This window comes from Haliotis rufescens, unplaced genomic scaffold (genome assembly GCF_023055435.1).
Source record: "Haliotis rufescens isolate VD_foot unplaced genomic scaffold, xgHalRufe1.0.p SCAF_7, whole genome shotgun sequence".
NCBI lineage: Eukaryota > Metazoa > Mollusca > Gastropoda > Lepetellida > Haliotidae > Haliotis > Haliotis rufescens.
Window position 1 is genome coordinate 29,422,924 of NW_025964361.1, and position 60,948 is coordinate 29,483,871.

The 60,948-nt window shown below is 42.8% G+C and overlaps 4 protein-coding genes across 7 annotated transcripts in view; 2 read left to right on the plus strand and 2 right to left on the minus strand.

Moving 5' to 3' along the window:
* Nucleotides 1–1,470, plus strand: part of LOC124148114 (N-acetylglucosamine-6-phosphate deacetylase-like) — an 18,342-nt gene extending 16,872 nt beyond the window's left edge. For both annotated transcript variants that reach the window (XM_046519055.2, XM_046519054.2), the window contains exon 10: nt 1–1,470. This exon is cut by the window's left edge and continues 4,225 nt beyond it. The gene's annotated coding sequence lies outside the window, so the exon portion shown is untranslated.
* Nucleotides 1,471–2,817: 1,347 nt separating this feature from the next.
* On the minus strand, nt 2,818–17,164 carry LOC124148085. The gene is made up of 9 exons (XM_046519022.2): nt 16,877–17,164; nt 15,723–15,903; nt 13,068–13,168; nt 11,537–11,668; nt 10,173–10,355; nt 8,449–8,564; nt 7,114–7,240; nt 4,755–4,763; nt 2,818–4,275 (listed from the first exon to the last, which is right to left on the minus strand). Exons 1-9 carry the CDS (start codon nt 16,941–16,943, stop codon nt 3,677–3,679), a joined length of 1,515 nt encoding a protein of 504 aa, XP_046374978.2. The 5' UTR covers nt 16,944–17,164; the 3' UTR covers nt 2,818–3,676.
* A 1,180-nt stretch (nt 17,165–18,344) lies between these two features.
* LOC124148116 lies at nt 18,345–40,296 on the plus strand. The gene is made up of 15 exons (XM_046519057.2): nt 18,345–18,764; nt 20,518–20,683; nt 22,627–22,730; nt 23,994–24,119; nt 26,290–26,469; nt 27,918–28,033; nt 29,254–29,374; nt 29,723–29,731; nt 30,293–30,738; nt 32,040–32,084; nt 32,701–32,775; nt 33,419–33,763; nt 35,146–35,241; nt 37,079–37,343; nt 38,946–40,296. The coding sequence occupies exons 1-15, from the start codon at nt 18,704–18,706 to the stop codon at nt 39,173–39,175; spliced, it is 2,385 nt and encodes a 794-aa protein (XP_046375013.2). The 5' UTR covers nt 18,345–18,703; the 3' UTR covers nt 39,176–40,296.
* Nucleotides 40,297–45,018: 4,722 nt separating this feature from the next.
* On the minus strand, nt 45,019–60,549 carry LOC124148117. Of its 3 annotated transcripts, none has more exons than XM_046519058.2 (12): nt 60,327–60,549; nt 58,579–58,738; nt 57,073–57,173; nt 56,256–56,381; nt 55,352–55,528; nt 54,873–54,988; nt 53,635–53,752; nt 52,524–52,535; nt 50,857–51,587; nt 49,354–49,494; nt 48,334–48,475; nt 45,019–47,117 (listed from the first exon to the last, which is right to left on the minus strand). In XM_046519058.2, the coding sequence occupies exons 1-12, from the start codon at nt 60,391–60,393 to the stop codon at nt 46,825–46,827; spliced, it is 2,184 nt and encodes a 727-aa protein (XP_046375014.2). In that variant the 5' UTR covers nt 60,394–60,549; the 3' UTR covers nt 45,019–46,824. The 3 variants fall into 3 exon arrangements, with proteins under 3 accessions (XP_046375014.2, XP_046375015.2, XP_048244254.1); XM_046519059.2 differs by having other exon boundaries at nt 48,323–48,475; XM_048388297.1 differs by having other exon boundaries at nt 46,982–48,475.
* Between the last annotated feature and the right edge of the window lie 399 nt (nt 60,550–60,948).

Genomic DNA, 60,948 nt, shown 5'->3' on the forward strand with positions numbered 1-60,948 from the left:
CATGTGTGTTTAGCTTTAAGAAGTTCTGCAATATTAATTTATTCATTGATTTGAACATATTGATTTACATATGGTATTTTATATCTTTCATGCATATAATTGTTGTTGTAGTTTGACCATGTTCACATTCATCATGCTTCCGCCCTGTCAGCAACAAACTGTTTGTAGCCAGCTGCTTTTGTGCGCGTTCTTGCCATGCCTAGTTTTCAATGATATTGAAACATTAGTTTCGTTTCAAAGCACAAATATGTTCTGTACAATCTGTGGTGTTGGAAAACAATAATTAGACCAATTGTCGCTAATGCCTTTATTGAATGACCTTGAAACATGTGAACACTCTCCACACTTTGACCCGGGGGAACGGGTGGCCCAGTCGTCTAAGGTGCCCCGATTCGCGTCCCTTGGGCTTGCCAGAAACCTATGATTGTGGGTTCGAATCCCAGTTCGCCCCGATTGTGTTTCTGGGTTTGTCAGCACCATACCCGTGCTCGTGGGATTCGCCAATGTGGTACACGTCTGAGACTGTATCACTTCAGGCTTTCCTCCCACATACAGCTGATACGCCGCAATATAATTGTAATACTGTTAAAAGTGGCGTTAAACCCAACTCACTCACTCACTCACTTTGATCCACTTCAGTTCCAGGTCACTTTGTTTCCTGCTCATCACCCTTGTCCCATGAGGCTCGGTCTAAGGGACCACAATGTGTTGTGCAATTTGAGTTACATCCCTTAGCTGCGCCTGGATCATGGTCATGAATCCCAGGTTGGTCTGTCAGGACAAAATCAGTGCTTTCAGTTTAGAACAGTTTTTGGCAGAAGTGGTAAACATTGTTTACCTGTGTCACTAATGACATTCTTTGCACAGGAAACTGACACACTATGATAGAGCTTATATACGGTTCAAAATAGTGCTAGGCCCATGTCACAGGTGCTTCCTTGTTTTGTCCAAGCAATGGTCAAAACACAAACAGCCATGTTGATACGAGTTATGCCCCTCACCTGTCCTCCAGCAGTGTCTGTACAAAGAGGAGATATGATAAGGTCTCTGTAGCAAATAAGTACTTTTTAGGCAGTGTTTCAGTCATGAAAAAATAATTTAAAGTTTTGTTGATTTTGAGAATGCTGAATGTAGAATGTGTTATTTTTTCATGACAAAGAGTATATTTTCAAGTTATTCTGTCAATTATATATGGAATTTTAGAATGATATCTGTGTTGTTTTGTTTGAGTTTTGTTATTTTAGCAACTAAATGCAGACCATCTGACCAACTTCCTACTTGGTAGGATTGAAAATATATTTCTCATGATTATATAGGAGTTTGTTTTCTCCACCAAATAAAGTGTCATATGATCTGTTCATACTGTTTCCTGAATCCACAGCATATATTGTTAATTGTGAATCTCTAATGATTTTCATCATGGCATGTTTTCTATATTCTGGTCAGAGGATTAAAATCTGTATGGGGAAATGAGTTTTCTGTGTTCTTTCAAGGGAACAATGACCTGTTCTAAGAGTCTGAGATGCACCTCATTACTCATATATATATAGTTTTGTTTGTTGCTTAACGCGTACTCATCAATATTCCAGCTATATGATGGCGGTCTATAAATAATTAAATCTGGACGGGACAATCCGGTGATTGACATCTTGAGCATTGATCCACGCAATTGGGATCGATGACATTTCTCAACCAAGTCAGCGAGCCTGACCACGAGATCCCTTAGTCATCTCTTATGACAAGCATGGGTTGATGAAGACTAATTCCAACCTGGATCTTCACGGCAGTATATAGTTTTTGAGTTTCTAAGCCAACAAGTAGTATACATACTAAACATTTTTAGAATTACACAACCGCCTCCGTGGTCTAGAGGTAGAGCGTCCCCCCGGAGAGCGGAAGGTCCGGGGTTCGATCCCTGGCCGCATCTTACCAAAAGACGTTAAAATATGGTACTTGTTGTTACCCTGTCTGAGGCTCGGCATTAAGGGGCTAAAACAAGGACTGGTCGGCTCGGAGTCTGTGTCTGAGTTAGGTATTCATGTAAATTGGGCATGCATGGTATCTCAGTGGGCTAGCACTATAAATCGGCATCAGTCCGGACTAGTACAAGCAGCCACACACACACGTGCATGCACGTCGCTATATTACTGCAATAATAAGTGCAATAATCTTGGACGCGACGTTAAACCCAATTTCACCTCATCAGAATTACACATTCATATTAACGTGACAAATCACTGTTTAAATTGAATATAGGTTCGAATGAGGTAGAATTTGTGCCACAGCATGGGTCATTACTCATAACTTATTAACCCTTCAATGCTTCTTTGTCTCTGTATTCGCATCAGGCAACTGACGATACAAACTGATTTAATCAGATCTTGTGTAGCGGCAGTGAGCAGTAAGATCTGATTTTAATAAAATTGCAGCTGACATTTGTGTAACACTAAAGTAGAACATTGCAACCAACCACTGCTTGATGAAATGTACTGTTTATTGAAACGTTTTATTTCAATCCATTGGATTGGAAGGCATAGAAGCATTTAAAGAAAATATTACATAAGATTCACATTATAGATAGGACAAATCAGTTCTTATGAAACCGGAAGTCTCATTTCAGATTACTAAAGGATTTAAGTATACACAAAAAATGAAATAAAAAAATATACTGGTAAGTTATGACAAGGACACAGTGAAGAATATAACAACAGTGATATACAACGTATCTGTTCATCAATCATTCGAATTGCAATAGAAACAATGTTAATAATCACAGTATTAGGTGGCATTCATTGGTAAGCAATGTTGCTTGGTTAGGTATAACTTGTAAGGCACAACTAAAATCGCTTGGTATATAAGTGCTTTATCGTGGAGGTTCTAAAGACTGAACACATGTCTTACGATCCATTACTGATAAAATAGTAGTGATGAATAGATAGGTAACAAGACATAGGGCAACCTCTTCTTTTCACATATATAACAGAACATACGATGGTTTTATAGGGCAAGACGCTTGCTTCTTGCAGTTCTGTGAGATTTGATTCCAATTATTTTAAAAACTTTATTTATCTACTAACTCAATTTTACACGTCAATATACTAGTTAATCATTAATCCATGTACACAGGGCTAATGTCTCGGTTCACACATTGCAAAAACGACACGTATGGACCTGTCAATATGCACGTGGATCTAACAGTAATGTATGACTATATAAAGTAATACAACCAGTTTTTAACATTTCCGAGTTCTGTCGCCAGGATCTTCTGTCTCCTGTGTATTTAATGCGCGCTTCACCCTACTGTACTCGTATGAAGCACCCTGAAACTGACTTACACGTATACCTACTTGAAATGAACAATGAAAGTTTGAAATATGAGTGAGTGAGTGAGGGAGTATGGCTTTACGCCGCTCTTAGCAATATTCCAGCAATATCACGGCGGGGGACACCAGAAATGAGCTTCACACATTGTACCCATGTGGGGAATCGAACCCGGGTCTTCGAAGTGACGAGCCAGCGCGCTAACCACTAGGAGCCACTAAAGTTCTGGCGAGGAGGCGATTGGTGTAACTACACCCAGTCCGTTGTTAGTTGGTAAACAATTTAATACGTCTATGATTCAACTTTAACGTTATCCTGATGTTAATATAAGGCTGCCATGTTTGCCCGTCGAAGTTCAATCTCGGGGTGTGCGTGCGGTGGCTGGAGCACTCTCGGCGTCTTCCTTCACCACTCTGGGAGATGTCTCCACAACGTCTTCGTTGACCACTCCGGGAGGTGTCACTTCGGTGGGTTGCGGCGTCTCCCCTCCCTCGCTGGACATGGGGAGACTGGCCTCTGTCATCTGGTCATTGCTCACAGTCGTACCTTCAGAGACTATCATGATCTCGTCAGCTTGGATCTCCCCGTACTCATTTGTAATGCTCTCCCCTTCGCCTCCCGCCGTGCCGTCAGCGTCGTCGAAGCTGGTGCGGATGTGACGTTGTGAAATGATTTCGTTGTCGCGTTCAAGTGGGATCTTGTTAGTCGGCGTGAATAACGTCCTTGAGTTGATGTCGCCATGACCTTGAGGTATAATCTCTTCCTTGTCTTCCGCCTTGTCCGCCTTATCCACCTTGGATGACGTCTTCTTATTCTTTATCCACCACAAGACGCCGAGGAAGATGACGACGGCGGCAGCGATGATGATGAGAGTCCCGAGCGTTCCCCCGATTACAGAGGCAGAGGCGGTGTTGGTTTGTTCAACGGGGGCCGGCGTCACAGTCGTTGCGACAGCTAGAAAAGATATGACAGTCCACATGTACCGTATAACCCCGATTAAACGCCGGATATGGAATACATGTCATTGTCTCTATTAAACGCCGGACCTCGATTAAACGCCGTGTAGTTTTTTTACGCACGGATTTCTCCAAATTATTACCACTTCGATTAAACGCCGGTGATAAAGAGTCAGGTCACATCACACCTCGTGACATTCCACACACGAGTGTGCCCAAAGCGCTTCGCCGTTATTACCCCGACCAATGAATTTTAATACAATATATATTTCCAATACAGTATATTTACCATTCCAAAACACACTTGCGTGATCACATGGGCTTATAACACACAAAAAAGTCGCAGCTCCAACAGATATTGTCACAACCAGTGTGTCAGAAATATATTAAAGAATATTAAAGAAAAGAAAATAGTACTGGCACTGGTTTGCGTTACTAGGTGCGCGAAATAAAATAAGTCGGGAAGGATTTACTTACGACAGGAATCTGAAAAGACAAGAACAGAAATAGATTAATATATATACAAATATGAAAAGGCTTTGTAGTGTTTCAAGGTAAGGTTAATGCGAGTAGCCCTTCGCCTGGTGGAAGACTTGCGAAGGGGTGCCATGGTTAATCGATACTTCACTGGTGCGTGTACATTTCGTTTCACCCGTGAATACATAAGGCCAAAATGCGGTGTAGTGACGGTCTATTTCACGTCAGCTCAGGCCGGTTATAATTCATGGAACTCAAATTAAAGGGCAAGTTCACACGGAAATGAACCAATTTTTCTTGTACTTTTTCCACATTAAAAGTGTTAGCATAGAAGTGTCATAGACAAAAATATAAAAACATCATATTTAATTAACATATTTTTTGCATTAAAACAAGTTATATTTTTCACATTTACCAAGTGTTCTATTTCCATAACAAAAACACCATGGCTTATGCCCCTTGCAATATGACGTCATTGGTGCCAATTGATAAACATTATGACGTCATCATGCTTTGTTAGAGCCGCTTCACGTGGTGTAGGTACAGTTTTGTGATTCTAGCGTCTCAGATGCCAGCCAGAATTGTGTTATGCTGAGTCACCACTGCGCCGGAGTGTGTCGTAGACCATGTTGTTTTACCGCAAACTGGTCCTTGATATCTTTTGCGTTGAGAATAGACAGGGACCCAGTTGAATTGGCACCAATTACGTCATAATCTAAGGGGGATAACTCAGGCCTATTTCGCTCGTAAAACGAAGGCCTCATAACGGCAGATCATTTTAACACTATTGTGAGCTTCCTACTTTCACTGTGAAAAAAAAATGAGTGTATATTTTCAAAAACAGATACTAACTAATTCTAAAATTGCGTTTTGTTTGGAAAAAGAAAGAAAGTGATTTTTGCGTGTACACTTCCCCTTTAACAGTATTTTTTGTCCACGAACTTTGTGCAAACCCTGCCATTGCTACAACCCTTTAGGGGGGATACTACGATGGCACATACAGGAACATCTTCGCGAGGCAAGGGAGTTAACTGACTGTAAAAGTCCCCTTTCCATCCTTGCCATTGGCTGAAATTTCTGAGCTCGATCGTAGCGCCACCAGTAGCTAATACGAGTTATGTCCCTTCTGTATCCCTCCTACTGACCAATCAGATTCCACCGCTCATATCACGTATATTTGCCTCAAACATAATGGCACCCTCCCCCTGAAGACGACCTGGTCGATGATGAAAATGTATCTTGTAATAAAACTGGTCTTACTTCGCGAAGTGCATCAAATCACATGAGCACCTTGATTGAAAACAAGAAATGAGTTGGCGGTACGCATGCTTTGCAAATCCCGCAAGGGACCGAAATCTGTATGGCAGTTTACGAACCGTATATCGGTTTCGTTACGCGATTTTGATTGGCCTATGCATAGACTCGTTTATCCAGCCAAAATATAACACCAGCCTAGTTCGGCAAGGTGAGGTGAGGTGAAATTGGGTTTAACGTCCCGTCCAAGATTATTGCACTTATATAGCGACGTGCATGCACGTGTATGTGTGTGTGTGGCTGCTTGTACTAGTCTGGACTGATGCCGATTTATAGTGCTAGCTCACTGAGATACCATGCCGCAGTTTAACATGAATACCCCACTCAGACACAGTATACTGACTCCGAGCCGACCAGTCCTTGTTTTAGCCCCTTAATGCCGAGCGCCAGACAGGGTAACAACAAGTACAATCTTTTAACGTCTTTTTGTATGACGCGGCCCGGGATCGAACCCTGGACCTTCTGCTCTCCGGGCGGACGCTCTACCACAAGACCACGGAGGCGGTCCCTAGTTCGGCAAGGGTGGAAACTGGACTTGTATAGTCATTTAACGCCCTTGCCTCGGGAAGATGATACAGGAACATTGCCGCAGGTCTTAACGGGGAATTGCGGATCCTAGTGTATACAAACCCGTGGTGTCTTGACGATGAGGAATGCTGCTTTGTATATGTGCTCGCTAGGCTTTCCTGGTGACGTAGCATTCATGATGATAAGAGCATAATGAACTATGTAACGTAATTTCTACTGTGGAGGACGTTTACACGAATAGGAGAAAGTATTATACACCAATGGGATTCAGGCACTCCAACATCGTTGGCAGAAATGTGTTGACATCGGCGGGGAGTATGTTGAAAAATAATAAGCAACCAACTCCATCAACAAAGTCAGGTTCAGAACCTTTCACCCACCCCTCGCACAAGAATTATTTTACTTTCACTTTTACTTAGAAATGAAAAACTATGGACTAAAATTGAAAAAGAAAAGGAATTATTGTTATGAACACACACTAAAGTACAGATACATGAAAAATATACAACTGAATTACCATTGAGTGTAAAGATCAAACTGGCTCCAGGGGAGGCAACTGCTGTGGAGTTCATCACGGTGGTGTTCTGGCATTCTTTGGGATACTGGGTAGCGTAGCCTACACCACTGCTGTCCTTCTGTAGAACCTGTCAGGACGAACATGGTGTTGAATCATTGTGTTCAAATCCCTTTGACGTGTTTGAGTTAAAGTTTAGTACATCATCCATTCTTCGCGGATGTGTTTTCAATAAACTCCCTCACTACACGTGATTAATCATTGCGTTGAAGTCGCTATTTTTAAATTAACGAATCAAGCCACGGCCTGGATCAGACCAATGAACGCTAAAATCAATTGGCAATATTTCCATGCCATCGGTTGCGGCCTCTATTCAAAACATTGCTTAAATATCAGGCAGCGGTAAGTTTCGTACAGAGTGAGCTCAAATCATGTCTGTGAGTTTTTAAAGGCCTTATATATTTACTTGACTGAAAAGAGAGACCCGCCACTATGACACGACAGGTCAGATATTTATGGTACATATATCATATGTATGTATACATATATACACATATCTTTATGTATAATGAATGTAGCAAGCGGATTCCGTAGATCAATCGCATCCTTTTACCAATACAGTAAACTACGGTAATAACGAACTCAAAGGGACTACTAATTTTAGTTCGTTATAACCGCAATTCGTTATAAGCATATATACAGTATAACTACAGCATATAGTCGGGACTAAAAAGTTAGTTCGTTGTATCCGTTAGTTCGTTATAAGCGTGTTCGTTATAACCGTAGTTTACTGTACTTTTCTCTGTTATAAAAAAAACACCAAATTGAGTCAAATTAGAATTGAAAGCTGGCACGAATTTCTTTCTCTAGAAATAAGTAAATGTAATCTTATTCTTCTAACTGTCATGTAGATTGGTTATTGCTAAATGCGGCGTTAAACAGGAAACAAAACAAAAAAACAGACTTTCGTTTATCAGAGGGGTGTTGAAGGGGGTGGGGGAGGGGAGAACTCCTGTAGCAATCCATGCATGTCTGATAGCAGGAGCCAATCAGAGGTGAGAGACACCATCGAAAGACATGAGCTTATTTTAATTATTAGTTGTTGTAACACATTAAAATGTTTGCAAATTCCCACGTGGCGTAACCCACATAAAATGGGACTGCGTCATAAGAAATTAATACCTTAAGGAAAACTGGGTGTCTGATACCACTGGGCTGAAAAGTGAGTAAAATACGTTCTAAAATATGTACCAACGAAATTAGGACATAATCACAGTTACTTTTGCTTTTGCATACGATAAATATAATGGCAACCATCTATAAATATTTCGATCTTACCATGCAGACAGTCTGGTAGGTTGTGCTGTCGTCGACACTCGCGTCAGCGTTGTACAGAATCACGTAGTGTGTGGAGCTTGTGTTCTGACTGTAGAGACAGTACAACTGCCCGCCAGCTGCAACAGAGAACGCGAGTGAGTGAGTGAGATAGACGATAAACACATCGCGTTTTCAATGTAGTGATAGGTTACCTCTCAATTTAATTGGAAATCGAACACGCAGCATGCGGTTTGTAACCTATAACCGTTACGTAAATACCTATATTTCAAAATGCCTACCTACAAAGACTGAGAAAGCATCAGGGGTGGTTATTGTGATTTGAAACCTTTGACTGACCATTCAGAGTCGAGTTCCAAATTCATGGTATAAATTGGTTTAACGCTCTTTGAACAGTGCTTCAGTTATGTCACATGTTGTTAGAGATGTAAAGTGACATTTCTCGGTGAAATGACATACTAGGGATCATAATCGGGGCGAATCGTGGATTCGAACCAACAACCATAGGATCCTGTGTTCTAAGGGACGCAACTGAGTATTGCCTTCGACCTCTCGGTAGAAAACAGGGGAATGAAAAAAAGAAATATTTTACACCTAAAAGCTATTGTAAGTACGATGGCAAATCAAGCCTTTACTTTTTATTCGTTAATTAGACTACAGTTTCCTGATTGGCTGATAATAGAGTGGGCGGGGCTTGTGTTTCATTATTGCGCTTATTTCGTATGTGTTAATGATTAAATAAGCAGTCTGTGAAATTATTATTGTTCACTTATTTTTTTCTACGAATCGAGTTCAACATTACACGGATTTACATTGTGTACATACCGCCTTTATTACCCATAAGGTTAGCAATAACTGAGTTCATATATATCATGTTGCACCAGTGCAAGTATCACTTAAAGCGCGCCAGTGTCTTGTCTACGTCATGTGGACGGTAAGGTCGGAATGACGTCACACTTGAAACGACGTCATAGCTGAAGATTGTTGACGTCATTCGACAATTGTGGTTTTCTAAGACTGTAGTCGTGATCAGTGCATTTTTTTAAAGGGGAGCTAAAAAAGAAGAAATAATGGGTAATAAAGAAGCTATTATACTCGCATGTGTGTTACACTGATTTCACGAAACACGTATAAGAATTCATGTAGATTCTCGCTCCCGCTCGGGAAATACAAAAAATCTGACACTCCTTTCGTAAAATCACTATGACACACATGCGAGTATTATAATCTCTATTTTGGTCATTGTGTCCATTAACGCACAGCATACTGCTGTCTACAATGTGTGAAGCCCATTTCTGGTGTCCCCCGCCGTGATATTGCTGGAATATTGCTAAAAGCGGCGTAAAACCATATTCACTCACTCACTCACTCATACTGCTGTCAAGTTTTAAATAGCAAAAGCAAAACTCTCTCTTTGGAAGCATTACAACTGGTTTACACTTCCAAAATGACAAATTTTCAAACAGCAATTTGACCCGTGAAGATCCGGGGTAGAATAGGTCTTCAGCAACCCATTCTTGACGTGAAAGGCGACTAAGCTTGTCGTAATAGGCGATGTATGTCGTATCCCAATTACGTAGATCGATGCTCATGATGTCAATCACTGGCCTGTCTTTCCCAGACTCGATTATGTACATACCGCCGTCATATAGCTAGAATATTGCTGAGTGCGGCATTAAACAACAAACAAACAAACAAACAAACAGCAATTCTTTCCTTTCGCTTACCTGAATACAGCGCGTTGGTGGTGTTGCACTCGGTGTAGTTGAAAATAAGACGCTTCGTGTCGGTACACACGTCGAGGTAACTGTCGTTGTTGCAGTGTTTCGTTGTGCCGTCGTTGAGGGTGTAAAAATAGTTTCCTTGTAGGGCAGTGGGACAGGTGGTTGCCTCTGTCGATATGCTGGTGCCTGTGTTTGACATTTACTATAGATAGTCATAGTGTTGAAGCTTATTTCTATGATAGTCGACCGAGTTCATAATTTGTAAGGGACTAGCTCGAAAGTTAAATGTCGGATAAAAAAACAAACGGTTGAGATGCACCCTCACACAAAATGTAATTCTAAATAATTCCAAAAAGCAAGACTTGCACCTGACATCATCTTCCCGAGGCAAGATAGTTAACTGACTTTAAAAATGCAGTTCCCACCCTTGCCGAACTAGGCTGGAATTCCTGGGCTCGATCGTATCGCCACCAGTGGCTATTACGAGTTATATCCCTTCTAAGCCTCTCCTATGGACCATTCAAATTCCACCTCTCGTATCACTTGCATTTGCTTCAAACAAAATGGCAACGCCAAGTCAAGACGATCTGATCAAAACTCAAGATCTATATTGTGATAAAACGGGTCTTACATCGCGAAGTGCATCAAATCACTTGAGCACCTTGATTAAAAACATAAAAAGATTTGTAAAATATCTGTTTACAACGAGTTGGCGGTTCATATGCTTTGGAAATCCTGCAATCGACCGAAATCTGCACGACAGTTTACGAACCGGATTTCGATTTCGTTGCGCGATTTTGATTGGACTATGCACAGACTCGTTAGTCCAGCCAAAATGTAACTCCATAATTCCAGCAAGGGTGGAAACTGGACTTTGATAGTCAGTTAACTCGCTTGCCTCGTGAAGATGATCCGACATCGATTTTTTTAACTGCTCATTGCCCCCAAACTTACGGGATGTGACCCTATAAGCAATATTCCCCTTAAAACTTTAACAAATGTATATTTGCACCTTTAACAATATGATATGGGTAACCCAGAAGCAACAAATGCAATTTTGTTTGAGGATATGAATAATCGACCTGCATCAAACTTTGAAACAAAAACGAAACGAAATCCAAACGACCGCTTTGGGGATATCATGGTCGTTTAAAGTGCGTGGGTTGGATTTTACGCCGCGTTGGGTAGTATGTCGGTATATCAACATGTAACAGCTTGATGTGGGAGGAAAGTCTTAGACGCCAAACGCTTTGGTGAAACCACGAACACAGATATGGTGCTGACAAACCTAAAAACACATCAGACTGAATCTGGGATCCGAACCCAGACTTTTGTTTTTGACCTCTTTGAACCACAAAGCACCTCACCATTTCTGTAAAGGATGCTGAAGGTGCCGTCATCGTATGGCGTTGGTTCGTCACAGATGCTGGCGGCAGATGTGACGCTGGTGCTGGTTGGCAGGATCTTCACCCGGGCTCCATTAGCGCCACTCAGCTCAGCTGGGGAAGAAACACAACATGGCTGACCTTCACGGAATGATAAAATATTGTGGAATAAGACTACTTTGAACAATCTCAGTTAACTACACTCTTAAAAAAAAGAAACGCACAGGTAAATGTTTAGGAAATTTATTGTATGTAATAAAATCGATATATTTCATTTAATATCATAGATACAAATATGAAATTTTGGAGCTCGATGGTCACATGTTGTCGTTGTACAAAGGCATTGTAAACTGTTCATTGTTATGTCGCATAAGTCCACAAGGTTGCGCTGAACTCAGTATCTGGTGTGACCGCCCCGGGCAGCGAGCATAGCTCTGCATCTCCTCGGCACTGACTTGATAAGTGTACGAATTCTGTCCAACGGAATTCTGCGCCATTCTGCTTGTAACGCGTTGGCCAGTTGTGGGAGTGTCTGCGACGTGTTCTGACGTCGACGTACACGTCGACCGAGTTCATCCCATAGGGGTTCGATTGGGTTGAGATCTGGAGATCTCAACGGCCAGGGCAAGTGTGAAAACAATGCCGTTTAAGATATTGCAATTCGACAATGGCTGCGTTTTGACGCACCGTTTGTCGAATATCAGGCCACCAACCTTTTCCAATAACATATGTCCAATTCATATACCGGATTTTTTGTGTAGTCAGGTTTAATGAACTACGTACATGTACTACCCGTGCGTTTCTTTTTTTGAAGAGTGTACTAGTCTTGGATAATTCATTGCATATCATTTCTCACATTGTGTCCATTCGAAGATTAGCAGTATTCATGACTTGCTCCAAATTGGGTGGATCAATCCTCATGATGTCAATCACTGGATTGTCTGGTCTCGATTATATACAGACCGCCGTCATATAGCTGGAATATTGCTGAGTGCGGCGTTAAACAAAAAAACACCCTCACTCAATCATGAAGTGCTGGGCAAATGAAACAATACACCCATGTTTGATGGTGGCTTAAAATGAAACAAGAAAAGGTTATTCGTTGATGATGATGATGATGATGATGATGATGATGATGATGATGATAAGTACGACGATGATCATGATGATCATGATGTATTTGATACGGGTGTCATAGCTACGTTTTGGATCTTCGTTTGCAATGTTTCGGCGACTGTTTTCTGTTTGTAACGTGTATACTTTGGTTACAGTTGTATTTGACATTTAGATATTCATAATTCACAAATAATGATCACATATCGACGTGCAATGACAACAGTTATATTGAACATAAATACAAATATAATGAAAGAAATGTGAAGTCATAACTGGCAAAACACTTTTATATTATCGTCACCTCCCTGAGCTCAGGTTATGCCTGTCCTTGAATGCTGTCGAGAAGCGATTTGCAACCATTTCTTTCATTAACACAGAACCATGTCGTTTGACTTACTGGTGGCATAGTAGTAGTAGAAGAGGTTGTCGGACACCCTGTGCAGCTCCAGGCAGATGTAGGCGTAGAAGGGGCCGGTGTAAATCGTGAACGACGCCGACCTGGAAACCAATAGCATCATGATGGGTCCGTGTAGGGTAACAGTGAAAGACATGTGTGTCACCCTTGAGAGAGCAGGTCCCCAGTACCCGATGTATGTCTCCCTTGAGAGAGTAGGTCCCAAGTACCCGTGTATGTCACCCTTGAGAGAGCAGGTCCCAAGTACCCGTGTATGCCTCCCTTGAGAGAGTAGGTCCCCAGTACCCGTGTATGCCTCCCTTGAGAGAGTAGGTCCCAAGTACCCGATGTATGTCTCCCTTGAGAGAGTAGGTCCCAAGTATCCATGTATGTCTCCCTTGAGAGAGTAGGTCCCCAGTACCCGTGTATGCCTCCCTTGAGAGAGTAGGTCCCAAGTACCCGTGTATGCCTCCCTTGAGAGAGTAGGCCCCAGTACCCATGTATGTCTCCCTTGAGAGAGTAGGTCCCAAGTACCCGTGTATGCCTCCCTTGAGAGAGTAGGTCCCCAGTACCCATGTATGTCTCCCTTGAGAGAGTAGGTCCCCAGTACCCATGTATGTCACCCTTGAGAGAGCAGATCCCAGTACCCATGTATGTCTCCCTTGAGAGAGTAGGTCCCCAGTACCCAAGTATGTCTCCCTTGAGAGAGTAGGTACCCAGTACCCTTGTATGTCTCCCTTGAGAGAGTAGGTCCCCAGTACCCGATGTATGTCCCCCTTGAGAGAGTAGGTCACCAGTACCCATGTATGTCACCCTTGAGAGAGTAGGTCCCCAGTACCCGATGTATGTCCCCCTTGAGAGAGCAGGTCACCAGTACCCATGTATGTCACCCTTGAGAGAGTAGGTCACCAGTACCCGTGTATGTCCCCCTTGAGAGAGTAGGTCCCCAGTACCCATGTATGTCTCCCTTGAGAGAGTAGGTCACCAGTACCCGTGTATGTATCCCTTGAGAGAGCATGTCCCAAGTACCCATGTATGTCACCCTTGAGAGAGTAGGTCCCCAGTACCCGATGTATGTCACCCTCGAGAGAGTAGGTACCAAGTACCCTTGTATGTCTCCCTTGAGAAAGTAGGTCCCCAGTACCCGTGTATGTCCCCCTTGAGAGAGTAGGTCCCCAGTACCCATGTATGTCTCCCTTGAGAGAGTAGGTCCCCAGTACCCATGTATGTCACCCTTGAGAGAGCAGATCCCAGTACCCATGTATGTCTCCCTTGAGAGAGTAGGTCCCCAGTACCCAAGTATGTCTCCCTTGAGAGAGTAGGTACCCAGTACCCTTGTATGTCTCCCTTGAGAAAGAAGGTCCCCAGTACCCGTGTATGTCCCCCTTGAGAGAGTAGGTCCCCAGTACCCGATGTATGTCTCCCTTGAGAGAGTAGGTCACCAGTACCCTTGTATGTCACCCTTGAGAGAGTAGGTCCCCAGTTACCGATGTATGTCTCCCTTGAGAGAGTAGGTCACCAGTACCCTTGTATGTCACCCTTGAGAGAGTAGGTCCCCAATACCCGTGTATGTCCCCCTTGAGAGAGTAGGTCCCCTGTACCCGATGTATGTCTCCCTTGAGAGAGTAGGTCACCAGTACCCGTGTATGTCCCCCTTGAGAGAGTAGGTCACCAGTACCCGATGTATGTCACCCTTGAGAGAGTAGGTCACCAGTACCCGTGTATGTCACCCTTGAGAGAGCAGATCCAAAGGACCCATGTATGTCACTCTTGAGAGAGCAGGTCCCCAGTTACCCATGTATGTCTCCCTTGAGAGAGTAGGCCCCCAGTACCCATGTATGTCACCCTTGAGAGAGTAGGTCACCAGTACCCATGTATGTCTCCCTTGAGAGAGTAGGCCCCCAGTACCCATGTATGTCTCCCTTGAGAGAGTAGGTCACCAGTACCCGTGTATGTCTCCCTTGAGAGAGTAGGTCCCCAGTTACCGATGTATGTCTCCCTTGAGAGAGTAGGTCCCCAGTTACCCGTGTATGTCCCCTTGAGAGAGTAGGTCACCAGTACCCGTGTATGTCTCCCTTGAGAGAGTAGGTCACCAGTACCCGTGTATGTCACCCTTCAGAGAGCAGATCCAAAGGACCCATGTATGTCACTCTTGAGAGAGCAGGTCCCCAGTTACCGATTTATGTCTCCCTTGAGAGAGTAGGTCCCCAGTTACCCGTGTATGTCCCCTTGAGAGGGTAGGTCACAGTACCCTGTGTCTGTCTCCCTTGAGAGAGTAGGTCCCCAGTACCGATGTATGTCTCCGTGTATGCGAACATAGGATATAGGATACATTGGCCATTTACGCTCCCCACACACCACCACCACCACCCCACAACCTTTACGCAGAGCTCTCTGTTATATCGCGACAATAACGGGGGGTAATGAACGGATTGCTCTGACTGAGTGAGTGAGTGAGTGAGTGAATTGGGTTTAGTGACGTTATGGATAATACTTCAGGCACGTCACGACATGTAACCTTTTTGTGGAGTAAACCCCAAAGTGACGCTGTCGTTGACGTTTGCCACGTTGATGAAACCCCTGGCACGGTTTGGTGTCCCACAAAGCGCAACCATGATCCGTGGCCTCGTCAACATTTACCCATAATTCAACACACACCTTCCGATATAGTAATTGCCGTCGTTAAGGTGACACTCGTACTCGAGGTTAGCAAAGGTCTGGCTGAAGGTTGTGACTGTATACTGGCCGAATGTCGTGGTGTTCCACGTGATGTAGCCGTCATGGGAGCTGTAGAAAACGCCGTCGAGAGCACTTGGGTAGGTGCACGTGCCGTCACAGTCTGCGTTAATAAGAATAGCAAAATAACAAACCCTATTTTCTAATGGTGGTAAGAGATATTTGACATTTCTCGAGAATTAACACAGTATATTTACAAAATTATTAACACAAATTATAATAATTACAATAAAAGATAGTGAATACATTTGAAGTTAAACAAATAGAAACATGACAATATGAACATAAATTCTGAGACGGTTGTGTTGGAATTAAAAGATATTGCCGTAAGCTGCGGACTATCGGCCATAGACTGCAGTATGTTGTGTGCAGAAGCCCTGTTATAACAACGTCGTTATAAACGTCACTCATCCTCGGACATCTTTAGCTGAGAACGTTATTATCCCAAATGAGTTGAAATTAACAACTCCGGGGACAAAATCTTTCAAAACTGACATAAATACTTTTAAACAGGTGATACAAGGTTTGTTTAATTGACGGACAAAAGAAAGTACACTCTTGAAAATTCAATATGACCAAAAGGTTACAGACGTCATCAAAACGTTACGTGGCTGACAACAGTCGCCGGAACACTGCAAACTTAAGGTTCAAAACGCAACTATGATATCCGTATCAAATAATCGGCATCGAATAAACTTTTCTTGTTTGTTTCACTTTAGCCACCATCAAACATTGGTGTATACTTTCTTTTGCCGGGCAGTTTATCGTATACCTAACTTAGAGGACTCCGTGAATGTTCCCTACTGTCTTCTCAAATTTGGTACAGTAAACTACGGTTATAACGAACACGCTTATAACGAACTAACGGATATAACGAACTTACTTTTTAGTCCCGACTATATGCTGTAGTTATGCTGTATATATGCTTATAACGAATTACGGTTATAACGAACTAAAATTACTAGTCCCTTTGAGTTCGTTATAACCGTAGTTTACTGTATGTCTCTTATAAAAAAGATGTCAACATTTTCTATACACAAACACAAAATATGAACACAACTAAATGTGTAACTTACCTCGAGGAGCAGCTATAATAATAATCACAATAACAGCAAGTACATTATTTCTCCGCAATGTCCACATGGTGTTTGAGATCTTACAACCAGACACCCTCTTGAGCTAACGTGAAGGTCTTTTTTCACGTTTTACTCCATTTTCTAGGCGTCGAAACTAAGTAACAAATTCACAAAGTCTGCGGTTTTCTTGTCAAATTTCAGACTGCGTTGATAAAAGTTCTAAATGGTCCAACTTCTCACTTTCCCTGACTTGCGAACACTTTCTGTTGTTTACTTTGAACCCGAGAAACGAAAATGGCGTCGTTTACAGTGCGCGTTGACGCAAGCCAGTGCCGGCCAATCCCAGGGTAATCCTTGGTTCCATAGTCTTTCTTCGTAATCGCTTTTACGGCCTACGTTAATGGCTGGCTGGTTCCAACCAGGGTGTATACAGCCCCAGTCATTGTTTCTGATTCCCTAAGCCGTGATTTGCTTACACAACTTCTGGTTGTCAGGGAGGTAAGCGGTTCAACACGAGTTGTCATGTTGCGTCATTCAAAACAACCGATAGTTACGAATAGATTCATTGTAATATTCATATTTTTGTGATATCAGTTATGATATTCATATTTATTTCCTTTTTGAGTCAAAACAAATAAAAGATTTCTTTGGATTGGACTTCAAATATTACACCATCATTATCTCCTCACTCCGTCTGTCTCGAAATACGGATAACTCGATGCAGTATCGACGACCTCCGAAACTTCGAGTTAGCAAATTTTCAAAGTATAATTTGTCCACTGATAACATATATCAACTTTTATTACAAGCACGGACATTTTGGTACACAGTGAAAAAGAATCGTTTTATAAATAATTGATATCATTGAAAATACGTAAGGATATAAACTACGGGGCCAAAGATGGGCCAAAGATGTTTGATGGTGGCTAAAAATGAAACAAACATGAAATGGATTTTCGATACTAATTATTTGATAGGGGTATCACAGTTGTGTTTTGGACCATACGTTTGCAGTTTTTCGGCAACTGTTTTCAGCCAAGTGACGTTTTCAAAATATTTGTAAGTTGTTTGTCAAATCCAGTTCTCAAGTGTATACTTCCTTTTTGTCCGGCAGTGTATGTAAGTTCATTCATAAGGTTTATCAACAATATTCATTACAAAAAACAAATCCACAGGTGACAGTCCCAACGTTAAAATCCAACCAATAAGTAGTCTTCAGTTATGGTGGTCATAAAATCTTGCGCAGAATTATGCAACCTTTCCGAATAATAACTCAATCGGTTTCTGACTAGTTGAATTGTACTATGGTATAAGTGTTGCAAATCTGCCATTTTCCCAGTCCTAATACAATCACCTTAACAATATAGCGCTACGTATGAACCCAATCAGATTACGTTAAAACCAGTGCTAGAGAAGATTAGGCTGAGTTGGGAGTTCATTCTAGGGAGCAAAGCGACCAGGTCTATAATCACATACCTGTCGGCTTGGAGAGGGTGGCGGATTGGGAGGAGAGCCTTAGAAACAAGTTGTTTGCCTCCCGGGGAAGTGACATGGGCAACGACTGACCACGGAGATGACCAGTGTGATATGGACAGTATCAACAACAGTGTGATATAGACAATATCACACCGTCAAGAAATACTTTCGATACCCCGGAAGAATTGGAATTTTATGTGGTGGAAGTTCACGGATAGGTTTTATTTGACTTTTAATAGAAATTGAACTTGGTGGTGTACATTAAAGACTTGTCAGAAAGACTAGTTAAAATTGTACAAGGAGCTAGTGATGGACAACGTTTAACCTGAGACACGTATGCGAATATAGAACATGGCGCTCAAGGTCGTGCTGCTGACGTGCGCTATATTTGGTGTGATTATTCCTGGACGAGGTAAGATTCTGACTGTATACTGATGGTAAAAAATAAAGCATAATATATTCAGGGAAGTATGTATTTGAAATTTTACTTCGAATGTACCGGGTATGACAGGGTCTAGATAACTTGACAATGTCTTAGCAAGCCGAATAATATTTCTTCTCGTTATTGTTGTTGTTGCTAGGAACTTTTGAATTCAAATCAGGCGCAGTTTCTGTCTTCTACTGCAGTGAATATTGCATCTTTACTAATTTCAACTAGTATATATCATTTTAAATATGAGGGCGGTCGGGTAGCCGAAGTTGAATGTATTTTAACTCTAATGTGTTATTTCTAGTCAAGAGCAATGTATTTGATATAGTTACCCAACCACTAAGGCTGCATAACAAATATACTTATGGGTGCACATCTTTCTCAAGATTGGAGGGGCAGTAGGGTAGCCTAGTGGTTATAGCGTTCGCTCGTCACGCCGAAGACCCATGTTCGATTCCCGACATGGGTACAATGTGTGAAGCCCGTTTCTGGTGTCCCCCGCCGTGATATTGCTGGAATATTGCTAAACGCGGCGTAAACCATTACTCACTCACTCACTCATTTTAAATATGAAATGAATGTTGATTTTTTTAATTTGGTGAGTCGGGAAATCCGATCTACCGGGCGACTTCTGTGAGGTCGTCTATACAGGATTAAATGGATATTAGCAAATAGTGTATCCGGACAGCTTTTGATATTGACTGTTCAATTTGCCGTGCTGATTAACGGACTTCCGCTGTGTGGAGTGTCCTTTTTTGATAATATTGTTTAACGCCGCAGTTAGCAATAAACCAGCAACATGAAAATTAAATATTAGATAATAAAGAATATCAGCGCTGTTTTCGAAATGCTAGAGGAAATTTGACTGTCAGCAACGTTTCATAATATGCTGTACTGTTTTACGTACATAGAATACATGCGTACAAGAAGATGAGCTTGGGTTAAAGACTTTCCCATGTTCAAATAATGTAAACTGGCGGACCGAAGACAGTATACACCCATGTTTTATGGCGGCTAAAAGGAATCAAACAAGAAATGGTTATTCGATGCTGATATATTTGATACGGGTGTCATAGTTGCGTTTTGAACCTAAAGCTTGCCGTGTTCAGCAGAGTAACGTTTCGAAAACGTTCGTAATTCTTTGGTCAAATTCAATTTTCAAGTGAATACATTCTTTTGCCCCGCAGTTAAGGCGAAAAACACTACACTGAAAATATCTAAAGTCTTCCTTTTCAGGGTTGTAATAAGTACCGAAAGTTTTTAATTCATATTAACACATCTGATGACGTTCATACCAATTTCTGACCCGTGAAGATCCGGGGTAGAATAGGTCTTCAGCAACCCATGCTTGCCATAATAGTCGACTAACGGGATCGGATGGTCAGGCTCGCTGATTTGATTCATGCATGTCATCGTCTCCCAATTACGTGGATCGATGCTCATGATGTCAATCACTGGATTGTCTGGTCCAGACTCGATTATATACAGACCGCCGTCATATAGCTGGAATATTGCGGAGTGCGGCGTTAAACAACAAACACAAAATCATACCAATTCCTAAATGTTTTCTTCATTTGCAGTTCTGGTGGACAAGAGAGTGTTGTAGCACTACTTCGCGCTTATATTGACCACCCGCTGTCTTATAGCTAACACGAAGACCCGCTTTAACATCATGGTGTTTCCAGGCATCACATTTCGAAGCAAACAAATACAAGACGTATTTAACAATTTTCAGATGGGGCTTGTTCGTTTCCGAGCCACCTATCCGGGACTTTCGACGAGAGTGTTAAAGGGGTACTGTCGTTCACCTCCAGCCAACTGATGTCATACGTCCTGCACACGTTCGGTACTCTCAACTTCAACTGCGACCACCAATACTCCTCAACACAGTATGTTCTGAAGTAAGTGAACATCGGCATTGACTGAAACTACACTCTAGCTACTTATAGCTCTATGTGCAGAGTTGCGTCCCTTAGTCGTGCCAGGGTCAGATGTTATTAGGCTGCTACTCTATATGCAGAGTTGCGTCCCTTAGTCGTGCCAGGGTCAGATGTTATTAGGCTGCTACTCTATATGCAGAGTTGCGTCCCTTAGTCGTGCCAGGGTCAGATGTTATTAGACTGATACTCTATGTGCAGAATTGCGTCCCTTAGTCGTGCCAGGGTCAGATGTTATTAGACTGCTACTCTATATGCAGAGTTGCGTCCCTTAGTCGTGCCAGGGTCAGATGTTATTAGACTGCTACTCTATATGCAGAGCTGTGTCCCTTAGTCGTGCCAGGGTCAGATGTTATTAGACTGCTACTCTATATGCAGAGTTGCCTCCCTTAGTCGTGCTAGGATCAGAAGTTATTAGGCTGCTACTCTATATGCAGAGTTGCGTCCCTTAGTCGTGTCAGGGTCAGAAGTTGTTAGGCTGCTACTCTATATGCAGAGTTGCGTCCCTTAGTCGTGCCAGGGTCAGATGTTATTAGGCTGCTACTCTATATGCAGAGTTGCCTCCCTTAGTCGTACTAGGGTCAACTGTTGAAAAGTGACATTACGAGTGATGCAGAGTTAATCGTGCCAGGATCCGAAGAATGTTGGCGAAGTAAGTCGACTCGAGAATGATCCTTGTCAACACATTTATATCTATGCGTGTTAAAGTCATAAAAATATTATTTATTATTAACCTGTGACTGTATGCCGACACGTTGCTATATATCCAGTATATCTGTGACTGTATGCCGACACGTTGCTATATATCCAGTATATCTGTGACAGTATGCCGACACGTTGCTATATATCAAGTATATCTGTGACTGTATGCCGACACGTTGCTATATATCCAGTATATCTGTGACTGTATGCCGACACGTTGCTATATATCCAGTATATCTGTGACTGTATGCCGACACGTTGCTATATATCCAGTACATCTGACTGTATGCCGACACGTTGCTATATATCCAGTATATCTGTGACTGTATGCCGACACGTTGCTATATTTATCCAGTATATCTGTGACTGTATGCCGACACGTTGCTATATATCCAGTATATCTGTGACTGTATGCCGACACGTTGCTATATATCCAGTATATCTGTGACAGTATGCCGACACGTTGCTATATATCAAGTATATCTGTGACTGTATGCCGACACGTTGCTATATATCCAGTATATCCGTGACTGTATGCCGACATGTTGCTATATATCCAGTATATCTGTGACTGTATGCCGACACGTTGCTATATATCCAGTATATCTGTGATGTATGCCGACACGTTGCTATATATCCAGTACATCTGACTGTATGCCGACACGTTGCTATATATCCAATATATCTGTGACTGTATGCCGACACGTTGCTATATTTATCCAGTATATCTGTGACTGTATGCCGACACGTTGCTATATATTTAGCATATTTGTGACTGTATGCCGACACGTTGCTATATATCCAGTATATCTGTGACTGTATGCCGACACGTTGCTATATATCCAGTATATCTGTGACTGTATGCCGACACGTTGCTATATATATATCAAGTATATATGTGACTGTATGCCGACACGTTGCTATATATCCAGTATATCTGTGACTGTATGCCGACACGTTGCTATATATCCAGTATATATGTGACTGTATGCCGACACGTTGCTATATATCCAGTATATCTGTGACTGTATGCCAACACGTTGCTATATATCCAGTATATCTGTGACTGTATGCCGACACGTTGCTATATATCCAGTATATCTGACTGTATGTCGACACGTTGCTGTATATCCAGTATATCTGTGACTGTATGCCGACACGTTGCTATATATCCAGTATATATGTGACTGTATATCCGTCCCCAGGTCGGCCACTAGTTTCTCCTACTTCAGCCTCAACTGGGACGCCTACATGTGTTGGGACTTGACGGAGATCTCCACAGACAAGTTCTACTTCTACGAATCCACAGGTCTGACTCGCTCATGTTCAACAAATATGTATAAACCTGTTCGGGTTTTTATTCCCACTAGACATTAGTTGTGAGAACATTGAAAAACGATATTCACATTGTGTAATACAGTAAGGCTAAAGGGACCTGTTTCTCTTGCATTGGCGCGGCACTTTGTATCATACTGCTCAGTCAATTTTATCGCCCTAAAATAAAGCTTTCAAATTTCCCGCGTCGTACGAAGCAGAAACTGTTATCCATGCTTGACAACTGAGTATTAAAAGGCCGAATCCAATGTGCGTCCAGTTGTATCTGTTGGTTTGGATAATAATAAGTTATACTGCGCTGGATCCACACTAAGGTATGCTCCAAGCGCCTACAGTACGGCATAGTTCAGGGAATATCATATCGGCAAAACAGGTGGGTGTTGAGTTATGATTAAAAGCACAAGAAACTTTTTACAGTACTCAGTGTTAGTAGCATATTCCATTCAGGTAAAAAATGGGGCAATCTCCCATCACTTTTGCTTTCACAAAAAAAATATATCGAAGTCCTGTGCCCCCCTTGGGGGTGAGTGATTGAGTGAGTGTGGTTTTACGCCGCTGTTAGCAATATTCCAGCAATATCATGGCGGGGAACACCAGAAATGGGCTTCGCACATTGTACCAATATCGGGAATCGAACACGGGTTTTCGGCGTGACGAGCGAACGCTTTAACCAACGGCTACCGGACCGCCCCTGCAATGAGAAAGATGTGCACAAATATCTATATTTGTTATGCAGCCTCAGTGGTTGGGTAACTATATCAAATACATTGCTCTTGACTAGACATAACACATCAGTGAAAATACATTCAACTTCGCATACGGCGAACTCGATTGACCCTTTAGAATTTATTGGATATATCGGGAATTCTCTTCACACAATAAGTGTCCGCCGTACAGCACATTTATGCCCCCCCCCCCCCCCCCCCCCCCCCTTCCCCACCACACACACAACAGTGAAATTTCTCTCACAGTCTCGCGGAAGTGTCTAGTTGTCCTTGGTGTTTGTCCGACATAAGATAGTATTTCGATATCGCCATTCACGTTAATCGACAATCATATGTTCTCACCGAGAACGTCACCGACCTTACCGTAGTGAATACGTTAAAGGGTGTTTATTTAATCATATATAAGTTACAATGGTACCGCCTCTTCATCTTGATTTAAATTTGCTCTTTCCTGTAATTCGAAAATATTTCATATTGTGATTTCGAGAATAATCATTTATCTGTTTCCACAGACGCGCTGTCGGATGCTGGAGGAGAGAACGTAAAGATGTACATTAGCGGCGCCTCCCCCGTCTACAGCGACGTCTGTTCTACCTCCTCCTACACCGCGGGGACGTACAGGTTCCTCATGAGGAATGGTGAGATTCTCGGCCGTTTATTAAACAACACAGATCCATTTCATGTAATGTGGCGCCGTGAAATTAACGTTATGAACATCTTGTGATACACGGAATCGCATTGATACACACGCGTTTTCCGTACCAGACGAAAACTACGTTAACTGAATGCGTGAACCAAACAAGTTACTCCTTGAAATGTCATCTTCCCGGGGCAAGCGTGTCCACTAGCCCATATCAAAGTCTAGTTTCAACCCTTGCCACAGCAAGGCCGCTTTTCTTAACTCGACCCTAGCGCAACCTAGGGTAGATCACGAATTGTGCCCCTTGGGTGTTGATTTTGTGAAACGTTCTCTGATTGGCCTATCGATATGTGCGATAGTTCATTCATATTTAGCACAGGAAAGTGGGCTTGATGTGGCAAAGTTGGAAATAAGACTTTGATATAAACGCTGGTGGACGCGCTTGCCTCGGGAAGATGTAAAATGTATGTTAGATCAAAATTTGAAATCATGATAATAAATTAATATAATTTACCCTGATTATTAAATAACTGTCAATTGTCATAACGCTCTTCATGATGACCAGGTGACCACTTTGGTGAAAGTGCTGGTATGTTGCAGACAAACCAAGGGTAAAAACAGGCACTGGCGAATCAAGGATTCGAACCAAGCGTGTCGTGCGGATTAACCCACTCATCTGGTGTCTCATATTGCACCGCCACTGCCTCGCCTGTATCATTGCAAGTGGTGGTCACAGCCGGCATTGTTAATTGAGTAGTTACACCACCCCTGTTTCAGGGCGCGTCGGTCTGTCTCCTGTTACCAAGTGTGGGTTCGGTCAGTGAATTTATTATAATAATGCATTGATCAGACGAATGATCAAATATTATGTAGAGCGTCTGCCCAGAGAGCGGAAGGTCGGGGGTTCGATCCCCGGCCGCGTCATACCAAAAGGACTTTAAACGATGGTACTTGTTGTTACCATGCCTGGCGCTCAGCATTCAGGGGATAAAACAAGGACTGGTCGGCTGGGAGTCAGTATACTGTATCTGCCTGAGTGGGCCTGACTGCGGCATGATATCTCAGTGGGCTGGCACTGTAAAATCGGCATGAGTCGGGACTAGTACAGTCGTGCCTCGTTTATACGGACACTTGTGTCATTTCACAATTCGTCCATATAAACGAATTTCCGTAAACTGAAACCAGCTTCTTACTGGAAGAGTTACTTCCCTTCAATTATGCAACTCATGATATATCCACTCAATCTTTATTCATACACGTTTCCAAAAGTCTGTCATGGAAGTTGGAACTGTCACATATTGTCGATTTTCCTATGGTATGTCCAAATTCAGTGCCATAATGCTTACTGATGGTTTCTAAACTTGCTGACGGGTGTTTTTCTTTAAACAGACAAATTTCCCTTTTTTCGCGTGCTGTAACTGCGTGTCGCTTACGTTTCGCTGGTTGACAGGCCATACTTACACAACTTTGACCTCTGACCTCCACAGACGCCATATTTATCGAAGGGGATTACATGTACAATAAACAAGCTCGTCTCAAACGTAATTCAGTGGAACCGAGGTTTCCGGATATCTGAAGTCCGTATAAGCGGGGCATGACTGTACAAGCAGCCACACTCACACACACAACGCGACGTTCAACCCCATGTCATCTCACCTCACCTCATATGAAGCACAATTACTTTTTTCATTTGGTATAGTTATTCAGCAATATATATATTTTATGACAACTACTGCGACATTTTTATTGAATATGCAATATTCTATTTTTGCTTACCATTCTAGTCTCTAGTTTGTCCATATACTTTATGTTGCCCGTTGTAATGTATTAGGAATCTATGCTAAGGTAAGAGAATATAGTCTATTGTCTCCTTAATCCACTGGTGCCCTCATGTCTATACTGTACTTACGACACACAGCACGCTTTATCTGGTGTATACAGACCATCTCCTTGGTCTAGTGGAAAGAGTGTCTGCCCGAAGAACGGAAGGTCAGTGGTTCGATCCCCGGCCGCGTCACACCAAAAGACGTTATAATTGGGTATTTACTGTAACCCAACCTGACCCTCGGCATTAAGTAGATGAAAAAATGCACGTTGCTATATAAAGCCCATAATTTTGATGTTAAACCCCCTAGATACCCCTTTATGTACATCTGTTCTGCTTGCAGACACTATTTCGAGCTCCAAAGTGGCCTGTCCCTACCAGTTTGAGAACTACTGGACCTACAGCATCAGCAACGGCAGCGTGGACACGTGTTCTTCCAATGAGACGCAGCTGAACGGCTGCCTCGACACGACGGCCTTCACCTTCAACTACACCCTCTGCAGTTCTTACCTCCTGTATTCAAGTAAGCAATCACATACAGTTTCATACCGAAATCATTCATTTTGTAATACTGTAATACATGTATAATAAAAAAAATATTATGTTTATTATCCCGATGAAGTGAAGCTCAAATTCAAAATTAAGGATTATGTCCTTTTGAAATGATAACAAAGGGCTGCTCCCTGTACTTTAAATAAATTGGAGTGAGTGAGTGAGTTGGGTTTAACGCCGCTTTTAACAGTATTCCAGTTATATCGCGGCGTGTCAGCTTGATGTGGGAAGAAAGCCTGAAGTGATGCAGGTCTCAGACGTTTACCACTTCGGTGAAACCCACAAGCACGGGTATGGTGCTGACAAACCTAGAAACATAATCTGGGCGAACCGGGATTCGAACCCACAATCGTAGGTTTCTGGCGTGCCAGTGTGACGCAACTCTGCACAGCGAATCGCGACGACTGGGCCATCCGTGCCTCCTAAAATAAATTGGAAGAAAGGCTCTCTACAAAGAAAAATGGTTATAGTTAACATTTTCTGATGAAACCAGGGGAGACATTATTATTTTTTATTTATCAAAAATAATATTCGGAATGTGTGGATTGTTGAAACTTGGGGACGTCGTACGTGTCCGTGTCAGTTGTCTTTGACGACTTCGCCTGAACTCGACTGACCATACGATGATGACAGATGATCTGATAATAACTGATAGTCATTTACGTTACGGTGTGACCCGTGAAGATCCGGTTTAGAATAGGTCTTCAGCAACCCATGCTTGCCGTAAAAGGCGACTGTGCTTGTAAGAGGCAACAAACGGGATCGGGTTGTCAGGCTCGCTGACTTGTATGATGCATGTCATCGATCCCAATTGCGTGGATCGATGCTCATGATGTAAATCACTGGATTATCTGGTCCACATTGCTGAGTGCGGCGTTAAACAACAAATACTGATGGCTATGGTCATCCAATGAGTGTGGCATGGTGCTTTACTGGACGTCACTGGATTGTCTGGTTCTGACTCGATTATTTACAGACCGCCGTCATATAGCTGGAATGTTGCGGAGTGCGGCATTAAACAACAAACCAGCGTTACGGTGAAATATTTGCAGTGGGTCGTTCTTTCCTACAGTTTAGACTTATACTAAGTTTAATTGATATTAAGGTCGGTGAATGGTATCACAGCATACGCACCTCTAGCTATGAAAAGTAACTGTAGCGCTGGATGTTGAGTGTTGATGAAGAGGCACATGTGCTCTGAGGTCTATGACGCCACATTTTGCTGTGTAGAGTTGCGTCCTTAAGCTGTGCCAGGATCCGCGATTCGCTCCAATCTGGATCCTTGTTTCAGAACGATACCCCTATCCTCGTGGGTTTCATGACATCAACTCTGATAACACATAAATTTGGCATATTGAGATAAAACGCAGATAATGTTTGAAGCGGGGTTAAACCTAAATCACTCACTCACTGTTGCAGGTGGCGGTTCCGTCAATTGCCTGTACAATTATACATCCGGGTCAACGACCTACTTGACGACGTACAACGCCGACTACAGCGTGGACGATACCAGCACCTACAGATTCACGTGTCTGGTAAGTGAGAGATAGAACTTGACATAACGGGAGATACAATTTGGGCTTTACACATTGAAACCATAAGGGGAATCGAACCCGGACACCGGGTTCCATGTCGCCAGTGTATAACCACCACCATTGCTGTATTAGAACAGGGATCAGTGCACGTGAACACTGCAACTTATATATGTATAGACTGTGGGATCGATCATTAGTTTAGATCGCCTCCGTGGCCCAGTGGTAGAGCGTCCGCCCGGAGAGCGGAAGGTCCGGAGTTCGATCCCCGGCCGCGTCATACTAAAAGACGTTAAAAGATGGTACTTGTTGTTACCCTGTCTGGCCCCCGGCAATAAGGGGTTAAAACAAGGACTGGTCGGCCTGGAGTCAGTATACTGTGTCTGAGTGGGGTATTCATGTTAAACTGCGGCATGGTATCTCAGTGAGCTAGCCCTATAAATCGGCATCAGTCCGGACTAGTACAAGCAGCCACACACACACACACACACACACACACGTGCATGCACGTCGCTATATAAGTTCAATAATTTTGGACGCGACGTTAAACCCCATTTCACCTCACCTCATCACCGATCATTAGTTTACAATCAACTCCAGGAACAGACGAATGAGCTCATGTGGGATTCGAGCCGCAATCCAGTGCATGGTGTTCCTTGCTCTGATACTTTGTTCTATTCAGGGACCGACTATTTCATATACCAGCTACAGCTGCAAAACCAGATATATGTTTTTAATTCAAGCTATATGGGCCTAAATTATTTTTATCGAGCATTTACCAAGGGAAAATCTATTTTTTAGATAGAATCCCAGCCTAGTATGTCAATTTGTAAACAAATCCAAATGTGTTTACTCATAGAATTAATACAGGATACGTTTTCAGAAAGACGCTGTTTCGTATGGAAATACATAGTAAGGGGTGCCTAACGTTTTTCCGGGTGCATAGTTTACCTTTTTAACCAGTATAGTTTAAATACACAAATGAAATTCCCACTATATCTACAGTACAAAAAATGTTGCCACTTTCGGGTATAATTAAGCTATGAGTAATAGATTGACAACTGAACAATACCTCAATGGTTTTACTTGTGTATTTTTTTCGATGCGGAGAATGGGCATACAGTGCCTACACTACCTCATGATTAAAGATCGGTTGATTAATTTGCCTGTCTAAATGTATGTTTGACATCCGATAGCGCTGTTAATCACGCCATATTTGCCAGGTCCTGGATCTAAGCAGCTCTACGTCTATCTCCGCCAGCCAGTACCCCCGGTCGTGTCAAGTCAACCAGAGCGCAACCTCCGTCCCGTCCCCAGGAAACAGCCTCGTCTTCACATTCAACGGTGAGTCTCCCTTTCATTCCTGACCAGCTCGGATCATTCCGAGACAAGTCGAATGTCTTCGTGGTTACGGAGAAATGCGAGTGGCGCCGAATGCCCCACGCTTACAGAATTATATATGTATTTGTATATCCTATGTACAGTAAATGGTGTTCGAGATGTCACCTTCCTGTCTAGCAAGGTCGGTGATAGGGTCAACCTTTTATACACCCGAGTCTTGTTTGGATTCAACATTTTTCGAGTTTGGTTTAACGACACTCTTCCACCTTCCTGGATCCATAAAGCTAGCATATAGCATATAAGAACATGCGTGTAAACAGCAACTAATGTAACTTTCTTTTTACATTTCAGCAAGCTGCTGTAAGTATACTTGCTGTGGTTCATTGTGAGGGGAGATAACTCATTCACCAGAACATTTACTCCTTGTCAACGTTCACATCTAAACCAATCAAGCTTTTTAAAATATATTTTTCAAAGACATTTGAGCCAACTGTGCAAAGAGAAATCAGCCCTATAAATCCGGTTTTCTAGTCCAGAGGACTAGTGTAAACTTTATTTCACTCGTCCTCAGATTTAGTAGCTAGTCCTGCTTGAACCAGAAAAAAATGTTCACTATGTTTATATTTTTTGTCAGTTTTATTCAGTTCCAATTTGTAGCAAAATTAAATCCCTCAGAACTGGTTCAGAATATTATGCTATTAGTCAATGAGGCTACCACCATTAGATTTGTTTGTTTTTTATTTTATTTATTTATTTTTATTTTTTAAGGGGGGGGGGGGGGCTAATCCAGAGCCGACATATAAAACAGTGTGTGTGTTTGGTTTTTAAGGTGGGGAGGAGGGGAGGAGGGTAATGCTTAGTATAGCTCTTATGACCTATCCATTTCCGGCTTGTGGCAATGCATCACACTGTCGTCCGTAGATGTGCCCACCACAACCACCATCACCACAACCACAACAACAACAACAACTACTGCATCGGTGGCGGCAGCCGCTGCGTCATTAGACTGGGTTGCCGCCGTTGTCATCGCCATCCTCGTCGTCCTCGGCCTCTTCATCGCCGCTTATGTCTACTGCTGCTACAACTACAGAAAAGAAATGGACGCCCATCAGCGGAAGATCATCGACTGCCGCGCAGCAGACGACGAACATCGGGCAACGGATGAGAAGTATGAAGAGAGAGGTCAAGCGCCACCTAGCGTCAAGTTCACGTTCCCAGACTACACTCGACGCGTGCTTTCCAACTTTCGGAAGAAGCAGAAGGGAGACCGAACCAGACTTGTCAAGGATGATGATGATAGACCACTATCACCTTCGGGTATTTCCGTCAGGGAGACGGAATCACCCGACAGTGCTCTTGGGATGGATGTAAGTAATCTGACATACTCTTTTAAAGCGTTAATGAGTCAAAGTGGAATGCATATCTTTAATGACCATTCTGGGCATCGTCCTAAACAAACTTAGGTCTATGTATAAGTATGGGAGTTACGGCAGCCGAGTCGCTAGAATTGCTTTGTGAAGCAAGGAGCTAGAGATTTCAGTTACGTTCTTAGAAGTCATTGGTTTACGTTCTTTAGTATGAATACAGACAACAAGTCAAAACAGAAAGTATAGTTGTATATGTATACAGGATAACAGATTCTACACCATCGTCAATACTTCACGGTTTTATATACTACGTTCTTCCATCTCCCAGTTATGGAGGAACGTAATGTATATAAACCCGTGATGTATTGACGATGTGTCCACTTTGTATTGTATATATTTGGTCTCTGTGGGGACAAGGTCGCAAAGGGTTCCTAGATATCTACTGCTTGCCGAAAGAGGTGAGATGAAATGGGGTTTCACACCGCATTCAAAATGATTGCACTCATGTGAGTGTGTCTGTCTGTGTGTGTGTGGCTGGGTGTACTAGTCCGGACTAATGCCGATTTATAATGCTAGCCCATTGAGATACCATGCCGTGGTTTTACATAAATACCCGACTCGGACACAGAATACTGACCCCGAATCTACCAGTCCTTGTTTTGGGGCGGTCGGGTAGCCTAGATAAAGCGTTCGCTCGTCACGCCGAAGACTCGGGTTCGATTCCCGACATGGGTACAATGTGTGAAGCCCATTTCTGGTGTCCCCCGCCGTGATATTGCTGGAATATTGCTTAAAGCGGCGTAAAACCATACTCACTCACCCAGTCCTTGTTTTAGCCCCTTAATGCTGAGCGCCAGGTAGGGTAACAACAAGTACCATCATTTCAAGTCCTTTTGGTACGACGCGGCCGGGGATCGAACCCCCGATCTTCCGCTCTATCCACTAGACCATGGAGGCGGCCGCTTGTCGAAAGAGGAGACATATTTGGCAGATGGTCGAGTAGGCTCTCAGTGTCTTGGTCCATTGTGTGTTATCAAATCTCGGCGGCGTGGAACGTTGCATATATCAACCAACGGTGTGTCTGTCCCAGACTCAAACATATACATGCCGCGTGATATAGCAGGAATATTGCGGCGTTACATAATACTCACTCGCTCACTTCCACTTGCATAAGTTCAGCAGTTTATTCAGTGAGGACACTCAAACGACATTGCAAACATCCAAAGGAGAATCTCCTGTGCCAGAATTATCATACATATCGCGTATCAACACCTAAATTGTTTATTTTCTTTTTTTTTAAGGAAGATGACGGTTATCCTATGCTGAGGTCACAAAGGTCAAGGCCGGTAAGTATAATAGCTGCAGTACAGACACCAGTCCATGTGGCTGATATTAATAGATATTGACCTGTCAGACTCAGTGTAAAAACCCTGTCAATAAGTTCATCGAAGATCAATCACCATGTATCATTATCATAGAAGCTTATTGAGATATACACGCCATTATAGTGCTAACATTACCGGGGACGGGTGACCCGGTCATCTAAGGCGCCGCAGAGTCGCTGTATAGAGTCGCGTCCTTTAGGCGTGACAAACCTATGATCGTGGGTTCGAATCCCAGTAAGGCCCGTTTATGCTACCAGTGCTAGGTAGTTTCAGCACAGGAGCAAACGGCAAAGATCACGTTTGGCTTTCCTCCACATCACGCCGTCATAAAACCGAAATTCATTTATAATGTACCAAACTCACTCACTAGCACTAATGTTAAAATAATCAATTAATCAACAAAATATTCAACCTATTCCTCGTCCTTTGAACCCTGTATCTGGTGGGATGTACGTGTCGATTGGTCCAGCACAACCATACCCCATACCTGGCCTGAGGTTGTGGATATACTAGAAATTAGACTATTTTAGAAATATCAGTGGAAGTTGACGGGTGTCCTGCTTGTCTGTTGCTTCAGGTGAGCGACTTCATGAAGAGGTTGATCACTCTCCACGATGAACAACGCGAGAAGGAGAAAGAGCGAGCTAAAATTGTGAGTAGACATAAATTCAAAAATAAAACACCAAATAATCATACCTGAATCAAACTATTGACAAAGATAATTGTTCTTCTCAAATTTCTAGATAGAATTCGTTTCAACAAAGTATCACGGAATATTATGTCGGACTTTATAAGATAAATATCCCTTTCTGAACGTACTAGAAACAGACGTAGTTCTGTCAAATGTTTCAAAATTCTAAATGTAACAGTATCTCATGAACTCTTTGCGGTGCACAATTTTGCGGTGAATCAAATTATTGACAAAGATAATTGTTCTTCTCAAATTTCTAGGTTGAATTCGTTTCAACAAACTATCACGGAATATTATGTCGGACTTTATAAGATAAATATCCCTTTCTGAACGTACTAGAAACAGACGTAGTTCTGTCAAATGTTTCAAAACTCTAAATGTAACAGTATCTCATGAACTCTTTGCGGTGCACAATTTTGTGAATGATTGATATTAAATATTGATAACGACTAATAACAATAAATATTTTTTTTATTTTAGCCTTGTAGAGTTTAGAAATGCAAATCGTAGTCAACACCATGAACATCTTGATGAATAAAGGTCCTTGATTAAACTCTTTAAAATGAAAAGTTTGACAATTTCAGTTAATAATGTATTTGTTCAGCCGGAGGAGAAAAGATTCATGAAAATTCATGGACGAAAGGGATTCCAGGATGAAAAATCCCTGACCAGCTCGGCTGGAGTAAACCTAGTCAGCAAGATCAAGAAGATGGCGCGAAAACGCCGGAAGACGTCTGCCGCCATTCAGAGCAGCGCCACGGACGCTAGGAAAGCAAATGAAGTGCACGAGAACGAGGCTAATGAGTTAGTGGAGAGGGACGACGAGGCGGGATCACAATCAAGCGATGACGTGGTCCCAATCCAGCTCGACGTGTCACAGCTGCTCGCCTACACAGCCCTACCCCCTTTCGCCACGGAGACACCCCGGGGAGATGATCGGAGACCCAAGGTAAAACTACACACAAACACACACGCATTCACGCGTCCACACACACACACACACACACACACACACACACACACACACACACCTGTTAGGTATTTCATTACAGAAGTGGTCCATCATCGATGTGATAGGTGACAGTACATGTATACTGTGACTGAATGTTGTTTTTAAGCCGCAGTCGGCAGTATTCCAGTTATATTTACAGTTTCGATTAGCTATAAATCATAAACTATTTCTGAAATATACTAGACTCTACCTTAAACACTTACCTCCAAGTGCGCATGTTTTACTTCATCGAAAGAGAGCTGTAATAAGGATGACATGTAGAAAAAAGGATGGTGTTTTCGAGGGGACCGCCATCTTGTTTTACAAAATCCGTTCCATATTCTGTGTATAATATCGCATGTATCTTGACTGAGATTCAGTGACAATCAGCGAAACCTGCATTCCTACCTTGCTGTGTTTCAGCGGCACGTTTTGATAACACATGTTCATATCTACCAATCCGTCGAGACAGCATCGAGACAAACAATGCCTTTGGCGTCTTATGTTGACCCTGTGTTTACAATGGGATCTATTTAATCACAGTGTATCATTGTTACTTTGGAGTGCAGTTAATATTGCAGAAGTTATTCAGAATAGACGATGATGTACTTCTTTTTAAAGAACGACCCCCAGTTCTAATCCTCAGAGAAAGAATACATTTGTCAACCGTGGTACAGTGGTACATAGACGTCAAACAGTATCTTTTTGTCTGTGTTTCGGTTATTTCGTTTATTGAACTGACAGACCTCAGACCGACTGACAGATACAAATGTGAGTGAAATGATTTCTTCTGAACAGACTGTTGTGAATATACTGTGTATAACGTTTGATTATATATGCACGTGCCAAGGTAGCACGATTCGATTTAGATGTGAGGGGAGGAAAGTCTTGATGCACGATATTTTACAGTAACGTGTACAGTGCATCGTGTTCCCCACCCATCTTGGTGTAAGTACGTCAGCAGTCAGGTTCCTAGTTCTTCATACAGAATCTGGAACATATATCCAATACAGCCCGTGCAAGTCTATAATATTTAGTTAGTCTAGATTACTTCAGTATCAGTGTCTGTACAAATCTGCTGAATTGAGAAGGTCTCGCTAAGCCGCGCCAGCGCAGCAAACCCAGAAAACCAGACTGGTACGTCAGCGCTCCCCTCCGCCGAGTGGGATTCAACGCTCGAGGCTAACCCACAGAGAGGGCGCTAACGTACACACACTTCGGAGTTATCTAACATGCTTCCCCTCCTCCCTCATTCCAGTATCCTTATAGGTTTTTGTTCTATTTGCCCGAGGGTCAATTAATTTGACCCCCCTGTATTTCTCACGCTTTTGCTATTCCAGGCAGTGACTATCGCCGATGGTGGGAAGATCATCAACGACGTGATCGTGGAGGACCTCGACAACACTCCCGCCATGGGGAGTCCTGAAAGGGCCGAGGTAGGGTCATCTGCAACTATAACATTCGTTCCAAGTCGTGATATATCCATGATGGTAAGAAATAAACGCAAAGAAATCTTTCCATAATCAAAAGAAATCCTCACCTGGACAAACACGGGAGCGTACTTAAAATAAGGAAATACATCATTTGGGTCACTGTTGAGTCAAGTTTGGAAATGTCCTCCACGTATCTAGGTTATTAAGGCTTTCTTTAGCTTTGCTAAGGCTTTGAATGATGTACCCCCTTATCAAACAAATTATGAGCATGTTGTAAAACATCTTCCTCCACAGTGGGTTCGTAGGGTTTAACGCCGATGTTGGCAATATTCCAGCAATATATTACCACAAGTGGGCTTCACACATTGTACCCGGGCATTAGGCTTGAACGCTTTAACTACACGGCTACCCCACCGCCGCTCAGGCGTGTATGGGCATGGTATCCTGTTCGGCAGGTTTACAATCCTGCCGATTCTTTAAAGATTGTTGCCAGTCAAATCTATGCTATCAACATACCCCTGTACTTCACCAAGAACGTGATAGCCAACCGAACATTCGTGACGTGAGTGAAAGATGCTTTAAGGCGCAGTCAGAAGTGTTCCAGTTAAATAATCCAGCTGAAGGTGTGGCGATCGAATGGCTGTCTGGATGGGCACCGATCCATGCTGTCAGGGCGCAATGACTCACATTCACACTCACAGATCACATTGTATTAGATCACCACGTACTCCCTGAAAGAAAGCCACGTGTTAGGTTAAATAAAATCATTGAACAAAGGGGGTATGTGTAGGCTGCTAGAGCTGGGAAGGGTGTGTGTGTAGGCTGCTAGAGCTGAGAAGGGGTTGAGTGCAGGCTGCTAGAGCTGATCTTGGGATGAGTATAGGCTTCTAGAACTGAGAAGGGGATGGGTACAGGCTGCTAGGGCTGAGAAGGGGGTGAGTATAGGCTGCTAGAGCTGAGATGGGGATGAGTATAGGCTGCTAGAGCTGAGCTTGGGATGAGTATAGGCTGCTAGAACTGAGGTGGGGATGAGTGTAGGCTGCTAGAGCTGAGATGGGGATGGGTATAGGCTGCAAGAGCTGAGCTTGGGATGTGTATAGGCTGCTAGAGCTGAGCTTTGGATGGGTATAGGCTGCTAGAGCTGGGAAGGGGATGTGTGTAGGCTGCTAAAGCTTGGAAGGGGATGTGTGTAGGCTGCTAGAGCTGGGAAGCGGATGTGTGTAGGCTGCTAGAGCTGAGAAGGGGATGAGTATAGGCTGCTAGAGCTGAGATGGGGATGAGTATAGGCTGCTAGAGCTGAGATGGGGATGACTATAGGCTGCCAGAACTGGGGAGCGGATGTGTGTAGGCTGCTAGAGCTGGGAGGCGGATGAGTGTAGGCAGCTAGAACTGAGAAGAGGATGAGTTTAGGCTGCTAGAGCTGAGCTTGGGATGAGTATACTCTGCTAGAGCTGAGCTTGGGATGAGTATAGGCTGCTAGAGCTGGTAAGAGGGTATGAGAAAGGAATGGGGATGAACGTTGCATTAAATATATGCTCTTGGGTCTTTGAGAGGGGCTAACACCGTATATCAGTTTTAAACGACAGCGAGGATCGATTCGGGAGGAAATTTGTCGATACTAGAGATGCATACATAGACCAGGATGGTATGTTAAATGTCTTGGAAAAAGGGAATTGAGAATAAGTTGTTTTTTTCTGACAACATTTACACGTGTCCTGAAATGCCTTACGTCTTTATCCTAAAGGTGAATTTTCAAGTATTTATTCGATTCTGTGGTGTATCTTATCACAGCCTTACTGAAACCAATTAAACCGATTCATTCCAACATCTTGTCATTTAGGATGCATCCAAGGTGTACACAGTGAGTGGAAGGGAGGTGACTCCAAACATGAAGTTCCGTCGAGAGCCCGTGAGCACCAAGGTCCGGCAAAACAACAGCTATCTTGGCCGCATACACCGGAAGCCCCCGGCCAGCCTCGCTATGCCGGACATCGAGACAGCGAGAGTGACCAGTGGGGGTCTGAGACGCAGTGCGGCGGATGCAGACTGGGGGAAGTACCTGGATGAGATATATCCTGACAAACTCTACATGGACTATGCAAAAGGTATGTGTCATTACAATCTCATTTAAATCAGATCTTAGTTCTCGCTACCTCTAAACAAAGATCTGAGGACATCCCATTACGGGTCACGTCAGACCGACCTTGCGCGGACTTTGACCGACCAATGGAATGACCAATCAGAAGGCAGCTTTCTCGTGCTTTACGGCACTAATTTCAAATTGGCGACTTCGCTTCGAAACGTATTTTGACAAATTCTTGATTACAAATTTGAAACCTGAACAAAAGAACATTCTGGAATGACTAATAGATGGTCTAGATTGTATGGATTCAGTCGTTAAACCCTTAACTATCGTTCGGAGTTAAAGTTTTCGAGGCTGCATGATGAGAAATCACGTTCCGACTGTCACTTTCATAATCTGGTAAGCGATGCTCTGATTAGTCGGATGAAAGGTCGTTCTGACGTGACCCGTAATGGGATGCCCTCAGATCTTTGTTTAGCGGTAGCGAGAACTGAGGTCTGATTTTAATGAGATTGGTGTCATTAGAACTGATTTAGTAGGTGAATCTATTGCGTCATGTAAGCATAAAGTATAAGAATTGACGCACATAATATCAAATATGCGAGGCAAGGGAGCGAGCCGACTGTAAAAGTGGTTATTACGAGTTATGTCCCTTCTATGTACCGCCTATTGACCAATCAGATTCCATGAACTTGTATTTGCTTCAAACAAAATGGCGGCGCCCAGTGAAGACGATTTGAGCGATAATCAAAATCTACATTGTCATAAAACGGGTCTTACTTCGCGAAGTGCATCAAGTCACGTGAGCACCTTGATTAAAACCATGAAAAGATTTGGAAAATATCTGTTGATGCCGTGTTGGTGGTACACATGCTATGCAAATCATGTAATCGACCGAAATCTGAACGTTGATTTCGTTACGTGATTTTGATTGGACTATGCATGGACTCGTTTGTCCAATCAAAACATAATTCCATAACACATAGCGTTTGCTCGTCACGCCGGAGACCCGGGTTCGATTCCTGACATGGGTACAATGTGTGAAGCCCATTTCTGGTGTCCCCCGTCGTGTTATTGCTGTTATATTGTTAAAAGCGGCGTAAAACCATACTCACTCACTCATGCCAATGACCCCCTAAATATATTACCAAGAGTCCCAGGACTCGTAGAGATAAAGACCAAGGAAAATACCTGAGTACAGTCACTACATTGTTGTTAGAACGACATTTATGCGTATAAGTCAAAAGCAGCGTGACACGTGAAGATCCGGGCTAGAATTGGACTTCTGCACCTACATTTGTCGTAAGAGGCGACTAACGGGATCGGGTGGTCAGGTGGTCGCTGACTTGGTTGATCTGTCATCAGACATGGTGTCCCAATTGCGTGGATCAATGCTCATGATGTCAATCACTGGAGTGTCTGGTCGGTTATTGACGTCATGTAGCTGGAATATTGCTGAGTGCGACGTTAAACAACAAACAAACTAAGATTGGTGATCTCAAAGACAGAATAAAAGCAAAACTTTCCACAATAAGTGCCTTTATGTCTAGCTGTAAAAAATATTATTTTTTAGGAGTTATGACATCCAATGAACCGTTTCTTATTTGGTGTATGTTTTCATCAGCCACCAGCACGAGATCCGAGAGCATGCTACGTCATAAAGCAGACGACGGGCTGGACTATCTGTATGACCGCGCCCTCTACTGGAAGAAGTCGGAACCAGTTGTCAGACCCAGCTCACGTGCCAAGAGCACGCGCTCAATTCGGAAGAAGGGTCGAAGTGCAAACAGCGCCACAGTGTCAAGGTCAAGAAGTTTGCACAGCCCCGCCTTGTATAGAGATACAACTTTGTGAAATGACTGCTGCAGATTTTTGTATTGAACTGTTATAATGTGCCAACTGGTGCCACGCTGGTCCCCTAGATATAGGATATTAAACATTTATAAGGACAGGTGTTACTAAGATCGAGATGGTTGGAAGGGCTAGTGGACAATATGAAATACAAGGCTACATATATAGTCACCGACGGAAGAAACGCGAATACCATACACGTTGGTGAATATATGAAGAATTACTCATATTCAAGAGATATCAGATTGGTTTTATGCACAAACGGACACACTGGTATGTTGTGTGAACCGACGCTCATGAACTTATCACATGTGACGTCATAGATCCATGACTTAGATGCACCATTTGACTCGTGCAGGATTAACTGTAAAGTTTGGAAATCACGTGCAGCTTATCGTGATAAGAGTAACGACACCGTGGTAACACTTGACTGATTGATAGTTTTGTCATTAGGTGGCACACATCGGAAACATCTCTTCTTAACGTGCATATTTCTCTCTCTGTTTCCATGTTTCGCGTTTCTTTTGGCGGTGAGTATGTGGATCCCAGTGTCCCTGTCGATTCATGGACATAAGGACCATGAAGGGTAAATACATCACCTCGTTACCTTCACATTGATATTGTGGTAAATAATAATATGAATATCCTTCGTTTGAAGTTTGGAAATGGAGTTGTTTGTATGTTGTTTTGTTGTTTTAGAATGTTTGGCAAGGTGTCGATGTAACGACGAAAGTCCGCTGAACCAAACGAAGCATTTGTTTTAAAAAAACAATTCTTTTGAAAGATTTAAACATTTTGCCTACGTCTAACCGGATTGCATTATTTATTTGAAATAGTTCTTTTCCATGGCAACAGAAATAGTGCAAAATCTATTTTAGGTGATTTTTCAATATTGTATAAAAATGTGTATTGTTCTCTGTCAGTATCATGTATATACACTGTCAATACTAATCTGTTTAAATCTTATTTAATTATTTTGTACAGTATTAATCTGCGGGTTCCCACGATGTATATATGTGACAATGTTATGAACATGCATTTAACCTTACTTCTTGCTGTTGTTTGTACATAATTAATAATGTGTATGCGTGCTGTGCCGAGGTCGATTAAACATGAATATAAAGAAAAAGATGTCTGTATTTCAAGTGCATGTGAGTGAATGTTGTGTAATTCCACAGTTAGCACTATTCGAACTACACCATGACAGCCTGTTTATAATCGAGTCACGACCAAGCAGGCGAGTGGTTGATAGCCTGAGCAACGTTTCGCACCGTTGAGTCACGATGACACATTGCAACCACCCTATTATGGCTCTCACAACCATGAGATACTGAGGTATATCGTGTCCCCGTGAACAGGATGAAATCTACGGACGATGTGACTACAGATCAACTTTGACCTTGACCTTGACCTTGACCTTGACCTAAACTACTTACTAAAGCATGTATCTAAAGTATGTGTTACCCGGATTCTGCACCAATATATCACTAGGAGAACTTGAAACAGTACGGATACATTTAGATTGACATTTGGTGGGTATACGACATTTCATTCTGAGACGTCAAAATGTTCGTTCCAAAACTGTCTTGCCAGGCCTACCAAAGACAACCAACAGAAGCTCCTAACCTATGGAATATGCACATACAGTAAACTACGGTTATAACAAACGAAAGGGAATACTAATTTTAGTTCGTTATAACCGTAATTCGTTATAAGCATATATACAGCATAACTACTGCAAATAGTCGGGACTAAAAAGTTAGTTCGTTATATCCGTCAGTTCGTTATAAACGTGTTCGTTTTAACCGTGGTTTACTGTACTTTAAATAGAAATAGCCACATTAATTACGAAGACACAATCCCCGTAAAGTTTGCATCGTAATGATAAGGAACCCGTCATATGTCGGAATGTGTTTTCTAATCATGCAACCTCGAAAAGGTTAACACGGGGTATTCCGAACGACAGTTACGGTCTGTACGACTGATTCCGTCGTCTATCGCTCGCTTCAATGCATTCGTGACCAACTCGTGTTGCGAGTGGTGACGAATGGCTTCAATGGGATAAATATCTGAACGGAAGAGACTTTCGATAGCCCGTTGGAAATAGGCCTACTGCCATACAATCTCAGCCATCTATTAGACATTCCAGAATGTTCTTTTGTTCAGTTTTCAATTTTTGAATCTACAACTTTGTCAAAATATTTGTTCGATGATTCCTGGTTCGCATGATCTTCGTGAAACAAGAGTGTCCACTAAACTATATCAAAGCCCAGTTTCCGCCCTTGCCATTTTAAGCCTACTCAACATGGCTGGATCATGGTGTTACCCGTGTAGAACCCGTGCTGTGCCCGAATATGCTTATCATAAGAGGCGAGGCTAGCTATCTTGGTTGATGCATGTCATCGTCTCCCAGTTGCGTGGATCGATGCTCATGATGTCAATCACTGGATTGTCTGCTGTGTGCTGCGTTAAACAACAAACAAATCTTATTTCGAATGGCTTCACAAAGATAACTGTAATATCAGCATGCATCCCAAACAGACAAACAAGATGACAGATTACCACAGTAAAGACAACTGACGTATTTGGCTTTTACGGTAATAGAGGAATACAGACATGGGAACTCGTTATTGGTCAGTAAATATAAATATATACCCCCTATATGTAAGTAGAGAATATAGGGGGTATATATTTTTATTAACTGACCAATAACGAGTTCCTGTGAATACAGACTACTCAGTATCAAGTAACACTGCACATTGCGATAACAGGGGTCGTCTGTAAATAGCACCGAATCACTGCGACAAGCGTGTAGTTGTTCAAGTTAAAAAGGAAGGAAGTTTAAACTCAAATAGAAACTTAGTACTTGGGCAAGTTGAACCACTTCGAAAATATTTATCTTAGCTTAATTTTAGAATGACCACAGTGCAAATTCAACTGGCAGTAGCTGTTGATTTTGTAAAAAGTTCTCTGATTGGACGACTATCGATATGTGCAAAGGTCCACTCACATATTAACACTGTTATCTGTCGTTTACCAAATTGAAATAATATGATAACAACTGGTCAAGGCTGAACTCGAGGCAAAAGACGATTACTCAAAATCTTGGATTCCCGAGGTTTGACTTAAATATAAATTCACTTTAGTTAAATGTCCCAGATTGAAAACTTGTAATGTCGACATCAGTACTGACGTATTTACGGACGGGCTAGGAGTTGTTCGTTAATTGTTTAACGCCGCACAATATTCCAGCTATATAACGGCGGTCTGTAAATAATCGAGTCTGGACCAGACAATCCAGTAATTGATATCATGAGCATCGATCTACACAATTGGGATACGATGACATGCATCAACCAAATCAGCGAGCCTGACCACCCGATCCCGTTAGTTGCCTCTTACGGCAAGCTTAGTCGCCTCTTACAGTTAGCATTGTTTGCTGAAGACCTATTCTAACCCGGATCTTCACAGAGGTACAAGAAAGGGTTGCCGAAGATCTATTCTAACCCGGATCTTCACAGAAGTACAAGAAAGGGTTGCTGTAGACCTATTCTAACCCGGATCTTCACAGAGGTACAAGAAAGGGTTGCGGAAAATCTATTCTAACCCGGATCTTCACAGGGGTACAAGAAAGGGTTGCCGAAGATCTATTCTAACCCGGATCTTCACAGAGGTACAAGAAAGGGTTGCTGTAGATCTATTCTAACCCGGATCTTCTCAGAGGTACAAGAAAGGGTTGCTGGAGATCTATTCTAACCCGGATCTTCTCAGAGGTACAAGAAAGGGTTGCCGAAGATCTATTCTAACCCGGATCTTCACAGAGGTACAAGAAGGGGTTGCTGAAGACCTATTCTAACCCAGATCTTCACAGAGGTACAAGAAAGGGTTGTTGAAGATCTATTCTAACCCGTATCTGGATAATATCCAAATGGAACGTCTAGACTTGAGACCGACTAGTCTGGCCCAGGTTTATTAATGTGCTTGCCGTCGTTATACAGCTGCAACACTGCTGACTGCGGCGTAAAACAACAGTGTTAACCACTCACTACTGCCTCATAGTAGTCTTAATAACGTGTTTCCTCCAGGAGTTATCAGTTCGGCTCAGTGTAGAGAACGCGGGGGTGGTCATCACTATTTGATAATGATTCATCATCACATGATATGATATGGTCGATCTCAATAAAATCAGATGATGGTCGGAAGAAAGGTCGTTCTGACTTGACCTGTAATGGAATATCCTAAGACAACTGTGTAGCGGCAGCAAGCACTAAAATCTGATTTTAATGAGATTGATGATATGGTCACAATCGTAAAATGGACTGATTTTAGAAGAACGATAAATGATGATGGGAAGGTTTTAGTAGCTTTTATTTAGCCTACTGTATTTGTATGTCATGGGACCTTGGAGAGTGGATCGATTCTGAATCAATGACGGGAACACTATTAGTAACAACTCATGCATTTTTTAGATATATCGGTTGTGGCTTTCGTTCGAAAAAAATGACCGTCTCTACATCCTTTTACTCTTGGAGATTAGACCCGTGAAGATCCGGGTTAGAATAGGTCTTCAGCAACCCATGCTTGCCGTAAAAGGCGACTAGGTTTGCCGTAGGGGGCGACTAACGGGATCGGCAGGTCAGGTTCGCTGACTTGGTTGATGCATGTCATCGATCCCTATTGCGTGGCTCGATGCTCATGATATCAATCACTGGATTGTCTGGTCCAGACTCGATTATTTACAGACCGCCGTCATAAAGCTGGAATATTGCTGAGTGCGGCGTAAGACAACAAATCAATCTTTGACATTTGCTAGCCAAAGTGTTACTTGAATGCTACCGACAAAAGGGGAACTAATGACTTGAATGTATAGCTATCGTCAAGAGCCCAAGTTGCCCGAAAGTTTGGGAAATCTAACTGTAATTTGTTGACTGCCAGTTAAGTGCCGTCAAACGGTTGGGGTTGAAATGACACCTTGACGTGGAGCCCGTCTGAAAGCAAGACGTCCTGTGAAGGATGTGACCGTAACGGCTTACCATAAGCGGCACAAAACAGGGACTGGTTGAGCGCCCATGTTTACAGAGGAATCAAGGTTTTGCTTCCGATTCACAGTTGGGCAGAAAACGTTGTTGATGACGTAGCGGCGAGCGGTATGCCAGGGCAACAATTTTTGACCATGATTGTAATTGGGGCGGTAGTGTCATGGTGTGGGGAGGTATCACGCATGACAGCTGAACTGATCTGGTTTTTGTGAATGGCCATTTGACTGGCCACCGATATGTTGACGAAATTTTGCGTCCTTTCGTTGTCTCGTTTCGAGTCATCGGTAGAAACTGGGAACTACAAGATGACAATACCAGACCAATTCGTGCCTAGGTCGTCACCGATTATCTCCGACGAGAAGGCATAAGGACATTGCATTGGCCCGCGAAATCCCCTGACATTACCCTAATAGGGCATCTGTGGGATGTCCATGAAAGGAGAGTGTCAATCTCATTAAAATCAGATCTTAGTTCTCGCTTTCGCTAAGCAAATACGTGATGACATCCAATGACGGGTCACGTCAGAACGACCTTCCATGCGACCAATCAAAGCGTCGCTTACCAGCAAGAACTTAGATCTGATTTTAATGAAACTGGGAGAGTGTACGCCGGAGATCCAGCACCAGCCAACGTGCCCATTCTTGGGGTAGCTCTTCAGGCGGATGGGCGGGCAATACCAATGGCAACCTTTCGCAAGTTTATCATCAGTATGCCATCAAGGTGCCAGATACTGACCGAAGAAACACGTTACTCTTCTTAAATCAGCTGTTTGTTATTTACAAAAGATAACTTTGAATTTAAATCCCGATCAATTTTATTGCAAACATCACCTGTGAAAAGACTCATACAAACATTAAATGCTTGGTCTTGGAAACCTAGGTCCACGTGCACATTTTTACATGGACCTGGGCCTGCTTGCACAAAGCGATCTTAGCGCTAAGATGATCGTAACTCCCATGCTTTAACATAGGCTTACAATAGTCGTAGCGCTAAGATTGCTTTGTGCAAGTGGACCCTGGGTTTCGAGTGCTCGCAGTGCTCAAAATACAAAACAAACGGCCGCATCCCTGCACTGACTTATACTTAATTAACGTGTGTGACTGGACAATACTGGACAATGCTTTCAACATCCATTCTATTCGACACATTCAGAAAACTATTAAAACATACAATAAATAAATAATAAATAAGGTATTCAAAATTCTTACAAAAATATAATATACCGAAAATAAAATCTGACATGATTTTATTAATCAAGTTGAATAAATAGTACACAAGCAAACCTTTTCACAGATTTTTACATTTATTTACAAATATTTCACGAAAGTGGGGTTGAAGGTGTCCTACCTTCCTTGCAACTTAACATTAGTTACACAATGGCTGGGGTTGTCAAGGACAGACTCGGGGCATCAGACACGGCTAGTGACTAATCCTTTACTTGTACTGATCCACGAGTGACCGTCTGACGCAAATCCTAATCTTCACCCAACACGAATCCCCAGAAGATTAGGTGTTGTTATGTAGTTCAATGTATAATACAGGCATTAGCCCGTACTCTAGACTAACATTTAGTCTCTGAAATCTTATATTACATAATATCCTTCTTGACCCTAAAAATATAAAAAATTCCCTATGCTGATTTCTAGACTTGCTTTTGTATGCATTTCTAAATTATTTTTTTTCATAAAATAAATATATTCCACGGTCATGGTGCAGGACTACCCGTACTCCAGAGACGAATGAAAATTGGAATTTTGATTATACTGGTAATTTTTAGTTCGAAAGTCGAGAAACAAGTGAAAATCTGGAAGGACTACTTTTCTCAGTGAATGAGTGTTTGGTTTTATGCCGCGTTTAGCGCTGTCTCACCAAAATCACACGGGGGACACTATACAGGGCTTCACACACTGTACCCATTTGGGGAATCGAACTCGTAACTTCGGCATGACGAGTTTGAACGCTTTAACCAGCAGCCCCGTCCCTCCCTACTTTTCTCAGTAAACCATGATCACATGTTGATTCCGGAAGTAGAATCAACGAGTCCCGAAGGCTTCCGGAAATCGAGTGATATCTCAGACCATGTTATGGATGTATAATTTCTCTATAATTTGCATAATGACCGATAGATGCATGAGTTTTACACGTTCAGAATTGCCACTGAATTCCTGGCTGAGAGTCAACAACAACAACAGTGTGACGTCATCATAATGGTGTAAGGCTATGTTACTTAAACCGTGAGTCGACGACAGCTCAACCGTGTGCGACATACGCTTGCAGCCGGAAAGCGCACGTAAAACCTCAAAAAAAGTAAGACAGCTCAACACGAACATCAACTAGCTGTTGTCACTAACATAGTCTTCTCGAAAAAGAGTTAATCTCTACGTTACCAAATGGGCAACACTGTAAATATGGCCAATATAACTACTAACATCAACCATCTCGGACTTCCAGTTATTGCAACATAAACAACACAACTAGTTTACTTATGCTAAACCGGATACGACAAAATACATATAACCAACGACATGCGATCATATTCGACGTAGCGTAGCATGCATTCAACGAAAGGTTACGAAAGTCCGACATCGGATGACTTCTGCCTCACGTGTGACCTCAGTTGGCCTTTGCCTCACGTGTGACCTGTGATGACCTCTGTCTCACGTTTGACCTGGTGGCCTCTTCCTTACGTGTGACCCCAGGTGACCTCTGCCTCACGTGTGACCTCAATGGCCTCTGCCTCACATGTGTACCTTGTCTGACCACACCTGACCCAGCTTCCAGAGGGTTGACACCTTGCCCCACACCTCTACTTGGTCGTCTGGGACTGCTTCTTGAAGCCAGGAGCGCTTGCGAGGGGACGTGAACGGATAGTCGGGATTCTCTTCTAGTGTAGCGCCCGGGAGAACCTACAAGGAAATTGGCAAACGTTACTAGGGATATTCCAATTAAAAACTTTTTTTTCAAATTTACAATTAGTCTGGTTTGAATTTTGAAATATATTTCCTTGTAGACTCCGTGGGCGGATATACAAACACGGTGGTACTTAAATACGGGAACGACTGTACCGTTACAAACTGCACTTCAAACCAGAGCAAACCACAGCAAACCAAATAGAAATTGTAAATTAGACCCAAAGGTTATGACAATGGTTCCATGCACAAATAATATAATTCAATCGTTAGCTAAAGTCTCTGATTCGGGACACATCCGCAGTACCGAACTCGATTTTGACTGGGTTCCTTCTTAGTTGCGATGACACAGTTGACACGCGTCTGGGAGAACGGGGGCTCCTCAGACTCCAGTCTTCGACCACTGTGTTGTCTGCTATAGCCTCCTCTCGTCTGCGCATGAAGCCGCTGGGCCGGAACTGCCGGGTTAGAAGGATGATGGGTTTGGAGAAAAACACCCAGAACCTCAATGTGTTGTCCACGGCGGAGGTGGTTGCTCTGCTTAATGCAGTCTTTGCCCTTGGCCTGGATTTAGGTCTCACATCCCTACCCCGTTTTGTGCCGTTCTTTTCCACAGGATGGCCATTTTGGTCGACATTAATCTGTTCCATATCTATAGCGAGCGACCTCGCTGCCAACACCTTCTCGTCAGAATTGCCATCCTGTGGTAGTTCCTCAACATCTAGCATAATGGAACGGGGAGCGTAAGCAGGCGCCGAAGATGGTCTTATTTCGCTTTGAGACCTCACCAAACCTTTACCTCTCTTCTTCCTACCCCTCGACCTTGATCTGCTCCTCGCACGAACGTTGTGGTCAGGAGAAACGCAAGTCATTGACGAAACAGGCCTAAAAGACCCGTCTCGATTGACTTCCCCACCATACATGTCTTCCCTGAAGGAAGCCGACCTGTTCCTTGCAGACTGAGCCCTGTATCTTGGTGACCTCGTGCCGCCCACACGATCATCCAATAAAGGTCGAGGTCTCTCTGTGGAGGACATAGGCCTGTCTCTCAACATGCTTCTGCCTCTATCAGGGCCCACTTCCATCCCAATGGGAGCAGCGTGAACAATGCTATGTATGTCTGGGGGGGACCCCCTAAGGTACAAGGATGAAGGGTTGTAAGACGACTCAGGAGACATTCCTCTCATGTCATCCTTACTTACATTCTTTTCACCTTCATCATCCATGTCGACGACCTTCATGTCAGATTTGTTGCTCCTTGTCCTCTTGAAGTCCTCCTTGGCCAGACTGGGGATGTCCACTCTGGTTATTTTGATCGGCGTGGATGGCGGGACGTAGTCGTCGTCGTCAACAGACTGAGGGAAAGATTGTGAATGTGTGAGTGAGTTTCATTGTATCACTAGTGCAATCATAATGTGGGAGCAAGCCCAAAGTAAACATTTATCCACATGGTCAAACCCACAAGGACGGGAACGGCGTTTTTAAGGATTATAATCAGACCGAATCTGTAACTCGAACCCATAATCATAGGATCCTGGCATGCCAAAGGGACGCAACACTGCACGGCGAATTAGAGCGCCTTAGAGGATTGTGCCCCCTGGTGGACAGAGTGACAGGGGCGAAAACTTTCTTTAACTCGATATGGTGAAGGCGTTGAAATTCGTTGACATTTCGAACAACGTTAAATTGGGCGTTTTTTATGTGATCCGCAAGACTTTGACTTACAGAGCTCACAATGCATCAAATATTTCATTTCATTATTGATTTTCAAATATAGAATACATTATTTCTAATGCATGAACAGCATCGAGGGACAGAGTTACAGTAAAGTTGATAACGACCCAGGTAGCTTTGCAATGTGTCCCACGCCAATAAAAGTCCAATATAGACACAAGGGTTTGAAAACTTAATTCTAGTTAATTCCATTTAAAACAATCGCAACGTTAAATGTCTCTGCATTCTCAAAAAAATATACTTTTAAGAAAATCGCATTTTTTACCAAATATATTTTTCTCTAATTTGCCTGCCAATGGCACTTTGTTTGAAATCCTAGGTAAAAATCCAACATTTCACATCCCATTATAGATATATACCTCGTAAAGAGATCATTAACTGCCTTTCATTGTATGGTTAATTCTTTCACAAGACCATAACGCAAATATCTCAAGTCAAGTTTCAGTAGATTCAATTAACCTCAATTCAAAATACAATTCAATATGAATTCAATGCTTACGGAATCTTTAGCGTCCCTGTAGCTCCGGGTTCGAACCTTCTTCTCTGGTTTCTCTGGGACAGGCTTCTTTCCTCCGCGCTGCATCTTGACCGGCCTGAGTTTGACCACCCCCCGGGTCTGAGGCTGACCAGGCAGCTCTTCCTGCAGACAGATGCTCCTTGTTTATATCACACTTAACAGACACATACATATAAGCGTCGTGAACTGTCTTACTCACTTAACCCCACGCGGCTAGTGTTTCCTGTGCCAGGTTGAATCATGCCTGGTCCCATCACGATATATTGCGTGATGACACTCACATGGATTGAACACTCTGGTATCTTATCTCTTTGATCTGATCAGTAGGCGGTGGTATTCGACACATCTCAATAGTCCCATTCGACAACCGCTTACAATTCTGTACACGTAACGTCCAGGTAACTTACACTCAATCTCATTGAAATCAGATTGATTACTGTCAGAGTAAAAGGTCTGATTATGATTAGAACGTTTTAGGTCGGAGTAAGATATTGAAACGATCGATTTTTCGAACCTCAAGAGAACATTTATGTCGGATTTCGTGACCCAAAATGAATTTTTGACCACATCAGGCACATGGTTTCCTGTTTTTATCTACATGTCATAAGAAACTAACCTTGGGCAAAGAACCCGCTCATGTTCACATATTGGGAAAACGCTTCCGCTAAAATCAGCATCCCCGACACATAGTAACCGTACCTTTACATTTAGCGAGGTTATACGTTAAAACAGTATTTGTTTGTTTGTTGTTTAACGCCGCATTTTCCAGCTATATGAACGCGGGCTGTAAATAATCGAGTCTGGGCCAGACAATCCAGTTATTGATATCATGAGCATCGATCCTCGCAATTGGGTTACGATGACATGCATCAACCAAGTCATCGAGCCTGACCACCCGATCCCGTTAGTCGCCTATTACAAGACATGGGTTGCTGAAGACCTATTCTAATCTGGATCTTCACTGGTACATTAAACCATTAAAAAAACATGCTGTTGAAAAGAACAGTTCATTCCTAAAAGTATCTGATCCTATGGATCCGAAAGGTTCCTTAGCATACCTCGTCATATATCAATGATGACGTGACCAAAACCTGGAAATACCATAGCCTAGCCCAGTGGTGAGTGTATTTGCTCACGAAGACCTTCCGCTATCAGCAATGGAGGAGACTTAATTTCACGCACTCTCAATCAGTCAAACCAAAAGACGTTAAAATATGGTACTTGTTGTTACCCTGCCTGGCGCTCGACATTAAGGGGCTAAAACAAGGACTGGTCGGCTCGGTGTCAGTATACTGTGTCTGAGTGGGGTATTCATGTTAAACTGCGGCATGGTATCTCAGTGAGCTAGCAAAACAAATCGGCATCAGCCCGGACTACACACACACGCACGTACGCACGCATGCGCGTGCGTCGCTACATAAGTGCAATTATCTTGGACGCGACGTTAAACCCAATTTCATCTCACCTCACTTCAACCAGTCTTACCCCACTTTCCGTACTGGTCTCCTCTACTCCGACAATGCCCTTCTGGCCGAATTTCCTCCGTAGACTGGTCTGACTGCCCCTACGGCCACTCACTCCCCTGGGGGTGATGTCCTCTTTGATGGGGGGTAACGGCTTCCCTTCGACTGGGGGAAGCTTCGTTCGCTTCCCAACCTTCGGCCGTGGCTTGGTTCCATTGCTCAAAGAAACGGCTCCTTTCGGAACAACGCCTCTCTGTGGAGCAAATGTCTTGACTGGCGTAGGTTCCAACACGGTTACTTCGTCCTCTAGACCTGGATGGACGCCCACCACGTTGTACCCTGTCGGGGGAGAAATATGCTCCTCGACGCTGAGATCAGACAGTTTACTATCCCGCTCGCTCTCGTCGGCAGAACCCATGGTCACGTGGATTGATCCGCTAGTTGTCGGGCGGAGAGTTTCCCCGGACGGACTCTGGGGTTTGTCCGGAATGGTCGGGAGAACATCCGGGGGTACTGCTCCGTCCGGCTTGTCCAATTCCTTCCCCCCTTCTTGCGTTCCCCCCTCAACATCTTTATCCCCCCTTATTTTTGCATTCTCTTTGTTCTGTTTCCACAAGCACCAGATAACGACGACAGCAACCAAAATGATAAACAGCAGACCGAAAGTGACCCCCAGGCCGGTGGCCAGAGCAGACGACACAGGGGCCGTCGTAGTAGCAGTAGCAGCGGTAGTAGTTGGTGCCGTAGTGGTAGCTGTGGGCCATAAATACAAATCTAAATACAAGATTCTGTTTGTTTGTTTGTTTGTTGTTTAACGCCGCACTCAGCAATATTACAGCTATATGACGGCTGTCTGTAATAATCGAGTCTGGACGAGACAATCCAGTGATTGACACCATGACCATCGATCCACCCAAATGGGATACGATGACATGCATCAACTAAGTCAGCGAGCCTGACCACCCGATCCCGTTAGCCGCCTCTTATACTTACGACAAGCATAGTCGCCTTTTACGGCAAGCATTGGTTGCTGAAGACCTATTCTCGCCCGTATCTTCACGGGTCACGAGATTCTGAATATTTACCCAAGGCCTCACGATAACTCGTTATTATAAAAACATGCTATTACCAGCTGGAGTGTCTACGTGTGAACCAAGTCATTGCCAATTAAGTTGGAGACCAACGGCTTTAGAAGCCAATATACACTACGGATTTAATACTCGTGTTATATAATTCTTTCAAGCGTAAAAAAAACATAAATGTTATTTCGATTACCCGCCACTTTTTTGTTTGTTTGTCGCTTAACGCCGCACTTTGCAATATTCCATCTATACTACTAAAAATAACTTAAGGACCATCCGATTCTTTCATATTAATATACTTAATATTAGTTAATCTGGCATGCAAGTCCTTATAGTCTTTTTAGTAGTATGCGTGACGGCGGCCTGTAAATAATCTGGACGAGAACCTTTTTAATCCTGTGATTGATATTGTGAACAATGATTCCCACTATTGACCAAGTCACCAAGCCTGAGCACCCGACCCATTTACATCCTTAAGTGATGTATGTTAATACAAACAGAGGTCACATTAACACTATCTAGCGAATGTTTTGTGAGAGGTTTCTGAATAACTAATTCACACAGAAAATATCTTGGAATATGTCACGTGATCGTACTGAATACTTACGGTTGCAAGAAGCTGAAACAAGACAATAAGATATATCAGTATTAGTGTTGAACATTCACATATCAGTTGTTTTTATATCTAATCGCACAGTAAGCATATCAAGTGTGGGATTATTTTGTCATATTGAAATGGTTCAAATTGGACAGCTGATTAAATGCACATTTAAAGAGAACACATTGTTATGGCATCGTTTTGCTCCGGTGTAGTCACTGGCGGCTCCAGAGAGTGGGTGCATGTGCGTCCTCGATGATCCAGTGATTATATAGATCTCCTTTCTTTTAGATAAAACACCCTGGATCCAATCGCCACAATAGATTCGTTTCGATAATATCTCATCTTCCCGAGGCATGGGAGTTAACTGACTGTAAAAGTCCAGTTTCCACCCTTGACGAACTAGACTGGAAATTTTGGGCTCGATCGTAGCGTCGATTTATGTCCCTGCTAAGTCCTTCCAGTTGACCAATCAGATTCAACCTCTGATATTACTTATATTTGCTTCAACAAAATGGCGGCGCCAAGTGAAGACAATCTTATTGATAATGAAGATCTTTTTAGGAATAAAACGGGTCTTACTTTGCGAAGCGCATCTTATTACGTGAGCACCTTGATTAAAAACATGTAAAGATTTAGAAAATTTCTGTTGACTGCATGTTGACAGTACACATGCTTTGCAAATCCTGAAATCGACCGAAATCTGCTCGGGAGTTTACGAAACGGGTGTCTAGTTTATTACGCGATTTTCATTTGACTTTGCATGAATTCGTTAGTCCAGCAACAATATAACATCAATAATACCAGCCTAGTTCGGCAAGGGTGGAAACTGGACTTATATAGTCTTACCTCGGGAGGACTGAACTATCACAATCCGTCTTAATAGAGATTTCTCTCTCGAAATCGGCCCATGGTATTTATCATAACAGAATGGATATATAAACACACTTGATCATCCAGGATAGCACAAGAGGTGCGCACCTGCATCGGACAAGCACACAGTGTGTCAAACTATATCAGCCAAATACACATAACACAAACCTCATATTTAAGCCACTTGCATAAAAGTTGTGACTATTTTATACCTTTCCTTCTTGTATCCGTGTACATGTATGCTTACTTGAATTCTGAAGAACAAGTGTGGCGCCAGGGGAGACAACTGATGTAGAGGTCTGGTTGGACAAGCATTGTTGTGGGTACTGTGTCATGTACACCTGGCTGCCTGAAGCACTCAGCACCTGAAACATGTACCACCACGCAGCTGTAGGTTTCCTGCATACACGATGTTAGACATGCACTGAACATTGATATGATTCGTGAGAGCTCCTTGCTATGTATGCTGCTACCATATAACCTCTCGGAGTATGGGGCGATGTGGTAGCCGAGCGGTTAAAGCCTTCGCTCATCTCGTCGAAGGCCCATTTCTGATGTCGCGCGCCAAGGTATAGCTGGAAGATTGCAAAAAGCGGCGTAAAACCACATTCACACACTCACTCAATTATCCATATATCTGATCAACTCTACATGCTGGTAAACTGTTTAAAGCTGACATTACAAGAATATTGCAAAACCGACGTAAGAACGTGTACCAAGTACCAAATAGCCCCATCAAGATGGCGGCTGCACGGAGAGCAACATTTTCGGAATAGCTACATGAATTCAAGCCACTATTAAAATCAGGACAAACAACATTACATTATATTTTTAGCCGAGATCACTTTTATTTCTCACAACACGTGGGACGAAAAACAAATGGTCATTGAATGGTGGCCAGGATTCACTTGAACGAGCGAGTGTTTGGTTTAAGGCCGCTTAGAACAGTATTTCAGTTATATCACGGCGTATGAATCAGTGTGTGAGTGAGTTGGGTTTAAGGCCGCTTTTAACAATATTCCACTTATATCACGGCATGTCAGCTTAATGTGGGAGGAAAGTCCGAAGTGATGCAGGTCTCAGACGTTTACCACTTCGGTGAAACCCACGAGCACGGGTATGGTGCTGACAAACCTCGAAACATAATCGGGGCGAACCGGGATTCGAACCCACAATCATAGGTTTCTGGCGTGCCCAAGGGACGCAACTCTGCACAGCGAATCGCGGCGCCTTAGACGACTTGGACCCGTGCCCCCGCGTATGAATGAATTGTCTGAAGAGAGCTCAACGTCTAAACGAAGATGACGTCATTATACATATTTCACAGCATTGCAGTACACAAAAACACAAGAAACCTGTCAGGATCCGGTTATGTTTTGAAACTGGTCAAACTGCATGGTACAAATCATTTTAAATAAAGGTTGGTTTTCATGGCCGTCATCATCAACTACTGGTGTTGTTATCGTGATGTATACTCCATCCTACCATGCATGTAAATCTGTACGTCGATGCCTCATCCGTCGTTATGTCGTTGTTGTAGAGGGTGAGGTAGGTGTTGGCCCCGCTGGTGGTGTTGTATATGCAATAAAGACTGCCTCCCGCTGTAACCAGACAACACTGCTGTTATAACGGAAGTTAGTCCAATGTCTACAATTATCCATTATGCCGAGCGACAACGGGTGGGTTAAAAAACAACTATTCCAGAAGATAATAAATATTTCGTCCTCAAGTTTAACCCCAAAAGATAAATTGTTCGCTGGAAATGATGAATTCCTAAACATTTAATGCCTTGTGAAGAAAATTGAAATTTTAGGGATGTCTGATGTTATGTAATGCATTCAAATGAACATCAACGATTTATCGCACATATTACATACTTACTGTTAATCTTTACAAACTGAATGACGTTTATTAAATGTCGCTGTTATAAGTCAGATATATTTGACAAGTCACACTGCACTGACCCGAGTAAGCGACGTTCGAGTTACAGGAAGTGTAGTTGAAGTTCATCGCTGTGGTGTCAGTGCACACTTCTAGGTAGGACCCGGATGAGCACGTGTCACCACTTCCGGCATCTAAAGAGTACATCCACTTGGCCTGCACGTCTGTCGGGCAACTACTGGCGGCGCTGGCGGCTGCTCCTGCAAACAGGTTACCACGTCGTTGTGATGCATTTTGTTAAGAGACATGCACAGTGAAACGGTTGGCCACAATACCCGTACAGAATGTTTATTTGTTTGCTTTCAATACTACTCCAGCGATATGACGACGGTCTGGAAATAAATGAATCTGGACCAGACAATATGAGTATCGATCTATGCATCTGGGATACGAAGACATGCTTCAACAAAGACAAGCAAGCATCTAACCCGGATATTCTTTGGGAAGGGGTGGAGGGACCCACTATGGAACCTTTAAATTTTTTCCTTCATCCGCCTCTGCATATGACAGACAAGAAGTGGCCCGTGAAGATCCGGGTTAGAATAGGTCTTCAGCAATCCATGCTTGCCGTAAAAGGCGACTATGCTTGTCGTGAGAGGCAACCAATGGGATCGGGTGGACAGACTCGCTGACTTGGTTAATGCATGTCATCGATCCCAATTGCGTGGATCGATGCTCATGTTGGCAATCACTGGATTGTCTGGTCAAGACTCGATTACTTACTTACTCGATGCAGTAACCCCTCCTCTCCCCAACACACACACACACACACACACACACACACACACACACACACCTCTGTTGCTATACTCAGATATTACGGCCTACAAGCTATATCATATGGCTATTTATATGTCATGTAAATATGAAACAGAATAATAGGATCAGTTTTCATTAGCACGTCATAACCTCGTTATACATACGTACCGCTTTTGACCATGACGTCGTGTGTGCCGATGGTGTAACTGACGTCATCACAGATGAGGGCCTGTGTGATAGTTGTTCCATCTGCGAAGATCTTCACCTTGTCATTGCCGGCACCTGCCTCCCTACCTGCATCACAGTAACATTCATAGTTCATAAGCACTGGGACTTATTTTCATCACCCTATTTGCAGATTTTATTCTTAACCGTAGTGTATAGGTTGTTGAAATTAAAATAACAAAAAAACATTCAAAGGCTTGTTTTACCAGAATTTTGTGGTCGTGTGATTTAAAGATAAAAGTTTTTTATTTGAATTTTGGTAATAGCTTCTCATCCCATACTGGCATACTTTCATTACTAATTATCCCGATATTAGGTTCTGGCGTGACCAAAGGACGCAACTCTGCACAGCAAATTGCGGCGCCTTAGACGACTGGGCCACCAGTGCCCCGTATTTATAAGAAAAATGGGGATAAAATACATTGGATTATCGTAAGACTAGGATAAGTTCTGGGTGTCTAGACATCAGCTTAAGTAAAATGGTGTCGTGAAGAGCATGGATGGATAATAGGATGACGTGATAATATAAACAATATCAAGTTTAGTTGGTCGCGCTGGTTCGGGAAGGACTTGCTTGAGATTTGCTTAAATATTTGAACAAAATAAATTATCAAGAATGAGACAGAACTTGTTTAGGCAAGAGGACTTTGGCATCAGACATGCACGTGTCTAGGTTTTGTGTTGATTTCTCCATATTGCCTCTGAACACATTAATGTGAACACAAAGTTATCGTGTTTAGAACTAAACAATATGTCTTACTTGACCCCAGGTTGTAGTAGAAGGCGTTGGAGTTGATGGCGTTGAGGTCCATGCAGAGATAGGCGTACCAGGTGAGGCCGACATAGGAGAAACTATTCGATCTGGAGACAAAAGAAACGATAACGCTGCAACATACACATAAGTGAGGAAGTTAGGTTTGATCTGTCGTAATCAAGATTATCGCGGCGGCCTGTAAATAAGTCTGGATCAAACAAACCAGTGACAGAAAACATGAGCAACGACCACGCCATCGGGACACGATGACATTCTTCACTCAGCCACAGATCCTATTTTTTGTCAGTTCTTTCAAGAGTTATGTACAAGGGTCCTTTTCTGACCAAGAGTCCTCACAGGGCAATGTGCGGGTAAGACAATGATGAATAAAATAGCAACGACCAACGCCATCCGGATACGATGACACGCATTCAAGAATTCGATTAACGTCACAGTACAGTCCATCCAATACCCAGTTAAGTTGGCTTGTGCTACAAGCTTAAGATACTGGGTACCTGAAGTCATATTCCCAAGATGTGATGCGGCTGGAATATCGTTAAATGTAGAGTAAAAACTTGATGCAATAATGGGGGAAATATTAGGCTCTTGCGACATGCATAGTCGCCTCTTATGGCAAGCATAGGTTGCTGGAGACGTATTCTTCCCCGGATCTTCACGGGTGACATATAGGAAGTGATCGTGATGGTGTAACACCATACAGCAATATTACCGCATTATTACGGCAGGGACAACAAAAATACCGTATACTTATGAGGAACTGAAGCATTGTCTTAGGTGTGACCAGCGAACGCTTTAGCCATACATCTGTCCCATCGCGCTCAAAACATGAAGCAATCTCATTAAAATCAGATCTAAGTTCTCGCTGCCGTTAAACAAAGATCTGAGGACATCCCATTACGGGTCACGTCAGAACGACCTTTCGCGAACTTTGACCGACCACTGAAATGACTAACAAGAAGTCGACATCAGCCAATTAGAAAGCAGCTCTCTCGAGCTTTACCGCACTCGTTTCAACCTGGCGACTTCCATTTCAGACTACCCTTGAAAAATATGTTGACACAGTTCTCGATTAAAATTTTGAAAACTGAACAAACGAACATTTCGGAATATCTAATATATGGTTGCGATTGTATGACAGAGCTTCTCGTGTACTGTGTAACGCCTCCTCCGTTCAAATGTTTATCCCGCGGAAGCGAGAGATAGACGATAATTTTGACGGAATCAGTCGTATGGGCCGTAACTGTCGTTCGGAATACCCCGTGTTAACTTTTTCGAGGTTGCATGATTAGAAAATACATGCCGACTGTCACTTTTATGATCTGGTAAGCGACGCTTTGATTGGTCGGATGAAAGGTCGTTCTGACGTGACCCGTAATGGGATGTCCTCACATCTTTGTTTAGCGATAGCGAGAACGGTTAAATGGAGCTGGATGAAAAATATATCGGCATGCACTGTTCATGGCAGAATCATGTCCTTCCGGTTCAGCGTACTTGCTAATGTAGAATGAACCATTATTCTGCAGACATGTGAAGGTGAAGGTCCCCTGCGAGGTCACGGTCCACGGGGTGAAGGTCGTTGAGGTAAAGGTCAAAGTACTCCGGCTACTTGTGACCCAGTCGCCGGTGAGGTCAGAGGGGAAAGTGCAGCCATCTGAAGGAAAAGTGTATGACATGGTTAATCCTGTTCAACGTAATCATGTTATTTCTTGTCTGGTCGAGACTCAATTGTATACAGATCGCCCCAATATAGCTTAAACTTTGCTGGCTTCAGCGTTAAACAACACTGAACTCACTCGCTGACATAATCATGTTACACAAGCAGCATATTTCAAATGTTAAAAGGAACATCACTATGAAGAGGCTCTATGGAGCTGGAAGCGCTCGCCAATATAAGTTTGTATTATTACCATGCGTTGGTGAACTCCTTGAAGGACCGGAAGTACTCCGCATATTAGGATGATTATTTTTGACATCATATTACTTTGTTTTTTCAAATTATTACCTACGCACCAAGCTAGTCTGAACATTTGTTTTATTTCTATCTGCCAATCTGTCTATCTAGCTAGTTGTTGGTTGGTTGGTTGTTTAACGCCGCACTCAGCAATATTCAACCTATATGACGGCGGTCTGTCAATAATCGAGTGTGGACCAGACAATCCAGTGATTAATATCATGAGCATCGATACACGCAATTGGGATCGATGACATGCATCAACCAAGTCAGCGAGCCTGACCACCCGATCCCGTTATTCGCCTCTTACAACAAGCATATAGTAACCTTTATCTCCTGAATTACCTTTTACTCCTTAAGAGGGTGATTATGTTATTGAGTCAGGCAGGCTGTTTTCTTCATGTTACTAACTTTCATAACTACCCTCCATTTTATCCAGGGGCGGTCGGGTAGCCTAGTGGTTAAAGCGTTCGCTCGTCACGCCGAAGACCCGGGTTCGATTCCCGACATGGGTACAATGTGTGAAGCCCATTTCTGGTGTCCCCCGCCGTGATATTGCTGGAATATTGCTAAAAGCGGCGTAAAACCATACACACTCACACTCACTCCATTTTATCCAGAGTCACATGTCGACTTTATCGAAAAGATAACTTATAAAATATCCTACAAGTTAGTATAGCGTCTTATAAACTACTCCCTGATCTATATCAAGAAGTTAACAACAATCACTGCATATCTCAGTGACGGCAGTAGATATTTACCATTAGGTAAACACATATTTAATGTATATTCTTTGGGGTTATCTTTATTTACAATTCTTTCTGTCGTGTCGCTATGAGAAACCTCTTGTTCAAGTACATATGAATAGATAGTGTTTTAAAGTATACTGCTCAAAGGGAGTTACGGATCATCCGATTCTTTCGTATTACTATTACAACCGGGTGATCCTTAGCGTCTTTTGAGTAGTATATAGTACATAAACGATCGGTACGTGAAAATGTAGCTTTAGAATTTAAGCCTGGCTTTTATTTTGTTTCATATTTGTTTCTCTGAATCATTTTTGAATACGACATATCAAATGAATGTTAGCAGAGATTCTGATATTCGAAATGTACTCACCAATACGGCAAGTAGTTTTCTCAAGTTATCGCTTCGTGTGGCTAACATCGTGAATTGTATTTTAAGATTGTCCATCGTGAATAGCACATGTACCAATAACATAGCTATAAAAGTTATTACGAGATAGCGTCTAACGGTATATGATAGCACATAAAATGAAAAGTCTTACCTGATTTGTTGAGGAAAACCAGTAGCACCGAAACACAGAGAAATATTTTCATTGATATAGATGACATTTTTTCCGAGACGTCTGTATCATGACATCAAACAACGTAGTTTATATCTGCCTCTTGTATGTCATCACTTTTTACACAGAAATACTCAGTTGTAGCAGCTTTTTCCCTGTTACTACTATTGCCGTCTGCTCCGTACCTCGCCGGCAGCCATGTTGATTTTTGGGTACACCTCGCTCTGAGACTGAAACTGGTCTCTAGGATATTAATCCTAATCCGTTGATACCTTGTTGGTTACTGGATGGCATTGGGGACTCCATAGCGTTAAGTGGGCACATGAATTACGGGTATTGTTACAAGTGAAGTAGTAATGCGTCTAATCAGATTTATTATTGTTATAGAAAAGGAGTCATGAAGTTGCACCAATCATTTGGGCTTAGCAAATGTCTCATACTCGCTTAATGCAGTGTATAATAATTTCTAAGTAACAACGCTTGGTGTCAATAAAGCAATTTCATGCATGTGTATTATGCTAAATGTCCATTTATAAATATATGTAAATATAACTATATAACTTTGTATTGTTCACGATTGTCTTACGATACGTGTCAGTGATTT

Excerpts from the sequence above, each read along its gene's own strand:
- LOC124148085 (XM_046519022.2), bottom strand. The coding sequence starts at position 16,943 with ATGTGGACATTGCGGAGAAATAATGTACTTGCTGTTATTGTGATTATT. Across the intron at positions 8,565-10,172 it reads CACCAACGCGCTGTATTCAG|CTGGCGGGCAGTTGTACTGT; the intron begins GTAAGCGAAAGG and ends TCTCTGTTGCAG. Across the intron at positions 7,241-8,448 it reads CCTACCAGACTGTCTGCATG|GTTCTACAGAAGGACAGCAG; the intron begins GTAAGATCGAAA and ends TCGTCCTGACAG.
- LOC124148117 (XM_048388297.1), bottom strand. The coding sequence starts at position 60,393 with ATGTCATCTATATCAATGAAAATATTTCTCTGTGTTTCGGTGCTACTG. Across the intron at positions 55,529-56,255 it reads CGACGTCATGGTCAAAAGCG|GAGCAGCCGCCAGCGCCGCC; the intron begins GTACGTATGTAT and ends ACCTGTTTGCAG. Across the intron at positions 54,989-55,351 it reads CTCGAACGTCGCTTACTCGG|CGGGAGGCAGTCTTTATTGC; the intron begins GTCAGTGCAGTG and ends GTCTGGTTACAG.
- LOC124148116 (XM_046519057.2), top strand. The coding sequence starts at position 18,704 with ATGGCGCTCAAGGTCGTGCTGCTGACGTGCGCTATATTTGGTGTGATT. Across the intron at positions 32,085-32,700 it reads GGTCACAAAGGTCAAGGCCG|GTGAGCGACTTCATGAAGAG; the intron begins GTAAGTATAATA and ends CTGTTGCTTCAG. Across the intron at positions 37,344-38,945 it reads CTACATGGACTATGCAAAAG|CCACCAGCACGAGATCCGAG; the intron begins GTATGTGTCATT and ends TGTTTTCATCAG.